This window comes from Sminthopsis crassicaudata, chromosome 3 (assembly GCF_048593235.1).
Source record: "Sminthopsis crassicaudata isolate SCR6 chromosome 3, ASM4859323v1, whole genome shotgun sequence".
Lineage (NCBI taxonomy): Eukaryota > Metazoa > Chordata > Mammalia > Dasyuromorphia > Dasyuridae > Sminthopsis > Sminthopsis crassicaudata.
The window spans coordinates 65,598,314-65,659,261 of record NC_133619.1 but is presented as its reverse complement, the minus strand read 5'-3'; the positions used below and the strand labels follow the sequence as shown (position 1 = coordinate 65,659,261).

At 41.1% G+C, this 60,948-nt stretch overlaps 1 protein-coding gene across 1 annotated transcript; it reads right to left on the bottom strand.

The window, feature by feature from the left end:
• Window positions 1–394: 394 nt before the first annotated feature.
• IGFBP5 (insulin like growth factor binding protein 5) lies at window positions 395–27,859 on the bottom strand. The gene is made up of 4 exons (XM_074298735.1): window positions 26,753–27,859; window positions 7,546–7,775; window positions 6,722–6,841; window positions 395–5,749 (listed from the first exon to the last, which is right to left on the bottom strand). The coding sequence occupies exons 1-4, from the start codon at window positions 27,084–27,086 to the stop codon at window positions 5,618–5,620; spliced, it is 816 nt and encodes a 271-aa protein (XP_074154836.1). The 5' UTR covers window positions 27,087–27,859; the 3' UTR covers window positions 395–5,617.
• Window positions 27,860–60,948: the final 33,089 nt, after the last annotated feature.

Here is a 60,948-nt window from a genome sequence, read left to right as displayed (position 1 = left end):
TGTTCTTTTGAAATGTTTAGGACAGATATAACTAGGGCTGAGGAGTTAGATTAGGTCCCACTTGCAATTTTTTGTCTCCTTGGGACCTCAGGCATGAGAACTGCCCAAGTTCAAGAGTTCAAGAGACTTTGGATTGGTCCATTTGAGTGACTCATCCTAGAATTCTGAAGCTCTTTGAAGGGTCTTCTGAGCTCTGTTTTATGATACCTGGACTTAGAGATGGAAAAAATCATTTAGTCTAACCTTCACAGATGAGATAAGTGAATCCCATTTCAAGTAGTATACTTTGCCCCCAATTCTTCTACTCATCTGATTTAGCATCTACTCTTGGCTTGACCCTCAACCTTTTGCCTGTCCTGCTTTTCCTAGGTCTTTAGAGGAAGCTGACGCAGGCTAACTGAATGCATAACTTTATTAAATAAATGCTTTGTCATGACAAAAGACAAAGATCAAAGAGTAACATAAATTATAAGTTGAATAAATAGTATACAGCAATCTTCACTTTTTTAATAAAATGTGAGATCCTTTGTTTTTTATTTTCTTAAGTACAAAATGCTAAAACAGGAGCTAAGCTCTTCCACATTCAGGTTTTTTTTTTGTTTTGTTTTTTTGTTTTGTTTTGTTTTGTTTTATTATCCACACATTGAGCTTTTTTTTTTTTTTTCTTTTTTGTTCATTTCACGTTTCCATCCTTTTCACTGGTAAAGATTATGAGTATTTCTTTATTTTAAAAAATTGGAAAAAAAGAAGAGAGAACAGAGCTATGGTACGTATGTAAAAAGCTATCAAGAACTAAAGTAAAATGTGTCGTGGTTATTGCTATCTTAAAAAAAAGAACCAGGTTGAAGACTCGGAATCTGAGGGTGTGTTGTCTGATAACTGTACTATCCATTATAGATGCCTAGATGGTGGTGCTGGGAGGAGGAAGTGCTAATGATCAGGGGCTAGGAGTGGGATAGGGAGGGTGAAGGGGGACACACAACTATAGAGAAACCAATTTCTCTGGACATTTCCTCCCTCTATCCCATCACTCTCTCCTCCCTCCCCCCTACAATTCCCCTTTGCTTGCCCCCTGCAGGTCTGGAGAGAGAAAAAGAGAAAGAAATTGGAATCTATGAAGAATGATTTAAGGACACACTCTATTAGAAAATCAAGAAAGTTTTTTTTTAAAGAAATAAAAAACAATTAATAAGGAAGCAGTGGAGAGATAGTGCAATATAAAGCCTTGCACACTAGTGGTTTTCTTTTTTAAAAAACAAACAAACAAACAAGGGCAGTATAAGCCCCAGATTGCTGGTTGGTGGAAATTCTTCTCCCCTTGCCCCATCTCCAACCCTACCCTAATATTATGTCCAGCACACCAAAAATTTGTTTGAGAAACCAGAAGTCTCTTCTATGTGACCAGCTATATTCATGAATTACTAACCTTTGAATTGTATCTTCCCAGGGTTAATGGAGTTGGGGGAGAAGACTCTCCTCCCATGCTCCTCAGGGCTGTGATAACTAGTGGAGGCTGCTTGCTTAACAATTGACCTGCTTGAGACAGGAATAGGTTGTTTCCACACTCCTGATTTTCCCTTCCCTTACCCTATGAGTCACCATGGAGACATCATGGGCAGTAATGATGAAGGAGAGTTGGAGTATGGACATAGGACCTGGTGGGATCTCCCTATATCTCTTCCCCCTTTTAGGGATGAATGTCTCCAGGTTTCTATGTACCTGGCTGTCAGTTTAAGCTGTGAATATGCATCAGGTCTCATTTTTTCCATACTCCCTCATTGTCTTGGGGATGGGGAATTGGGGGGGACAAAGACCAGCTCAGGCCCATCCTCCCTTATCAAAGTAGTGGAGGCAGGAAGAGTTCCTTCCTCAATTTTCAAGAAGTAGGAGGTGGATTGGAAACCTGCCTAACTAAGCAAGGTCTATTGGGAGGCTGGCAGTATAGCCTGACAGCGCAGAGAATAGAGCATCAATGATGAGCAAAAGGCTTGGCAAATGGCCAACATCAAGAATGAGGATTGAAGACTATATAGGAGCCAATAACTCCAGAGTCATTTCAGACCTGTCTTCCCTAACTACCTTCTCTCAGGGGCATAAGTCCAATGGGAAAAGGCAGTGTCCTTTCTGTCTCATCTTTATTATCTCTCAATCTACTTTTCCTGGGCTCAGGTCAGGCTACCTGTTTGAGACACTCAGTTCAGTTAGTCCCAGAAATTGTGGCCACCTTTGGAGCTAAACAGTTACATAGAAACATCCTCATGCAGTCTCTAAGAGCTAGGTACCTCAACAGGGTAACAGTAGACTTGGGCAGTGTCACCAAGCTGCCTCCACTTCTGCAGATCAATTCCCAAGGTTTTGATGGGTTTTGTTTTTATTTCCCAAAATAACCTACAAAAGTGAACTGAGGAATTTGGGAAAGATGGAAGAGAAGATCAGGATAGACTCAACTTCCCTTTTGGAGTGAAAGAAGACCCCCCCTTGAACTAACAGTGCACTGACTTTCCATAGTATCCTCATTTTTTTCTTTAAAAAATTTTTTTAGCAACTTACAGTGCTCACTCATAAGACCTGGATGAGTTTATGTTCAGTCTCTAGGGATGGAATAGAGGATGGGCAAGAGTGGGGAAGCATTCCATTCAATGGGGCAAGAAATTGGGATAATGAGGCAGAGAGATGGGAGGAAAAAAAAGGAAAAGAGAATCAAAGACAAAAGAGCATAAAAGAGAGAAAACTTAAAAAACAGGATAGGGGAGTGTGGAAGAAGGTGGAAAACGAGAGGACAGAAGTAAAATTCCTGGCTCAGTCTTATCTTAGGGGAAATGGCACCCCAGCATCTGCTTAGCAAATCCCAGACCAATGGATTGCTCAAGATCCAGGAGAAAAAAATAGAGAGAGAAGGTAGAAAACAAAGTTAGAAAAGATTAAGGATACTGGCCTATGTAGTTATGGGGAATATCCAGGGCAGGGTGGGGGTGGGTGGGAATAAGGATTGATGCAGAGAGATAGGGGAGGCAGAGAAGGTCCAGGGATGGCCCTACTGCTGCCCTCTCCTTCTGGCTCTTTGTCACAAGTATAATCATTTCCCTCTCCTCTTCCTTGCCAAATGTTTTACTGGGAAGTAGGACCACAGGCCACTTCATCTAGATTGTTTCCTTTACTCTACAGCTTTGAGTATTTCCTTCACTGGAGCTGTACACCCGTGCTTCTCTGCCATATTCTCTCCAGATTAAGTGGGATGAGTTTGAGGTTGGTCTCCTTGGGATTGTGACATTAGGTAAAAGGTATGTGTTTTGAAGGGATGTATCCATAAAGGGATCCATGTGTGTTTCCTTGTCTCCTTTTGACTAACATTTAGCCTCAAAGCTATTCTATTAAGGAAGACCAATGTCTTTTCTCATTCCTGTAGCAGAAGAGGAGGGAGAGAGGGTGAACTTGGGTCAGAAGTCTTGTTATTACCAGCCCAAATGACCCATGCCAGCCAAAATGTCCCTAACATCATCCTGTCCCTCCCTTCTGAGGAAGGAAGAAGTAACCAACCAGAGCAGAATCAGAGACTGAAACTTGTTTCACCATAGTGGAGGCAGGGATTCTTGGAGGCTGTCCCTTTGAGCCAAAGCCCCTCAGAAACACTGTTCTCCCTCTTTTGATCCTCCAGCTTTCTTCCAGTTTCCTTTAACTTTTGGTACCTATTTAAGCCATAATCTGTTCTTTCCCTCTCCTGGTATCTCCTTCTTGTTCAAAACATCTGGCTTTGGGATAGCCAGAAGCAAAGATGTATGTCCTGCTCTCTCCTCTCTTTTTATTTCTGCATCCAGGATGTGGAGGATATTCTGGGGAGCCTACCTCTTCCTTCTTCCCTATGCTCTGATGCTGCAATGAGATAGGCAAGTAAGTACTCTCTATTCATCTCCAAGGCACCGGGGAAGGCCCTTGTTAATTTTTGCTTTCCCAAAAGGGACAGAATTAACCCCAAATTCTGATCTAGGACATCTCTACTTTTCTCCTTTTTAGCTGCCTCTCATTTCAACCTCTCTTGCCCTCTCCCAAGGTGAAGACTGAAAAAAGGGTTTCAAAATGCAGTCTCCATCCAGCTGAAACCAAAAGACTGGGAAACCACAAATCTCTGTCTCATAACCTGTGGCTTGGGTTATGGTTATGAGCTAAAGGGCCCAACTCAGTTCAGTGTAAAAGTCAGAGTTATTTCTGGAGGGCTATAAGAAATTTTAAAAAGGGAGGTGTGAGGGAGAGAAAGGCATGTCTGTGTGTACACAGGCACGGAATAGCTTGGGTACATGCCCACCCAGTCACACAGACCGGGAGAGCCACAGGGTCATGGGAAAGCATTGATGCAAAATGTCGATGAGTCTATCTTACAACTCCACAGGAAGCACATACTTGAGCTCTTTGGGAGAGACCCCCAATGGCAGGCAGATGATGCTGGTATTTCGGTTTGTGTTTGAGGGAAAAATTTTGGGCTTTTCTTGGCTTTGCCAGCCTGGGAAGAGTCCTCAGTGCCCATTGAAATTACTTTTGGAAAGTCAATGCAAACCATTTAGAGAGACAGAAAGATAGAGAGAGAAAAAAATAAAAGATATAAAAGTATATATCTCTATATGTAGACATACAGCCTTGTGGATAAATACAAGCCCACACAAATGCTTTGCCAGTCCATCCTCCCCTGTGGAGGCTACACTAAGAATTGAAAAATAAAATCCATATCCACACCCTTGGCTTCTTTTAGCCACCTTGGAAGAAGAGGAAATTCCAAGGCTGTGTATGTAATAATGACTAGGTATGTCTGTATGTGGACTGAAAGATACCCACGGACATACATGCATATAATGTGTCAATATATGTCTGTCCAGAAAATCCTACCAAGCTAGGATCATTCAGAAGTTTGGATTAAAAAAATAAAACAGGAATGGAATGCATTTTCATTTTTAGACAAACCTTAAAAGAATTAGGGGGTGAGGAGGGAGGAATGAGAGACCTGAAGAGGCCTTAGGAGCTGACTGGAGGAGGAGACATAGGAGAACAAAGCCCTAATTTGCCTTTTCTTCTTCCACCAAGACCTCTTTTCCTCTTTCCACCAAAACAAACTGAAAAGAACCTCAGCAAGTAGTTGGATCCCACCTAATAGCCCAGGCCCTCCCCAGACAAAACCGTTTCCCAGCTAAGGGTCTCTTGGTAGCAGGATGCGGGCCAGTACAGGTTACTAATATTACTTCTTCTCTTTTCTTTGTTGCTTTTCTTGACTTTATGTATCCTTCTCAGTGAGTCTCTTCCGTCACATGTCCTCTATTTTCCTCTTCCTCTCTTCCCTTCTCCATTCATTCTCCTTACCACCCCACTCTTCACCCCATCAACCAAAAAAGGGGGTGTCTTCTTGACTTATTCTGTCTCTGTTGTTTTGTTTAAAAAACAAAAGCTTGAGAGCTTGCTAAAGATTCCGAGGTCCTCAGTTTCTTCAAATATTTTTTTCCCTTAAATGAGATGAAATGAGTGGCTTCCTCGGGGTGGAGAGGGGCACTGGCTGGAATTGAGGGGGGAGCTGGGGAAAAGCTGGGGAATAAGGGGTGGGGTGGAGGAGAAAGGGATGAGGGATGGGAGGGAAGCCTCACTCAACATTGCTGCTGTCAAAACTGTGACACTGGAAATCTCCATCAACGTATTCCATCCCGGGCAGCTTCATCCCGTATTTGTCCACACACCAGCAAATGCCACGTTTGCGGCCCCGAGATGGCTTGCACTAGGGAGAGAGGGTGAAAAATATACAGATGGGCTTGGGGTTGGCAAGTGGAGGGAGAGTGGGGGAATGAAAAGAATCCCATCTCTAAATCCTGGATCCTGGTCCTTCTCTTCCACAGCTTGTCATGACCCACTACCACAGGTTAGCATCTTTCTACCTCACCATCAAGATTTTAGGGTCTCAGGGGAACACAACAGGCTAATTTACCACAAAGTGCTTATCTTGGGTTTCTTCCCCTCCCCTTTCTCTCATTCTCTCCCACTTCCACACTTTACCTAAGCCCTTCAAAAAAGTAGCTTAGGAGAGCTCAATTAAGCTTTACTGCCACTATCTGGCCTGTTTCCATTTTAACTTGGGTGTGTGTGTGTATGTACATGTGGATGAGCGAATAACAAGTCATTAACCCAAAGGAATGAACACATTCTTCATGATGGTGACATCCTAGGCACCATGTCACCTTGATAGGGGGAGATGGCTGCAGAAGGACAGGTTGGGGGTATCTCCAAATCCCACTGTTGACCTTAACTATTCATCAAACTGGTCCTGATAGGTAGCTAGAGTAAGTGAAATTTACTTGTCCACTACTGACCTACCTTTGACCACAGACTACTTCTGTATGTAGTGTCTGGCATAATGGTATCAGGCACAATAGAGACTTTTAAATTGGCTGAAATCTGCACTCCTTTGACTTTTACCTCCTCATATAACTCCCACTCTTCCCTTTCTTGGATGGTAACTTCCATCCCTCACTCAGCAAAAATTCTGAGCTCCTGTTCTGGGCCTTCCCATCCCAGCATCAAATTTAGAGGGATTTCTTCCTGTCTTGCTATCTAGTGGAATTTGTTCTCTAGAAATCATATTCCCCCAGCCTTCCCAAACCCATTAGGGTTATAATTTCGGACCCTAATTTTCTGACCCATGATCCCATCCAATTCTATCCATTAAATGGATAGAGAGAGGGACAATGCTTACCTGTTTCCTCTTATAAAAGCCTTTGCGGTCACAATTTGGCAGGTAGACAGTCCGGGGAACCATACGAGGGCTGGTTTTCAACTCTTGAAGGGAAGCTTCCATATGTCTTCGGCAGGGACCCTAGAGGGAGAAGTGATAATTACAGAGGTCAGAGCAATCACTTGGAATTGCTAAGGGATAAGGCCTTGGGGTATCTCTGCAAGGGGGCTTAGTCCTAAAGACGCAAGGCATTTATAAGATTCTAGTCCTTCTTTTCTGATTCGTTTTTACTAAAGATTTTTTTCCCCACATCAGTACCAGATCTTACCATGTGGAGCCATGTTAGATGAGGGGTTTTGAGAGTGTATAAAGCCCTTCTTGCTTGTTTTTTGTTCTCTTTTCCTCTCCCTACACATATTTCTTCACCTTTTCTGAACTCCCTGCTTAAGCTCTTCAAGCACAGGGTCCCAATGTTGAACTAGGTAGGGTGCCATTGTAGTGGAAGTCACACAGTCCTGTGGACCATGGGGGAACTCAAGGCTAGTTTTCCTCTGGTGTGGGCTGTTAATCCAGTGGGCTGATTCTAATTTCTGAAACTTTCTTGAAGAGACTTTCAGGTCTACAAAATCTTCTCACTGCCTTCAGGCCATTGTCCTGATCCAGACAGAATATAACTCCCCACTTCTGAGTGGGGCTGATGGGATTCTTTCCAAGGTCAGTCGTGACATTCCCTCCCCTCCCTACTCCATAACACCTACTTGGGGAACATTAGCCATCTCAAGGAAATGTCAAGAATAAGGCACAGGTGATGGAGTAAACCAGAAGCTGTCTCCATAAGGACTCACTTGTTCAGACTCCTGTCTCATCTCGGGGACGGAGATGACCCGGGACTGGGCAGTGTTTTCAGCCCCACCAACAAACTTGGACTGGGTCAGCTTCTTTCGGCGATCTTTCTTCAGGGCCTCAGCCTTCATCTCAGACAGGTGAACATGCTTGGGCCGGAAAACTTTTGGGGAGTAGGTCTCCTCAGCCATTTCTGAAGTGGTTGGTTCTTCATGTTCCCGGGATTCTCTCTCTAGGAAGAGAAGTTAAAAAGAAGGTCAATACCAGGGCCTACAGAGCCCTCCTGGTATTCTATTCCTATTTTCCAAAGGAAGAAACTGGGGCTCAGAGAAATTAGGAAAGTTTCCCATGATTGGAAATGAAGAAGTAGTGAATCTGGAAGTGGGAGACCTGGGTTTGCTTCCAGTTCTTGTATTATTGTATTACATTGTGTTATGTTGCAATTGTATCACTTCTCTTTCTAAGCCTGTTTCTTTCTTTCTTTCTTTTTTTTAAACATACTAACAGCTTTTTGTTTTTCAAAATACAAAGACAGTTTTTAACATTCATCCCTGAAAAACATTGTGCTCCAAATTTTTCTCCCTCCCTCCCTCCCTTAGACAAGTAATCCAATATAGGTTAAATGTGTAATTCTTTTAAATATATTTTCACATTTATCATGTTACACAAGAAAAATCATATTAAAAGAGGAAAAAATGAGAAAAAAAAACAAGCAAGCAAAAAACCCCACCAACAACAAAAAAGGTGAAAATACTATGCTGTGATTCATATTCAGTCCTTATAGTCCTCTCTCTGGATGCAGGTGGCTCTCTTCATCACAAGTCCACCGGAATTAGACTGGATCACATCTGAACCTCAATTTCTTGACCCACAAAATGGGAATAAAAATACTTGCCCTGTTTATCTTATGTGGACGCTTTAAGGATAAACCTTAGAAGTCTTCAAAATGTGATGTTCTTTGCTACTTGCACCATGTGTATTAGGGAGGAATATAAAAAGAGAGAAGAGAACCTTGAGAACTTAAGAGTCTGATGAAGAAGATAGAGTGGGTACATCAAAGAGAGAGACTGGAAGACAAAGGTATATCAAACTTGAGGCAGGAGTCTAGAGGCTTGCACTTCAGTTTCAGAGGGCTCTAGTCACTGGAGGCTGATGAAGTTGGGTCAAGGAGGTTTCATGGGAGAGGTGTTGGGATCTGAGATCCAAGAACTCTGGTAGAAATGAGGGCAGAACATTCTGAATGCAGACGGGGAGGGAAAGGGGTAGGGGGTGATGACAGGATATAGCAGGCTCAGGCAGAGGCAAGAGCAGGCCTTTTGGTACAAGGTGTGACAAGTTTTGTTTGACTAAGGTGGGGAGTCTGGAGAAAGGGGCAGTTACAATTTGGTTAGCAATGGAGAAATTAAAAAAAAAAAAGGAATGTATCCTTGAAGGTCATGCTGTGGAGTCTGGGACAGTCTAAGAAGACTTGGAAGTCATGAAGATTTGGATTTAAATTTCAACTAATACTGTGAAATCATGGGAAACTTGCTTAATTTTTCTGAGCCCAAGTTTCTCCCTTTGGGAAATAGGACTAAGAATACCTATGATACCTAAAATACTATCAAACTTGCAGTGGAATGCAAGCTGGAACTAGAGTCAGGAAGCCCCTGAGTATAAATCCAGCTTCAGAAACTTCCTCGCTTTTTGACGCTGGGAAAATAATTTAATTTTTCTACCTCAATTTCCTCATCTGTAAAAATGGGGAGAATAATCTCATCTGTCTTCTAGGATCTATCAACTAGCATTTAAAATGATTTATTCTTTATTCTTTATTGATTTTAAACTCCAATTATGTGCCAAGCACTGTGCTAAGGCACTGAGAATACAAAGAAAGGCAAAAGAAACAAAAATAAACAAAAACAACCCAGTCTTTACTCTACAGAATAAAATGAGTCAATATTTCTAAAGCCTTTTGCAAATTTTAAATCACTATATAAATGTTAGCTATTGTTTGTGTGTGAAGTGCTATTTTAATGTCAACAATGATGGCTAGAGAATGTAGAAAGCAGGTTAGTTAGTCCGCTCTTTGGCTGGGTGAGAAACATATTTGAGCATAGGGAGTAGGTGATTGGGGGATATAAGGGGCAGAGATGGGTTGGAAAAAATACCAAAGAATGCAGAAGAAAGAGGGGTAGGTGATGAGCCCAGGATCCCAGACATAGGAGTTAAAGGGAAAGAGGAACAGGGAATGAAAGTCTAGGCTTCTTTCTTTTGCCCTTGCCTTAGTCCTCATGTCCCACCCTGGCTCTATGATCTTTGTCCCAACCAAGCTAGAGTGTTACTTAGGGATCCTGGTAGGCCGACAAAGTCTGACAGCTGAACCGTGGCTAAAGCAGTTATATATAGGAGAGGGCTGATGAGAGTCTATACTTAGCTGACTTATGACCTTTAATGAAACGGGACTTTCTATTTCTTTTATTCTCTCTGTCTCTGTCTCTATCTGTCTGTCTGTCTATCTCCCTCTCCTTTCTTTTCCTCCCTCTTATTGCTATTTTCCAGATTATGTTCATCTCCCCAAGGACATTATTTATCACCTTCTTCCTGTTATATTTACATATCACTCTAAGTTTACAAAATACTTTTATATTCATGATTGCATTTTGATTCTTAGGACCTGTGAAACAGGCAAGGCTGGCATTATTACCCCCATTTTAGAGGTAAAAACAACTAAGGAACAAAGAAATTAAGTGATTTATCCAATGCTGCCCAGTCACTAAGTAGCAGAGCTCCCAAAATTTTTTAAATTTCAAGTTCAATGGGTGTTTCTCTATACCATGTTGACTCAATCTGCTACACCACTCTGAACCCCTTATTCCCTTCAGCTGAGGTTAATTCAAGTTGTGGGAACCTAAAGGTTCTGCCTGAGATCACTGAACCCTTTGTGAATGGAAAATGACTAGCTGCGGTGATAAGAACAAGAATTGAGAATGATAATAGGATCCATTTTGGATTAGAACTAATCATTAAAATGTTTTTCCTTAGATTGAGTCCAAACCTGCCTCTCTACCCATGAAATCCACTGCTCCCTTTATGGGAAGTGCGGTGGTTCAGTGGCTTGGAATTGGGAGGATTTATCTTTCTGAATTAAAATCTGGCTTTAGACACTTACGAGCTATGTGATCTTGGGCAAGTCATTTAACTCTCCTTGCCTATAAAATAAGCTGGAGAAGGAGGTGACAAGTCAGCCCCAGTATCCTTGCCAATAAAATTCCAAATAGGGTCATGAAGAGTCAGGACTGAAGACAATCAAGCAGTAACTAGCTCACTATATAAACATTTAGGTCCCTCCCTTCTTTTCACGAGTCAGTCTTTTCTCATCTATAAAATCAGGGAGAAAAAAAATCACATTCTTGGGGAAGTTTCTAAGGGTTCAATAGGAGGTGAAGGCAATAATCTCATCTTTAATCATCTCTGTAATCCCAAAGCCCTACAATCCATTGGTTCATAGTCAGCACTGCCATTTAGCTTGGACACCATGGGGTGGTCCTTAGCCACATTCTCTACAAACTATTATAGACCCACAACTAGGAGCTGGAAAGGTTTGGTAGAGTAGGGGGTAGACAAGAAGCCCAGCCAGAACAACGCTGGAGGAAGACTATTAGGGGGAGATTTCTGTATAGGTTGACAATAGCCACAAATATATCTATTCCTTTAGTCTTTGTAGCTCAGAGCACCAGGCTTCTCCAGAATAGCATCCTGACCTCTTAGAGATGAAAGGGCCAGGAGTGCTCCCCTACAACCAGATCTCTAACGGAGGCACGAAGCCTTTCATTGCTCTGGGAGCCCACGTGTCCCCAGGAGACAGGATCCCTGAGCACATTGGGAAGGTGATTCTGCTTGGTTCTGGCAGGGTCAGTTAATAGTGTGCTTTCACATGAAAACCAGAAGATGGCAGCATGGACCTATAGCATATTACACACAATCTCCTCAATCTCTATTCTGTCCCTGAGTTTGAATCTGATTGGAGGGAATGAGGTAAAAAGACTGATGAGCTATGTTAATTTCTATACAATTAATTTTTTCCTTCCCCTCCCTTTTTTTTACTCTTCCAACATTTGATACCTTCTCTTTTATTAGTTCTAAATTTTATTGCTTTTGTCACTATGCATTCCCATATAACTATTTTAAAATAGCTTTTTGTTTTTCAAAATACGTGCAAAGATAGTTTTAATAGTCATCCTTGCAATCCCTTGTGTTCCAAATTTTTCTCCCTCCCATTTTTTCGCTCCTCCATCCCCTGGATAGCAAGTAATCAAATTATAAATATCTTCTTTTATAACAATACTGTGTAAACTATTTACAATTTAAATGCCTGACAAAGCTTAAAAGTACAGTAGAATGAACATAATTATGAAATTGTATACTTGATGTCTATTTTCAGACATGTAGACTTTTTAGAAGAAGTTGGAACTCAGGACCTGGGACTATTTGTAATGTATGTAACTAATTAATTTATGGACAGGACTTTCATAGAATTCAGCTGAAAGTTCATACAGCCCAATTCGTTCTTTTTTTTTTTTTAATAGCTGGAAATTGAGACCAAGGAGGTTAAATGTCTTGTAGAAGTTCATAGGTAGGGGGATGAGCACTGGAGAATCTAGCACTGGAGAAGGCTATGGCTGAGCAATTGAAGAGATATCCATTCTTATTCTTAGAAGGCAGCTGGATAATGATGGAGACCTCTTCTGAAAAAGTTTAGGAACATTCTGGGAATCCAGTTATAAGGAGTGGAGGAGGTGAGTGACTCCCAGTCTCCTGCCTGAACCAGTTTGAAACTGGAGTGGGTGAGAAACAGAAAAGGCTGGGAATATGTGCCTGAAAGACAAACAAAAGAATGGCCTGCCTTCCTCTGGGCTTGTGCCAGCACCTGACCCGGGCAGCTGACAGATTCTCCTTCGCCAGATGCACCTGTTTAGCTGGGAGCTCAAGAATGCTGACCTCTGTAAGAAGAGAGCCCAGGGGTGAGTTTTTTCCTGCACTACCTCCAGCTGGCAAAGGGTGCTGACTGATTTCAATGCTACAGGCTATCTTCTCTACAAGTCACTTATTCTATACAGTATACCCCACCTGATGGAGCACCCTCCCTCCTGATCTTACCTGTCCTGAATGTTTTCCTATAAAGAAAAGCCCACAGCATGTCTCTGTCTACCTCAACTATGAGGCACACCACTTTAACCAGTCCTGCTTCAATTTAAAAGCTTTTTCCTCTTTCCTCTTTTCTGGAGAGGAGATCACACTTACTCATCAGCCTTCTAAGAGTGAATATCCTATCTCAGGAATCTGTAAACAATTCATCAGTTCAAGCTGGCCCATCCCAAATTTTCTAATTTCCCCATAGGGTTCTTCTGACTGTCTTTTAGTTAAGTTTTTCTTGGGGAAAGAGGGTTTTAAGATTCATTGAATAAGTCCTAAAGCTTTTATTGAACTCCCACTGCTCTCTTTTACTCATCGGGGTTCAAGCAATGACATGCAATTTAAACATTCCTCCTTCTTCATGTTGTAGTTATTTGATTTTGTGTATTTAAACCTTTTCTGCAAAGAAGTCCATTTGTTTCACTGGACTAGTACTAAAAGAGTCTGTGAGAGAGAAAATGTGAAGAATCCCCGGACTAAATGATCTCCGAGTTTCACTCCAGCTCTAAATTCTAGGGTAGTAGGACCAAAGCTAGAGGGGGCTTAATTCAGGTGAAGAAGAGCTTTTTTATCTGTTTTGTTGAACTTTCAAAGAACAATTAATTAAAGTTAGGACAGGGCCTAAGGTTGGTCAGTAGAGGGAGACAGAGCTACATAGCAGGGAAAACCAGAGCCAGCCCACAGCCTTCTGTATGGGGTCAGAACTGAATTATAAATTATTATGAATATAAACAACTTCTTCAACCTGGAATTTGTGGGCCTGCCATGCTCACACCATCCAAATTTTCTCCTGCTAGCTGTGGTTCTCTCCAGTAATTAAAGGGACATGGAGATATGTGAGCATTGGAAAGGGTTGCTTAAAAGGGGCTAGGGGGTGGGCAGTGATAGAAATTTGGGAACAGAAGAATGGGATAAACAAGAGAGCTATGAAATGCATTTGTGCAACCTTGTGGCTATTTCTGATCACCTGGAACAGAAATTGTCTTAGAGAAGGGAAAAAGTACACACATGCCCAGAACTCTCTTTCCTCTGTCTAAATTCTTTGGCAAGATGGGTGGGGGGAGGAGGGAGAGGGTGCAGAATGCTTAATATTCCATCCTTGGAAACACCAGGTTAGTCTGACAGACTTAATGGGCCCCCATGGTCTTATCCTTTTGAGGGCTGGATTTTTAGAAGATGGGACTTTCAGCTTCTCTCATATTGCGTCCAACTTTGGGGTGGAGGAGAGCCCAAAAGAGAATCTAATAAGCATCTCTGCCCTCTTTTCTCCCCAAATTTCCAACCACAACCCCTTTAATTTTGGCTTGCTGACCCAGTTTTAAGGCTCCTCTGCCTCCCTGGAATCAGATGCCACCCATGTCTGGACAGAGGAGGATAGAGGGCCTCAGACAATTGGTTCCAAAGTCCAAAGTACTTGGGGGATTTGGGGGAACAGATACTCCCTGTCCTGAGCCCTCAGCAAATGTGATAATGCACAATTCACTGTTTTCCCCCTTTCCTTTAGGACTTATATTTGGGGTTTTCTGGTGAAGATGGGTTCAGTACTTAGGGAAGAGATTTCTACATTAGTTTTATCCTTTCTTCCAACTCCACCCCCTTGTTTCTTTCCCTTCTTCTTTTTCTGTCCTGCTCCCCTCTCCCCTTTCTCTTCCCTCTCCTTTCTTCACTCCAGTCCCCACTCAGCTTTTCAGTGGCTCTCCCTCACACCACAAGACTTCCCAGCCTGGTGATTCAATTAGGTTTGGAAAATACAAGGAACATTAACCCTTTCCTGATCAAAGGTGGTGGTGGGGAGAGATCTAATTCAGTTTTGGGCACCATCCAGTCCTAAGAGCACCAGGACAGCTAACTCAAGTTAACTTGAGTTGTTCACCTCTATATGAATTCTATTCAAATTCATATAGAGGTGAACAGCTCAAGTTAACTTGAGGCACAATTCACAAACCTTCCCTGACCCTTTTTTCATTTTGTCCCTGCATTGCACCTTCCTCTTTTCCCCACTCATTGTTGCTTGGATCCTATGCCTTCAGAACCAAATGGGAACAAGGAATTTCAGGAGGGATTTTTTAAGAAGAAGGGTAACCTCAGCAACCATGTCTCCAGAAGAGAGATTAATTTATTTACAGCACCCCACTCTAGTTAAGCCTCCATCTTCTTCTTTCTTCTATCATGATATAGGAACAAAGACCCCAATGAACAGGAAAGTCTAAAGCAAGTAAAAGAAAATGGCCACAGATATTTATTAAGCTCTAGAGCTTCCTCCTAACTCTAGTAAGTTGGAATAAGTGTATGAGGAAAGAGTGTCTAGAGTTGGATAAAAATAGATCTGGGCTTTATACCCCCTACAATCATACCCACCAACATCTATCAATAGGTGTGTCCTTTTTTATCTCATTCTCAGATGTTCCGCTTCTATTACCTCTGTTACATGACTTTTGACACAGCTTTTCCAACTATGTGAATAGGAGAGAAAAAGCTATAGAGGTCTTGGGTTGTAAAGAACAACATCTGACTGGTGACATAATCCTAAATAATTATTATCCTCAGACCCAGGAAACAGTGAGCACCAGAAGTTCTCATCCTCTGTTTCCTAGGAATCTAGGGTACATCAGAAATCTTGAGTGCTTTGGGGAACAGAGGTGATTCAGTAACTCAACTGAATTCCATTTCAGGTTCAAATCCATTTTCCAAAGAGTTGTGCTTTGTACAAAGAACTAATGACTCCCCTTTATTTAGGGTTTTTAGGGAGATCTAATGGTACAGAAGATGGTGTGCTGGTTTGGGACTGAAACCCTGCCATTTGTTATCCATGTGACCTTGGACAAGAAAGTCAACCTTGGTTCTTATTATGAAATGAGAAGGCTGGTTGGACTTGACTGAATACCTTCCAAATCTATGATCCCAAGGCATAGCAAATGCTTTCCTCAAAGCAACTCTGTAATAAAGTCAGAAATACAAACATTATTACCTTCATTTCTACAGAAAATGTAACAGAGAGCTTAATTACACATTTCTGGTCACAATTCAAGCTCATATAGAGATTCAGCACTTCAAATAGTGTATTAGCCTCTTATATTTTGTCTGCCTTTCACCATTTATCCTTGGCCCTGAGCCTAACTCCCTAGCTCTGGAAACCCTTGTCAGGATCACTAAGGGCTTTATTTTTGGTCCCCAAGCTCTTAGGAGATGCCCTCTAATCTGAGATAAAATGACTTCACTGAAACAAGGCTTAATTTTACCCTGCTCTGTCTGCTCTCATCCCTCTGATTTACATATGATTATAAATAATTCTCCTTGCTAGGCCTCTATACCTGACTTCTTACTGAGGGTCTGATGTAGCCCAACAGAGTGTATTTCTAGGCTCAACCAATAGTTTTGGGTCTCCTCCTAAACAACATTACCTCTAATTCTCATGATGTCCCAGACACCTGCATATAGCATGAACACACCTTGAATAATCTCTGTACAGGCTCATTTTACCTTTCCAGGGAAAGCAGTCTTCAATCCAATTTAACAAGCATTTACTGAGCCCCTAGTCTCTGCTGGGAACTAGCCTAGGCAATGGAGAAATGAATAGCTCCCTTGCCCTCAAAGATGCTTCCATTATCACATGCCTAACTACAAGGTAATTCAAGAAGATTGAGAGCACTAATAATTGGGGAGGTGGAGGAGACTTCCCTACACAGGAACTAAGCCTTAATGGTAGGCAAGGAGCTGATAAGAGGTGCATTCCAGATATGGGATGGGGGTGGGGTGGGGGATGGGGACACTAATCTAAGTGTCTTGTACATGGAGGAGGGAGACGGAATGGGGAGCTGGAAGGCTAGCTGGTAATCTAGTTTGGCTGGAACACAAAGTACATGAAGTAATTTGAGATAAGACAGGGAAGGTGCAAGTAATAACTAATATGACAGAAACCTGGAAGGTAGGTTTAGAGCTCAATGGTGGAAGACCTCTAAAGTCAGGCTGTTTGTATTTTATCTTGGAGGCAGCAGGGAGCCACTGACCATTCTTGAGCAAAGGAGTTAACACGGTCACACTTGAGCCTTGAAAAGACTGGAAGTTACTTTGATGTTCCTGCTGTTTTATTTCTTTGGCAAGCAGAAAGACCATAGGCAGCTATCCATTCACTCTCACAATTAATTTTGCAGAATTGATGTGAAGGAATTTGAGCATAGTAGGAGACTCTTCCAGGAGACGTGTAGTTCTAAGCTTGGCCTGCCATTCCCCAGAGGAAAATGGGAGAAAAAAAGAGCCATGCTTCTTGGCCCTACTTTTAGTAATATCAGTCAACAATTTCTGGAAAGCTCACTCCTTGAGGTCCAGGCCCATTTCTGTTGCCTGAAGCTCTTCCAAGTATTCTACCATGAGAACATGTCTGCCACTCAGAGGCAGCCCATCCACCTCCACCCTTTTTCCAAATGCAAATGGCAATTCTGACATCCAGGGATATTGCTCATAACATGGTTATGGGCTCATAGTAATCGAGAAAGAAGGTTGGGATTGACTTAGAATTCAGAGTCGAGACCACACTTGGTGACACAACCAAAGTGTTGAGTGATGAACCACTGCATGTGGAACATGAGAATAGATTGGGTTTCCTTCGAATCTTGTCCCTGCTTCCTCTAGCATAACAATCACGGGGACTGGGTTATTTCGACGGCTTTCCAGTTCCATTAGTCCATGATTCTGTGATTCTAGAGATGCTACTAGAATAATTCACAAATTAGCCATAATAAAACTAAAAATGGACTCAGTTTTAAGTCTCAATGGTTGATGTGACATTGAAGTTATTGACCTACCTGCTTTAGAAAGCAGAAAAAGGGATGAAATCCCCAAGCTTTGCTGGGTTCTCCTTCTATACCAAAGGTACCCACCTAAACTTGGGTTTAGATGCAGATGGTAAGGCATGAGCTGGTGAATCATCACCTCTGTCCCTTACTATTCTAGCCAACCAGTCAGCCTCCTGCTAGGACCTGGGCCTGGGAATATTGCCACCACTTGGGAGACCAAAAGACTGGATGATGACTGTGAAAATAATATAAAAAGCGTCTCATTCTCCTGAGGTCTGACAGTTTCCTAGCCTGCCATGCCAAATGACTCAATGGCAATTTGCAGAAAAAGAGAAGGTGTATGTGGGGGGTGGGGAAGGAGCTGGATAGGACTGGGTGGAGGTTTGTAATGCTCCTCCCCGGTTCCTCCTCCTACCCACTCTCTAACTGGCCAGAGTCTGTCTTTCCCCAGGCTCCTGGAAGGGACTGTTTTCTTTCCCTTTGTGGTCAGTGTCAGACGCACATGTTCTGGGCTTCTTTTAACCTGAATTATAGGCTGGAACGGAAATGGGCACCAGCCTTCCAAGAGGAAAACCAACCGAGACAACTGTCATGTTGAAAGGAAGAAGCAAGGGGAAAATTTGCTGGTTTGGGGAGGGCAGGCTCGGAAAACTGTATTGACCTGTTAGAGCTGGAGAGCCTGACTCCCTCTAACTGAGTGCCATTCTCTCTGTAAGAGGAAATATGATGTATTTGGGGCTGAGGCTGTGACCAAAAGGGAGTTGAGACCTTCCTGTGCCTCAGTTTCACATTATGAACAAAGGTACAGTGGGAAAGAGCACCAGGTTTGCAGTCAAAAGATTCTAGTTTAAATCCTACTTACTACTCTTATGACCTTGGACCTTCACCTGTCTGGATCTTATTTTCCTTGTCTTATATAACTGGAGGATTTTACTAGAAGATTTTCAGAGTTTCATTCCAGCTCTAAATCTATGACTCTATGAACAGGAATGACACATTGGGACTCTCTATTACTCTGTCTATCTGTCTTAGTAGTCCTTGCTGGTGGCTAACTTAGTAGTGTTTTTCGGAGGTCTTCAGATTCCCATCTGATCTATCTGTATAGATATAATGAATGAGAATACAGTGAGATTTAATTAATGGTAAGAAAGGACTTCTCTATTGCTGGCCATTCCTATCCTTCCTCTCTCCCATATTGTTCTCCTGATCTATTGTTATCTTTCAGGGGCAAACCCTAGGTCTGCTGGAAAGTATGGATTAAAAGAAATAAAGGAGAAAAGTTTTGAGAATAATGATTCAAGAGCATCTTGGTTAGGGCCAGCTCAGTTAACTAGGGTCTTCAGGAATGGAAATCATCGGCCAATTTACCTGTAGGTCACTTCTTCCCAACACTTCCAATGGGGAAACCTAGTTTTGGTACAATTTTGGTAATTCTCAGATGGAAAACTAATGGAGGAAATGGCACTAACTTCCAGGGCCAATAAGGAATATGATTGGAGAATATTCTAAATGGAATATTCATCAAGTGTTACCCTTCCCTTTTATCTCCTTGAGTTCCAATGTGCCCCCAACTTTTGTTTTTTGTGAAGTTCAGTATCTGGCTATCTGAGATAGATGGACCACAGTAATAATTGAAGGATTCATTTTTTTATCTCCACCTACTTCTACTTTAAACAGATACTATGCCCAATCATAGTCAAGAAGGCTGATGGGAAGAAGATTTTACAACTCTCTTTTGAGACCAGTTAAAACCTGGACAGCTCTCATCACAGGCAAGTTCTTTCTTATGTTCTCATACTTCTTTTTGGTTTTAGAGAAGATGAAAGGTAAACTGGCATCCTTTAAATAGAAAATACTCATGTATTTGAAGACCTAAGTACAAATATAACCTCCTAGAACAGCATATTAATGCTACCCTCCAAATAGTTCTACTTTGTCTATATGGGATGTCCTAAAAGTCTTTGTGCAGTTTGAAGATTTTTGGGATACTGTATTTTATAGTGATCTCTCCCCCTCTCTCCATACATGAATGTATACATACATATGTAAATATATATTCCATTCAATGAAATTTAAGTTTTTTGAGAGCAGGGACTGTTTTGGTTTTTGTCTTTATATTTTCAGTTTCTGGCACATAATAGGACTTAATAAATGTTTATTGAATTGATAGTTAAATTATTCTTCTCAATTTTTCTCCTGGGTAAGCTCCTCTCCCTCTCCAATTCTCTTACCACCATGTTTTCTGCCTCATCTTTAATAAATGGAAATCTGGTACACAGACAGAGGCAGTGATAAACCAAATAGGTTTCCTTTTCACTTTTTGGGTTCAATCCCTAAAATTTGGAAGCTGAGACAATAGCCTTTTAGCATGCCTCTGTCCCTGTCCTTGGCTGTAATAGAGTCCCTCTTTATATACATATATTATCTATCCCCATGTACATGTGTATAACATATGTATTTTATACATGTATTAACACATGTATTTTATAAATATGTATACATATATACATATACAGAAAACTAGGAGAATTGGATAGCAGGGACATAGTAAAGATCTATGAGGAAGAAAGAGGAGTGAGAGAAGGAGGGGGAGGAGAAAAGAGAAGAGGAAGAAGCAGTCTAGTTCTCAGTTACACATTTATTTATTTCTCTGACCTGGCCCTGGGGACATTTTCACTCATGACTCATCAGAACTCGAGCTGCCCAGAATGGATCGGGGCAGCCCATGCTTCACTGTACACTAAGGCAAGTAAGTGTATCTCCTCAACAATCCTCAGTATTGGAAGGAAGAGAGAAGTAGGGATCAAAGTAGATATCTTTTCTTGCCCCTGACACCTCCCCTGCTCTTGGGTTGTGCCTGTTTTGGGTCTGACAAGGGGACTCTAGTCTGGAAATCAAAGCAGAGGGTGAGGATGAGGAAGCAGATGCCTACCTCCCTGGCTCTAACTCCCTTCAAATGTTCTTCTGGGAGTTGGAAGTGGGGCAAGGAACTGAGCAAAGATGATCTTGAGTTGTTTTAGTACTAGGGGAGGGAGGGGGCTGAAAGCTGAGATCTCCCCCAGAACACTCCAATAGAAATCTCAACCACTGGTGGAGGCTGAAATTGAAGGAGGAGAAAATTATAGCCTAAAATTATTGGGAGGAGACAGCTCTTGTATTATATCATTTTAGGGGGGCAGGGAAGACTCTTCTTTAACCCCCTCAACAATCTCCCTAAGATCATACTGCCTTTTTCCAGATATCAAACTATAAGGAAATCTCAGAGCCTCAAGCATAGGCCCTGTGTAGAAGTATAAATTCAGCCTTTTGGTGTAGTTTCAGAATTTGGCAGGACTGGGGGTTGCAAATAGTCCACTGAGGTATTATACCAGATTTCTGGGAAGATTCCGGACTAATTAGAACCATACATTGTTATAAGTGGCTACTCATTTTTCCAGATTGGGGGGGAGGTTTTTTTACCCAAAGATTTATTTCATGGTGCTAAGCCACTGTATAAACAGGATTCCTTCTCTCATTTTTAAACATCCCCAAAGAAAAATTCAGACTTTGGGAGCTCATAGGTCTACTTCCATTAGACACCCCCTAGTGGCAACTCAGGGCTCTACATTTCTGTTTACAATACAGGCTGAATACTACTGTATATTTGCTTTGGTTCTGGGAAAGAGCAAGACAATTCTGGTACCTCTAACTTGACTTTGACCTCATAGTGCCCTTGGCAGATCCAACATCTTCCTTTCTCCCAAGAAGAGCACAAGATCAACTTGGCAGGAATTTCCTTCCCTTTCCTGCTTAGGGGCAGTATCAATGCAGCATAACTGGGTGGATATGCCCTTTAGTTTCTCAACCAAGTCTTTTGATCTTTAAAAATGAATATTCAATAAAATAAAATGAGTTCAGGCTTTTTAATCTCTCCACCCATATTCTTTCTCCATTATCTACTTTCTTCCTCTTGTTCAATGAAAAAAAAAATCAAAATTAAAAAATTAGAAAACCTTAGCTAAGAACTGTTTTGTTAATCCTGGTGATGGCAAGGTCCTTCAGAGTTCATTTCATCCATCCCTCTGTTTTTGAAGAGAAAATTTTTTCTCTTGATAACAAGAAATGGTCCTATTAGCCCAGAGAATTGAAGAAAGGGAAGGAAGAGGACTGAGTATGAAATAGGAATTTTACTGCTAGTGCATGGGTACACACACAGGATTCTCCAGGATTGATGTTAGCAGTGGCAGATTCATCTTAAAGATTTTCTCCCAAAGGATTATTTTTCTTTGCAAATACAAAATAAGTTTTCTGGAGTTTGTATGTAAGATGACAATACTAGCAAAAATACAAATATGCTTCTATCTAAAAATGTCTACTATCTGCTTAGTTCTGTGGGTTGGAGTTTGGCCTTGGATGCATTGTTTCGATCAACTCCATAACCAGTGACTTCAAAGAAAAATTCTGTGACAAAAACAAAACTGTTGAAACCTCTCCTGTATTTCTCCCTCTTCTTCTCTCCCTCCTATCCTTGCCCTCTCTCATCTGGTACCTGATCTGTTTCATCTACACATTTAAAGTTCATTTTAGATGAAAAGTATTCAAATTTAGATTCATGGCCTGGTTCTAGTTTCTAGGACATAAAGAGTCTAGAGTTTGACAATTTCTTCTCCAAAGTTGAATGAGTCTCATTTATCATTCATATCAAGAATATCAGTGGTCAATGGGAATGCTCAGACTTTAAGCAAAGATTATAAACAGACATTCATTACATTTGCATGTATACAGTATGTATGTATATAAATATACATATATATTCAGACATATATAAACATATACATATATACTCATATTTATATATATTAATATTTTATATATAATATATATGTATATTTAATATATATATAAGGTTTGGCAGTTTCTTCTCCAAAGTTAGATGGGTCTCATTATCATTCATATCAAGAATGTTAGTGGTCAATGAGTTGCTCAAATTTAAAGTAAAGATTATATACAAATATACATTATACATATATATTATGTACGTATATAAAGGCTATAGATACATTATATATAGTGTATGTATGTATATAATATATATTATTTCCCACATATATATTCCCTTTCATACATACACATTCATAACAACACATTCATATACATATTCCCCCCCCCTTTCCTCACAGGCAAGGATTCTATGCTCCCCTGATCTTTGCTCTCATTTTCACCCTGACCCCTAACCTTATGCTCAGTAGAATTTTCCAGGCTACTGCTATGGGTAAAACTGACCCATCTTCTTCCTTCCCCTTCCCCACAACTCAAGTTCCTATCTATCAAACTATAGTTCCCCTGCATCTGTGAAAGCTGGAGCCCATCTGGCAAAATCAAGGATGAAACCTAGGGGAGGAGACAGAAAGGAGGTGGGGAAGGAGGCGGATAGGGGAAAAAAGAGAGATAAAAGAGAAAAAGGGAGAAAGATAGCTTTCTTTGACATGCTGCATATTTCTCTAGTTTGAGCTGACAGGGTGTGGGGGAGAGGAAAGGGTAGGAAAGGAAAAAAAGGAAATTGGAAAAAAGAAAAAAATCCAGTTAGAATTTAATCTGTCTGTTGCTCTCCCAGTTCTAGCTATGGTTGGCTCACTAGGAAACCTTTCAAAGGCTTTTTTTTTTTTTTTTTTTTTTTTTTGAATGGAAAGGAAAGGAAGAAGGAATCTGGCTCCCTCATTTTTCCATGAGTTTGTTCAACTGAATGGACATGAGTTTGGCTAATAAAGCCAGCTCTGGAACTCAGTTTCCACATGGCTCTTGGACTAGGCAGGGAGGTATGGATGGGCTGACTACGAATCCAGAAATGGAGAAGGCTCACTGACACCTAGCCCCATCCTTCCCACCTGCTGGCCACAAGGCTGTAAAATTCATACCCTCAGATCCTTAATGAGTTTTTCTTTTGAATTAGTCAAATATTTTCCCCCCCTTGTGTCCCCTGAACAGATAAAAATCAGCGTGGTATAGTCCTACATGCAACACTTGCTAAGGGGTGACAGTGAATGAAACGGATTCTGTTTCCTCACGTTGTTCTTGCCTATCTCAATGAGTTGTTCTGGGGATTAAATTTATGTAAAACAATCCATAAAATGATAATAGATATAAGCTATTACATTCTGCTCCAACACCTGAATAGACTGAAAGCTTGAACCTATCCCCCTCTCCATTGCCTAATTACCTCAGTCTAGAGCTAGCACAGTGAGGAGCACACTAGGTATAAGGTTTAATAAAATGCTTGTTGCTGATTGCACTGTTTGTATCTGTATAGAGGACAGTATCTTGTGATTGTAACTGTCTCAAGTCTTGACTGTCTAGCTAACTCGACACACTTGTGTTTCAAGCTCTCTCTGCCTTTGGACTTGGGGCCAAATGGGTAATGGCAGTCCAGCTCTTGAGCTCCCTCTAGTTGCACAGCAACAGGCCTAGGAAGATATACTCTCCTAGCCCTTTTTCATTCTAACACATTGGAGAAACCTTGGCTTATTTCTACTTCCCTGGTTCTGACCTCAGAAATGATTTTTTTTTTTAAGTGGTCTTCCCCCCACCCCACCCCGCGGGGTCTTTAGGACAAACTCAGTCACCTTGGACATTTCTTCTTCCACTCTCACTCACACTCCGGTCTCTCAAAAGAGTGGAAGTCTAGGAGGTGGCAGAGGTAGATTGCAGAAAAGCAAACTCATTTTCCCCTCTACCAGTCTAGCTTCTCTGTGCCATCAACTGCTTAAAGCTATTCTAAACAGCCCTGCCCTGTCCCTAACTCGGTAACTTTCAACGACCCCCTTAAATCGTTGTGGGGGGGAGGGCGTTCGAACATTCGGTGCTTCCAAAATGTGGCCAGACCCCATTCCCAGGAGAAAGAAATCTTCAGGCACCTGCTCCATGGGCGGTGGAGGTGGGGCAGGAGGGGCGCCCGAAAGCAGGCGGAGCGAGGGGGCGGGGAAGCCAGCCCCCTAGTTCACCGCGTAGCACCAGCCAGTTGCTCGAAGGCGTGGGCGAGGGGGAGGGGAGCCGCAGTTTATGGTAGCACCTAGCTCAGGAAACGACCTGGGCTTTAAGCATTGGGGTGCCAGGGTTCTTCATATTGTTCTCCTTGATTGGTCTGTCTCCCCAGCCCTTCCACCAACGGATCCCCGCCCTCCTCGTCGTCCCCCCCCCCCCCCCGCTCCGTTTCTCTCTCTGTCTCTATTTCTCTTCCCCTCTCCTCAGTCTCTCCCTCTGTCTCTGTCTCTCCCCCTTTCAATCTCTTTCCGTGTCTGTCTGTCTATCTGTCTGTCTGACTGTCTCACACACAGAGGAATAGAAGAACGGCGCATGACGCTGTTTGGGGATACTTTGCATAGTTTCAGTGTGACCAGGTTATTACACTGTGTGCTAGGTTCCAAGACAGGAAATCAACTCATACCTTTTCCCCGGCGCTAAGCTAGCTCAAATTCACATTTTTGAGGATCAAGGCCGGTTGGGCCGCCTCCTCCCTCCTCCCCCCCCTTTTTTTCCCCTTAGGCTCCTAATAAAAATAACCGGATTCTGGGCCACCTTCCCCGCGCCTCGCCCTCTCCACGGTCCCCCCACCTTTCCCAAGCCCTGGAATTATTTGCTGGACCAGGCTCATTGAGGAGGGCTGGAGGGATGGGAACGGGGAATATGGGCAGAAAATCCCTAGGACATTCAAGCCACAAGACGTTACCTAGGAAAGCCATCCTGCCTCCAGGCGTTTGGCTACCTCTACCCCCCAGCTCCCGGACACCACAACTCCTTTATATTGCACTACGGAAAAGTGTATGTGAGGGGTTAGTACGTAGGAGAATGGGGTGGGGTGGGGGGAGGAGGCAACATGGCTGGGGGTGGGCGGATGGGGGTGGCGAGGGAGGGACACCGGGATCCGAGCCAGGAGACTTCTCCGAGTTCAGAATTTCTAAGCGCAGTTTTCTAAACCCTCCTGAAAGGAGTCAATTACAGTCAGTCTGGGCGGGACGTGCCCGTGGCCCTGATCTGGGACCTTTAGCTCAGGTTCCTCTCTCGTTTCCCCCCCCCACCCCCCTCTTTTTAAAGATCAGGTAAAGTCGAAAGGGAATGGGAAAAGGAAGGAGCCTCAGACCTTTCCCCATTGAGCTCCAAGTCCTGTCAATCACTCAGGCCAAGGAGTCCAGGATGCTCTACGGGGGCGGGCGGACGGGGGGACCAAAGGGCGGACGTTACAGGTTGGGAGTCTCAGTTGCACAAACTCTGACATTTCTGGCGCCCCCCCCCCCAATCTCTTGAATATAAGATGGTCTTGGCCCCCAGTACACTTACTTTCCAACCGTAAGGATCCGCCACATACTCGGTTGGAAATATTATGGATGGAGGCGGGGAAGGGTGGGGTGGAGAGCAGCTGGAGGAGGTTGGATTTCGCAGTCACTAATGTTTCTCCCGCCACCTTCCCACCCTCACCTTTACCCAGAGGTACTATTCAAATTTTTGGTGGGAAAGAGCGGGTAGAAAAATGCTAAGAGAAGCAGCCCAGCTTTCCGTCTTTGCGGATGGAGACTGGGCAGGCGGCCAAGCCCGGGCTGGAAGGTGCGCGCCGAGAAGGAGGTGGTGGTGGCAGTGATGTGGAGAAGAGAAGGAATTCTGAATTTTAAAGCCCATCATTCATCCCAAGTTCAAAAGCGCTTATTTGGCATGAGAAAAATTAAAATAAAACAGCCGTTTAGGAAGCAATTTGCCATTGGTAACCAGGGTGGGGTCATAAGAATTATATAAGTGGACAGAGAACGGGCGAAGAGAGCGTGAGAAAGGGTGGCAAGGGGTGCAGCAGGAGGAAAAAAGACCCCCCCCCCAATTCAAGAAGATTCTCGGCGGATCTTTTTGGTTTCTAGTTAGGAACAAGTTGCGAAGGGGATGGGTGGGAAATTAATAAGGGAAAGCCCCACCCCAACTGGAGGTCTGGGGGTGTCAGGGGCAGAAGCAGAAAATTCCAGCTGAGATTAGAACTGGGAGAAGGGAGGGGGACAGCAAAAGGAAAATGGGGACAGAGAGGCGGGGGGTTCCGTGAGGTTGCGAAGCAGCCTAGAACTGCAGGATTGGGCAGGTGGCTCCAGAGTCCTGGAGAAAAAAATCGCAACGCCCAAGTCCAGGCTGGCTCCAAGCCACTTGCAAAGGAAGGGAAGATAGTGGGTTTCAAGCAGTTCCCCGCCAACCTCCCGCCGCGCAATGAATGACCCGGAGAATAAGGCTCCCTCACCGATCTTGGCTTGCTCTCGGTAGCTCTTTTCGTTGAGGCAGACCCCGCGTCCGTGCAGGAGGGCGTGCAGGGGCTTCTCCTCGTCCTGTCGGGGGAGGCAGCGGAGCCCTTGGGCGCAGCGCTCAGTGTACACCCCGCACGATTGCCCCTCGTTCAGCGCGCAGGTCATGCAGCAGCCGCAGCCGGGCTCTTTGACCAGCTCGCAGCCCAGGGGACTCGGGGGGCACATGGACAGGGCTTTCTCGTCGCACGCTTCGCAGTGCACGAAAGAGCCCAGGCCTTGGGCTGCCCCGATGCAGGCGGACAGCAGCAGGAACACCATAGGCAGCACCATCTTCCTAAAGTTCCCCCTTACCTTGGGGCACGGTGCAAGGCTGGGGAGACTGTGGGGGCAGGGTGTGTGTGTGGAGGGAAGAGCCTCAAAATCTGCCCAGCTACCTATTGTCTTGGGAGCAAGAAGAGGGTTTTCCTCCTCTTCCTCTCCCTACCGGGGTCTGGGCTTTTTTTTGTGTGTGTTGGGGGGAAAATTTGAGGTGATGGGAGAGCTGGTCTCAGTTGCAAGTATCAAGGCTTGCAACAGTTTGGGGCAAAAAAAAAAAAAAATATTCGCCAGGTGAAAGGAAAAAGAGGAATGGCAAAATAAGCCTCCCTAATCCCAGCTCACCTGCTTTATTTTTTTAAGTGGGAAAAAAAAAAAAAGCCCCGCAAGACAGGTTACCCTAAAGCAACCACCAGAAAGTTTACTTAAAGGCTGGGGAGAAGTTTCCAAAAAATTGAAGATCACACCCAAGTGTGAACTCCCTGTCCTCCCTATGAATGCATCAAGTGGATCGGGGTTGCCACGGAGCAGGTAGAACACTGCCCGCTAGAAAAAACAAATTTAAAAAAGAAGCAAGTTTTAAAAAAAAAAAAACAATACATATATCTAAAAACCCCTTTTTTCTCCCGTCCGCCACCTCTTCCAAATCGCTAGGTTCTCAGCAAAGCACGAAGAAGAAGTCTTGCGGAAGGAGGAGGAAGGGGAAAAATATTATAAAAGCACCAGCACTTTGTAGCTCTCCCAACACTTTTCCCCCGGAGAAGTTTCTAAAGAGACTGATTATTGCCGAGCAGGCTGTCTTTTTTAAATAGACGTCCCCCTGGCTGCCGGCCAGCCGTTCGCTGCAACCCGAGAGCACACGACACCCAGTCTGAAAAGATGCCAGCAACTCGCGCAATATTGCAGCGCACACTCACACGGGCTGGGGGGGTGGGGCGACGACTTCGAGACACCGAGCAGACTCCCCCTCTAGTCTTGAGCACCACCCCTCCCCCCCGGAATGTAAGGAAGGGGCGCAGGATTTGGGCTGCTGGAAAGCGGGTCAAGCAGAAAGGAGAACCGGTTCTCTTGCACGGATAGACACAAAGCCATGGAACTCTGGCTCACCCCCCCCCCTATTTCCCCCCCCCCCAAGATTCACACACCCCGGGCTCAGGGAGCTGGAGGGAGAAGCACTTTAGTTTTTAGCCAACTCTATATATACAGAGAAGAAGAAAATCTTTTCTAAGCCTTGCAAATCGGCTGTTTGCTGATGTCTATTTAAGTTACCATGTAAGGTTTGGGAAGATGGGGATGGGGTTGGGGTGGGGAGAGGCGGTGGATGGAGATGGTGGGCTGAGTTTTTTTTTTAAAGCTAAAAGAAAAATAGAGCTTCAGGAAACTTTGCAATTCTGTTCACCTGGTGCTCTTAAATGATCATTCTTTCCTTTTGGGCTTTGTTGTTGGTACAGGGGATGCTTAGTTGAGCCCCAATTCCCCCTGATGTTTCCTGTGTCTGCGTGTAAGGGCAGTGTGCATGAATGGGAAGGTTATTTTTTGAGGCAGCACAAATTTAATATTATCAGCAGTGAGGAAAGAGTTAATGTAACACCAACTGTTGAGGAAAGCCAAACAATTGTCATTATGGGTGAGAAAAATCTAGTTATTTCTAAATCTACTTTATGAAGTATACAATAATGTTAGGCTGTTCTTCTGGGTGAATGGACTTGTATTTCTACTGCCACCCCTTTTGGGTTTTCTAAAGGGGACCTTCAACTAGATAAGAGTGGGGTGTATGTGTGAGACAGACAGACACACACAGAGAGACAGACAGAGACAAAGAGAGAGCCTGCCTTTTGGAATAAAGATAACCATCTTACAGATATACTATGTAAATTAGGGTCCCTGTTGCATGGCCAGAAATGTTATGAGACCAGCTAAAACTCACTACAACTGGGACACATGCTGGCTTATTTCACTCCCCCCCCCCTTTTCTTAATAAAATGCAAGAAGACCTCAATTAGAGCAGAGGTATTTAATTGGAGCTGAATTGAAATTGATTTAGGAAGCGAGCTTCAGAGGCCCAGAAAAGAAACAAATTTCCAGTCTTTTTTAAAAAAAAATTTCCTATTGAAGAGGAGCTATCCCCCTCTGCCTTCTCTTTTCTTTCTTTATGAAATTTCCTTCAGACCACAGACTGTATTTCATAGAGTTTGCCACTAGACTGCACTCTTATCTATGATTAAAAAAACTTCAGCAGAGTTTGCTTGAAAATACTTAACTGGCCGGCCCTGTTGAGTAGATGGCCATTTTATGTTGCTAACATTCCCACGGTTGTTCTCTCCCTTCACCTGTCTTTTTGCTACAGGAGTATAAAGGAACAAGGTATTAAAATTTTAAATTGGATTTTTCCCTTTTCTTGCCAAAGGGATGGAGAATATAGACACCTATGCACATCTTTAGTTTTAAATGGCTCCAATGTTTTCTCTTTTTGTTTCTCCCTGTAGCTGAGATTTGGAAGAACTAGGGCACTTTCCCCATCCAGGACTATGTATTTTTTCCACTTTTTTTTTGGTCAACTACAGATTAGATGAAAAATTGAAAAACGTTGTGTACCATTTCCACACCATCTCAGGGACACTGGCAGAATTTGGACAGAATGGAGAACTTGTGTCTTTTTCTTCCAAAGAAATATGAGCTACGTAGTTGCAACCATCCTCTATTCCTGGGGTGACTGCCATAGAAGATGTATCTTTTGGTCTGGCAAATTTCCAGTGGAAGGAAAAATAACACCTCTGAGGAAAGGTGAAAAGAACAGGGAATGATTCACTCTGAAGAAAAGAAAACTTGGTGCTGGGGGTGGGAGGTAGATGTTGGAGGTGTGGGGATTAGCTGTCTAAGCATTGATTTATAAATAAGCTCCAGCAAACCACTATTCTCCATCTCTAAGGAGAGAAGTTTAGGGGAAATGGACTATGGTGGCGTGAAAAATTGAGGTTTGTTACAAGGAAGACCATCTTTCTCAGGAAGAATTTTAAAGACAATAGAAAAGCTGTCCAATAAAAACTGGAATCATCTTCCCAAGAGTGTTTGAAAAATAGATCATTTCTCTTGTCTAAGTCTAATGTGGATTTATCCAAAAGCCAGTGGAGATTGGACCATCTCTGATCCTAAGATTCTATGGTACTGGAGAACAATGCATTCTACTTTTGGCTCCCTCGCAATTTGAAGGTTCATACTCCCTTTCTCCCCTCCCACCACTAATTTTTCAGGTTCTTTTGTTCATCTTCATTCCAGCACCACTGTAAAGTACAGGCATAGATTCCCTTAAGAGTGCACCCTGATAAAGAGTGCTTTGGGGAAAAAAATCATCTATTTTGATAAGTTCGCTTTATCCTTGCCAGATTCTAATTTCAGGGGTCAGATTCACCACTGAGGTCTTTTTCTTCCAGTTCACTTCAGTATGCACAAGTCAATTCTGAGATACTTTAGTCAAGATTTTTTCTGTAGAGGATAAATGTGATTCTTTTGTTCAGTGTCCCTTCATTTAGGGTTCTTAAGAGTTTAGCTGCAGATTGAAAGGAGATTTCAGCAAATTTAATTTTATGAGTATTGGTCTTTGTGGATTAAAATTTTAAAATATCAATAGCATTTCATATCTAGTGTCTGCCACTGTCTTCTTGAACTGAAGGAAGGAAATCAGAGAAAATGATAGGATGCTTGCAGTGAAGCCAAGGTCCAAAGAGAAGGTGAGATGAGAGAAGAGATCTGAACTTTCCCCACAGACTTCTAAGACTAAAGGGAGGCAATGGGACAGATAAATCCTTTCTCATTCTTACTTCTAGGACAAGGATGAGCTCTCAAGAGAGGGCTCTTCCTTTTTTTTGAGATTATCTTTAAAAAGTTCTCTCCTTCTTAGAACATGGAATTCAACATCCACTGAGTCTTGTCCCCACTTACCCCAACCTGAGCCTTAATGATCCCAAGTGAGGGAATCTTGTTTATCTTGCTTCTCTCTACATATCCTCTCCCCTTTCTCTGAGACAGGATTGCTTCCAGCCACAGCAAATAACTCTCAATCTCTGCTATTGCTACACAACTCAGAAGGCAGAGACTGATCACTTTTCCCTATGCCAGGACACAAACAAGTTACTGGTTCTTTTGCTTCACGTCTGTTCATAACATGATTTTTTTTTTAAAAGAAAGATTTTACATTAGGTGGTAGTCACTGAGGCTCTACCAGAAACTAAGGAAGAAATTCTGAACAGTTGGAACTTTTCTCTGTTTAGCCTTTCAACACAGCCTGGCTGTAGTGAAGTCATTGAAGGCTAGGTGGCAGAATGAATACATTATTCAACACATGCTTCCTGAGAACTAGAAGAAGGAATTGAACTCCTTGGCCCTTATCTCTATTTGTGGGGAAGAACTGAAATATTATGTACATATGCCACTGGGAAGTAAATTGAAATCCTCTCTTTCCCCAAACCCCCATAAGTACCATTAATGTAGGAATTCATCTTGTCCCAACTAACTTTTTTTGGGGGGGGGTAGGAGTGGGAGTGAGGGATGTAGAGTCACTGTAAGAAATTCCTGGAAATTCCTGTTTCCCCCCACACAGAGCATATCGGCAACTGTTCTGTCTTAGGGAGCAGTTTAGGGCCATGAGAAGTTAAATAATTTGTCCAGAGTCACCCAGTTAGCACAAGACAGGACTTGGACATAAGTTTTCATGACTCATTGGAGTCCACTAGGATCAGTTCTGCCATACTGTCTCTCATGCCCAGGTCAGCCTTGAAATGTTCTTCAGGTATTTTGTTTTGTGTTCTGGAATCAATAATGTCCTTTGGTCACTTTGGCCATAGGACCAAGTGGCATCAAATGAGCATGTTTGTAAAGTGCTTAGCACGTGTTAGGTATCTAATTAATGTCTATTCCCTTCTCTTCTCATCTTCATGGGCTTCTTAGATTCTAGTCCTTGCTTTCCATTAACTAGCTATGTGACTTTCAATAAATCATCTCACCTTTCTTAGCTTTAATTTTCTCATTGGAAAGCTAGGGGACAGGACTAGATTCAAACATTCCGTGCTCTATTTTTCAAATCCCTGGCCTTGTAGAGACTGGCCCATTGGAAATGAGTTATAAGGAATGACAGTAAGCCCAAATGATTTAATCCCATCCATGGATAGGACTTGGCTGTTCTGGCACTTTTGCTCATTAATAACTTAGTATAACTATGTATTCAATGAACCAGGGAGGTTGCAAAGACCAAAAAAAAAAAGACTAGGACAGTTCAGAATTTAATTGCTTTTGGCCAGAGGCCAAGACAAAGTCAGACCAGAGGACAGGTATATTGTGAGCCCAAACACAGATAGAATGGGTTTCCTCTTGTGACAATATTTCAGAGTTAGCTTCACAAAGAAACTCATCAAAGCAATAAATCTCCGTGTGGATTTAATGACAGTGTTTAAAATAACCTTAGCTCATATTTCTAAGCTCACATGTCCAAAAGGAGAGTCACTAAAAGTTAGGGATGTAGCTGACAGTAATTTATTTTGTCTGTTATTCTTGAGTGGCTGATCGCTAGTTGGATTCACCCCAAAGAAGATTCTTGAATAGTTTCAGACATAAAGGAAGGAGTTAAAAGATAAAGGAAAACTTCTAGTTCAGAGGTTCCACAAAATAAGATGTCCTGCAGAGCCAAGAGGTTTGTATCTGCTTTATAATCGTGACCCTAGGATGGTCTGGAATAGGATTGCCTTAAAGGCTTTTCTGAGCTTGGAAAAAAGCATGATCTGCTAGGATCAAGAAGTGAGATATGATTCCAGTCCTCCTAGGGTCAAGAAAAGGAGGGGTAGAAAGGGGCAGGCAGGACAAAGGAAGGTTGGGGACTAGCCCAAGAGAAAGGGGGAATGATGGAAGAAATATCTGCCGGAGACCCGTTTTATGGGATGGTGGGCAAGGGAACCCTTTAGAAAGCACTGACCTTGCCGACCTCAGAGGTGATGAGATTTTCACTCGGATTTTCCCCAGGATTATGCCCTGGTCCACAGAAAAAGAAAGATAACCTATAGAATTCTCATGCTGTTTTGCATATTTGTCAGTGCTTTGTTTAGGCTTACACAGATAGTGCATTCTATTCTTAGAATGTTTGCAAGTTAACATGTGACTGTTTTCTCCAAAAGCTGTCATTTCTTTTCAGAACTGTAACTAGGGTAGGGTCAATGGAGCTTTGGTCCAAGATGTGGAAATTTAATACATGCTCCCCTTCAGCAGAACAGCTGCCACTATGTTGCTTAATTACTTCTTCTACTTAAGTTTATTGTCTCAGTTCCCTCAAGAATGGAGGCATCTCCTCTCTCCACACCCTTTCCTTTCATGATTTCATAAGCTCTCTCAGGTTAATTATTATCTCTATACAAATAACCTCCATATCTACATATCAAACCCCAATCTTTCTCTTAACTCTGTTGCCATTTTCCAGCTCTCTGCTAGACATTTTCACCTGGATGTTCCTTCAGCATCTCCAACTCAGTATTTAAAAAATGGAAATCCTATTTTTCCTCCAACTAATTCTTCTTCCAAATTTCCCTATTTCTATTGCTGACACCCAAAATCATTCCCTCATAAAGTTCACAGTCTTAGAATAACTTGACATTTCCTCCTGTTGTAACCCCAATATTGAATCAGTTGCAAAGGGTTATAGACCCTACCTCCCTAATATCTCACCAGAGAATCCCTCCCTTCTCCCCTTCACATGCCCTGGTCAGATCTTAATCATCTCTTACCTGGCCTATTGTCATATCCTTCTAATTGGTCTCCCGGCATCCACTTGCTTCCCTCTCCAGTCCACCTTCTAAACAACTGACAGATAGATACTCCTAAAACACAAATCTAATCAATTCACTCTCCATTCAAAAATCTTCAGTGACTCCCTATGGCCTTTAGATTAAATGCAAAACTCTCAACCAGGTGTTTAAAGCCCATCACAGTCTGGCTTCCACTGTCATTCTGATTCTTACTCATATTACTCCCCACCATGAATTGTAAGCTAAAATCTCTTTGGTTTCTTGTAAACAAATTCCTTTGAAGACCTCCATGCACTTTTATGAAACCCCCTCTTCACTTCTTTATTGTTCCCTTAGCTTCTTTCAAAACACAGTTCAGGTGCCAAGCCTTTCCTGTTCTCTCCCTCTCTCCCCTTTTAGTCCTTTCTCTCTCTCTTGAAATTATTTTGTTCTTTTGCATTCTTCTTACTTATGTACCTGCATATACATTGCTTCCCTCTGCTAGAATATAGACTTACTGAGGGCAGACATTTTCTCATTTTGTCTTTGTAGTCCTAGTCCCAGGCACATTTCCATTCACATGAATGGAGTTTAGTAAACTTAAAATGAATTGAATTACTTGGCAGTATCCTGTAACAGAGTCCTCACCTTGGAACGGGGAAGCCTTGGTTTGAGGGGGATCTCTGAAAGTAAAAGCTGTATGACCATTAGCAAGTTACTCAACCTTGAAGTGCCCTGAGCAACTTTCCAGGATTATTAGCTACCAATGGGCTGCCAATTTGCTTTGGTAGAACAGGTTTCTGCACTAACACATCTCTTCTCCCCTCTCCTCTGAGGCTGTCTTTGTGTGGTCGCTGGTGGATAGAGCACTGGAATCAAGAATCAAGAGCATAAAATTAAATTTAGAAGTTCACATTCAGCCTCAGATATTACTAGTTGTGTAATACTGGGCAAGTCACTTAACTGCTTTCTGCCTTGGTTTCTTCAACTGTGTAGAATAGTACCTGACTCCTAGGGCTGTTGTAAGAATAAATGAGTTTTTCAAACCTTATAGCATTATATCAACACTAGTTATTATTATATGTATTCATATCAAGTTGAATTAAAGGAACTTTTCCTGTTGATCGTCCCAAGCTTCTTTCAGGCTGTTTTGCCTGACCTGAGGGCCAAAATTGATGGGTAAGACTCTTGTTTCTTTTAGCTAGCCCTTCATATATACTTAGCTCTTGGACATCTGATACGCCAAAGAAAGAGGGGAATCAAATGGAGTCTGAAAGAGAAAGGAAATTGCCAAACTAAATCAGACCAATGCTAGAGATGAACACTTTCTTTAACTACAAGTGCCACAGAGGAACTCTACAAAAAATGCATAGTGAAGTAGAAACAACGGGATGGACATGGATTCAGAAAGATCTTCCAGACTCAGGTATACCTCTGTCACTGACTGATAGTGTAACCTGCATTAGTTATGAGTCTCAGTTTTCCTATGTGTAAAATGGAGATAGTCATAGTCACATAGATACATCATGAAGCTGTTTATGAAACCACCAAGTAAACTGTCAAGCCCTATATAAATGTGAATTAATAGAATTATTTGTAAGTCTAAAACATAGGTAGGTATAAGGAATAAAGAGAGAGAAATGGGAGAAGTGAATAATTAGGAAGGCAAAAGATATAGCTAGTTATATAGGAATATGATGGTAAATATTTAACAATGGGATATCTAGTGGGAAACAAAAAGCCCTACAATAGTATATTTTTAGATTTAATTTGCATGAACATTTCCCTGTCACTTTCTAAAGTCTTGGCAATTAACAAAACAATAAGTTTAGACCTTATTTGTAGGATTTGGTGATTTCTGAGGTGTAAATGTTCATACTGAGAATATAACAATGTATTTGGGAGCCAGTGCAAGTTGGCTCTAGCACAACCTTGGCAGCACATTCTGTATGTGTGTAAATGTACATGTATCTTCCTGCACACACACATATAGTATATACATTACCTTTGCCACTTCCTTTACAAGTTGGTTGTTAATAGTACTTAGAACTGAAGGAAACTTTAGAGATTATTTGGTTCAACACCCTCATTTTGCAGCCAAGGAATCTCTTTTATCAGCCTGCACATCCTGGAAAGATAATGTAATTCACCCAGGGCTACACAGGGGAGCAGATATCTTCTTCCTTCCCTCCCTCACTCCTTCCCTCTCTCCTTCCTTCCTTCTCTTTGCTCCTTCCTTCCTTTAATTTTTATTTTCAGTTCTAAATCCTCTCCTTTGTGTCACCTCTTGAGAAGGCAAGAAATATGAAACCTATTATACATATGAAGTTATGTAAAATATTACACATTAACCAATTTTGGGTGAGCCACAGAGTTAAAGCTGGAAAGACCCTTCAGGTCCTAATCAACTTATTCAATTCCCTTATTTTACAAATGAGGAAACTGAGGTATAGAGAAGCAGAATCAAAATTTGATTAAGGTCACAAAAGGAGTAGGTAGAAGGGACAGGATTTATACCCATATTCCAAAATCAGCCTCCTTATGCTGCCCCACATTACCTGAGTAGGATGGTATTTTTAGAGAAAAGAGCTTGAAGGAAGATTCTTGAGATTCATTTACTTCTGTTTCTTTATCTCAAAGATGGAGATTAAAAATTTTTTTTTTCTGACTTGGGAAATGGAATTCTCTTTTCTTTTTTCTTTTTTTTTTTTTTTTGGGGGGGGTGGCAGTCAGGGATAAGTCAGAGTCACACACTAGTGTCTGAGGCTTGATTTGAACTAACTTCAGAGCCAGTGGTCTATCTGCTGTGCTACCTAGCTGCTCCTTTTTAAAAATTTTCTTTCATAGTCTTACTTGGACTTGCAACTTCCCTCTTTTAGAAAAAAAGGGCAGGGGAAATCACATGGAGTGATGATTTGGAGGAAAGAAGCCCACCTAAAATTTTATGAACATAGTAAGAACCAACCCAAATGATATAAAAGCATTTCCTAATCACAAAGAAAGACTTGGTTTGCAAGAATAATCTACTGAATCAAAATGCTATTCCCAAAAAATGACAGAAGACACCTAGCTAACTCCCTAGAACTTGGAAACTCCCATTTCTTGTGGCTACCACCTATAGTCATGCCCCCATTTACCTCTTTCTGGGCAGTGTAGTGTAATGAATGAGTTATTTGGAATCCTGGAGCCTTAATTCAAACCCCAGCCCTGCTTCTTTCTGTATTCCTCAGGGAAATAACTTAACTTGTCTTAGCCACAATTTCTTCATGTCTTTAATGATGGGATGGCCTTAGATAACCTCTGAAGATCCTTCCTTCTAGCTTCTCATGACATGTGGTTGTAGTAAAGACAAGAAACTCATTCTACCAGAAGACTAGCTCTGTTTCCCCTATAGGGGTTCTAGTGGAAGTGTCTTTAACAAATGTTATCAACTCAAGCCCAAATTCCAGTATTCCTATCACTGCTAGCCAGTGGCTAGCAATTGCATTAACCTCAGGTATATTTAGCCAACTAACATCAATTAACATTTATAAAAGGATATTAATTTTGAAGATACTAGAACAGAAATATAAATATTCTCCTCCAACTGGAAAAGAAATACACCCATCCTTCCCTACTCTCTCTACCACCTTAGTCTCTGGAGAGAATGGACTCCTTACTGTAGTTTCTACATAGTGTTTGCCTCACTAATTCACTTTTTGGCATGACTGATGAATGGTTGAATCTGCATCTGTATTACTGCTGGGCTATATGGTCTTCCATATAGTTAGTGGATCACTCAGGCCTTTGGTCCTCATCATCTGACTTTTGTCAAATCCTGACATGGGCAAGGAACTGGAAATTTCAGGGATGCACATAAATTTGGAAATGACTAAACAAGTTGTGGAATATGATTGCGATGGAATACTACTGTGCTATAAGAAATTATGATCTTAAAAAACATGGATAGATTTGCTTAAAATAATGGAGCATCAAAAGAACAAAACCAAGAGAATGTTGTATACAGTAACAGTAATATCGTTTTAAGAACAACTCTGAATGAATAAATCATTTAACTATTTTACATACTGATATTAATTACAAAGGACATATGAAGAAAGATTCTATGTGCACCTAGGGAAAGAACTGATAAATAGAAGCCTGCACAGAATGATTATACACATACACACACGTGTGTGTGTGTGTGTGTGTGTGTGTGTGTGTGTGTGTGTGTGTCTAATGGTAGCCACCTCTAGGGCAAAGATGGGAAGGAAGAAAAAATGAAAAAAAAAAGAAATTCACATAATAACTTTATTACACAAAAGAATAGCATTTAAGGAATAGGAAATTGTTATAATTGATTTGTAGTTTTATGTGCATCATTTATTTTTTAAAGCTTTTTAATTTTCAAAATATAGCATAGATAGTTTTCAACATTCACCCTTGTAAGACCTTGTGTTCTAAATGTTTTCTCCCTCCCTTCTTCCACTGCCTCCCTTAGATGGCAAGTAATCCAATATATGTTAAACATATGCAATTCTTCTATACATATTTCCACATTTATCATGTTATACAAGAAAAATCAAATCAAAAAGGAAAAAAATGAGAAAGAAAACAAAATGCAAGCAAACAACAACAAAAGAATGAAAATATTATGTTGTGACCCATACTTAGTCCCCACAGTCCTCTGGGGGCAGCTGGCTCTTTCCATCATCAATCCAATAAAGCTGGCCTGAATCTCCCCACTGTTGAAAAGAGTCGGGTCCATCAGAATTGATCTTCGTATAATCTTATTGTTGTGCTGTAGACTGTTCTCTTGGTTCTGCTCACTTCACTCAGCTCTCTGAAATCATCCTGTTGATTTTTTCTTATAGAACAATAATATTCCACAACATTCATATCCATAACTTATTCAACCATTCTTCAACTCATGGGAATCCACTCAATTTCCAGTTGTTTGCTATTACAAAAAGGTCTGCTACAAACATTTTTGCATATGTGGATTCTTTTCTCTTTTTGTGATCTCTTTGGGATACAGACCTAGTAGAGACATGGCTCGATGAAAGAGTATGCACAATTTGATAGCCTTTTGGGAGCAGTTCCATATTGCTCTTCAGAATGACTGGATCAGTACTTATGTGCATTTTTTTTAGTATGCTATTGTTATGGAAATAAAATAAATAAAAAAATTTAAAAATCTAACAAGGACTTCAGCTCCTAACCTGTGGTGGTTCACTCTACTGACTTTTGTAAGTTTACAAAATCATAGTGATCTTTAATTTTCTTTACCTGAAACAAGCTTATTCCCTCCTTCTCTCTCCCTCCCATGCAGGAATATACCAGAACCAGCTTGAAATGGTTCTTGGGAGCTGATTGTTAAATGTTCAGTGTGAGCATTTACACCTTAGAAATCAGCAAATAATACAAATCAGGTCGTACTTTATCATTTTGTTGATTGTTTAGATGAGAAAAGTCACAGAGAAAATGTCAATGCAGACTTCATTTAAAAGTGTATGATGTGAACCTTTTTCCCTTAGAGAGAAACAGTTATTAAACATCTACAAGTACACCACTGGTTCCATGGCCCAAAGGAGATTATAATCTAGGACATTCAACTTTGACAGATGGAGATAAAGAATATGCAGCCCGTTGAACAAGCCTAAAACAAATGCATAAAATAAAGTTAACATTATGTACTAATAGAAGAGCAACTCCATATTACCATATTGCTTTCCTTCTAGCCCATGGAGAATGAAATTGGGGTAGAAAACTGGACTGCTTATTAGTCAGGAATGACTTCTTAGAAGATGTATTCTGCAAATTATTTCCTGAAGAAACAGCTATACTGACACGAACACAGAAACACACCAAGTCTCACACACAGATAAATTTGCAAAGAGTTAGGCAAATAGCATATTTCACAAAATAGAAGAAAGACAGTAACAAAGATGAGATGTGAATTATATAACATAGAGAATGTACAAATGAACCACCTGTATTTATGTATGTATGTGTGTGTGTGTTTATATATATATATATATGTATATATATGAGAAATTTCCCTGAGTCCTGATTATAGAATCCAGTTATCATCAACTGAAACTAGTACCCATTCTGGTAAAGTTCCCCCCACCCCCATCTATTTAACATGGATAATTTTATAGTCAGTGTTTGGATTTCCTGTCCCTCTCTTCTGTGTCTTCTAAGCCTTGGTTTATCCCCCTTTCAATTTCAGGCCTTTTAGTTCCTTTTCAGCTGTCTACTTAAAAAAAAAAATCTGGGGCCAGGATTTCTCCCTGGTTACCTTTTCTGGGTTGCCAAAAGGGAGTGGGGGGAGAGGGGCAAGAGAAACAAAAGCCAACCCATTGTAATCTCTCTAGTTTACAATTAATTAAATTCCCCATTATCATTGCTCTCCAAAGCCAGTTGGGAATCTTACCAGATGGAAAAGGTGGTCCCTTGCCCAAGAGAGGTCTGGTTCTGTGTCATTGCTTCTTAATTCTGTGTGGGAATCTTGGGTTCTCTGACAGAACTTCAATCTGAAGGGTATGAAGACAATACTGTTCCTTCTATGGACCCAGAGTGGGGAATTAAGGTTATATTAAAAAGCTCAGCCATCATGACTGTGACTCCAGGACTATGAAAGCCTCAGGCTTAATACTGTATTTCATTTTGATCAGTGAATAGATTCACAGGATTTAGAAAATGGAAGGACCTACTTTAAAGATTTTCTATATTAGAGATTCTTAACCTGGGGATCAGTGTACTTGTTTAAAAAAAAAAAATTGGATAACTGTAGTTCAATATAGTTGGTTTCCTTTGTATTTTATTTTTATTATTTTAATTTCCTTTGTGTTTTATTTTAGGTAGTCAAACACATTGTCCTGAAAAGGAGATTCACTGGGAGAGCCAAAAGGGCTCAATATCCTCCCAAAATGTTATACATTCCTGATCTGGAGTAATAATTATTTCAACCTTTTGTATTCATACTAAAAATATTTATTAAACAATGGGCTATGGACTGTGATAGGTGTTTACACAGATGCAAAAGGGCAGGATCTTTGCCCTTCCAGATTTACTGTAGTAGGGATGATATATGTAAACTAATATGTAGACTACAAATTGTCCTATAAGTACATTAGAGGAGCAAATTAGAAAGAGCCTGTGGGCCAGTCTTAAAGTACTTGAATTCTAGTTCTGCTTTTGACACAGAAGCTGAAGGATTCTAGATAAGCTTAGAGCCCCAGGCAATGTTCTAAAAGTTGTAAGGCAGATGCTAACTAGTCTGCATTGGTAGAAGAAACTTCTCATCTTGAGCTTTCTTCACTGATAAAATCACAGGTCTCATTTAAAAAAAAGGTATGTGGGGAGAGCTCAAGTCACTGTGAGAACAAATCAGTGATGAAAATTATCACCAATTATAAAAATATTGAACTTCTTGAGTACTTTTCTCACGAGAATTGCAATTTCTTCTTATGCTCTTGGGAAAGAATTAGACTAACCAAGAATTTGACTAGATTTTAAATGCTGGTTGGATGTTGGAGGTATTTAAAAAAAAAAAAAGAAGTTTCAAAAGTAATTTCAAGGTTTTCAAGTTCAGGGGTCTGAGAAAATACAAGTGGGGAGTGAAAGAATATGGGAAGGACAAAGTAACCAAGGAAGGATTAGGGGGAAATAACACTTTATCTTTATTTATTTATTTATTTCAGACATGGGCAATCATTTATTTATTTTGGTTTCATTGTGTTTTTTTTTTTATGATCAAAATATATGCATGGATAATTTTTCAACATTAACCCTTGCAAAACCTTGTGTTCCAAATCTCCCTCTTTGCCCCACCCCTCCCCTAGATAGCAAGTAATCTAATATATGTTAAAAGTGGTTAAGAAAATAAATCCAATATATGCATACACAGTTATACAATTATCTTGATGCACAAGAAAAATCAGATCAAAAAAGAAAAAAAAATAAGAAACAAAACAAAATTAAAGCAAAGAACAACAAAAAGAATGAAAATACTATGTTATGATCCATACTCAGTTCCCATAGTTCTCTCTCTGGTTGTAGATGGCTCTTTTCATCATAAGGTCATTGGAACTGGCTTGAATCATCTCCTTTTTTAAAAGAGCCACGTCCATCAGAATTGATCATTGTATAATCTTGCTGTTGCTGTGTACCATGATCTCCTGGTTCTGTTCACTTCACTCAGCATCAGTTTGTGTAAGTCTCTCCAAGCCTCTCCGAAATCATCCAGCTGATCATTTCTTACAAAACAATAATATTCTATAACATCCATATACCATAATTTATTCATCCATTCTCTAACTGATGGGCATCCACTCAGAGAAATAAGAATTTAAACATGGTTGATTTGAGGGATATAGCTCTCTTGAGGTGCAAGCAGAGAGATAGAGACAGAAAGGCAGATAGTCTTAGAGATGCTGTTATTGTGGTTGTTGTTTGTCCTTTGTTCTTGAAGAGGACCAAAGACACCAGGAAGGTGGTATCATGATTTGCAAATGAGGCATTTGCAAAGTCATCAGCCCCACTCTCTCCTCCCGAGATGTCTGGGAATAGTGGCAAGATATAGATAGAACAAGAGACAGACAGAGACAGAGAAAGAAAGACTGGAGAGACCTAGGGACAGAGACAGAGAGAGTAACAGATAAACACAGAGAGACCAACGGAAATAAATATGGGTTGTGTTCATGTATTTCTGACAAACTGAATAAGTGAACTCCCCAAGTGAGTAAAAAAGACTTGCAGGTGGTTATAAGACTATATCTTAACGGGAAGAGGAAAAACTTCCAAGAAGGAGGAGTTGGCAGGGATGCAAAAGAAGGATCAAGTACAGACAAGGTTCCTAAAGTCTAGAAGAACATGGATATTATGGTAAAAATGTCAGTCAAAGGAATGAGAAGAAACCATTGCATTGATCCAGGATCTTCCATTTTTTTTTTTTTTTTTTTTTAATATCAGGATAGTTTTCAATGAAATGGCAAAGGCACTTCAGGAAGTAGGTATCAAAAAGGATGGAGCTGGCAGTTCATTACTGGGCACCCTAAGAGTTGACTATGAAGGGAAAAACATGGGACTGTCACGGAGTGGGGGTTCTGAGGAGTTCTGAAAGTCCTTAAAATGCAGGGGGTAGGGGATGAAGGCAGGAACAGGAGTTCATTAGTGGGAGGAAATGAAAACCATTCATGCTGTATGTGGAAAGTTTTATTTTCTAGAGTGGGAGAGACATGGAGTCTTTTGCATTTGCTGGGCAGGAGGAGAGGATGGATGGGGGAGGAGGAAGGTGGGGTGGAGGGCAATGGGGAAGCTGGCACCTGTTGGATTTGATCTCTCTTTGCTCGCAGTAGAATGTAAGCTTGTCATCAGTGGGGGTGGGAAAGAGATTAAGGGCTTCAGGAAAGAGCTGAACATGTGAGACACTTGGCATCCTTTGTAAACTAAGGAGTCAGGAACAGTCAGTTGCCTGAGAATGGCTTGCTGAATACAGCCCTATATGTAGTTATATCCCTTGTGCTTGCTTTCTTAGCAGGGAAACAACATGGCAGAAAAAGCTTATGCATTAGGGGAAGGAGCAGCTAAGGATCAGCAATACCAGGGGGAACTAAACCATGTAAGATCAAATCAGTTGCTTTAATAAACATCCTCTTCCCTCTGACCCTCCTTCTGTCTCTCCCTCCCTTCCTCCCTCCCTTTTTCCTTTTCTCCCTCCTTCCCTCCCTCCCCTTCTCTTTCTCCTTCTGTCCCAGCTCTGTCTTCCCAGAGCTCACAGTGGGAAAGAAGAACCTGTGGTTTGGAAGCTGGAGGCAGGGAGCCCAGATCTCTGCCCCACCTCCACCTCCTGATATCACCGCAAGAGCTGCCCCAGCCTGTGCGTCTGGCCTTTGACTGAGGCTCAGGTGGGAGGAGGCAAAATCTGGTGATTTAGAATCTCCTCCCAGAAAGGAACGCTTCCAAGGGCCAACTTTCAAACCAAGTTTTCAGGGAAAGGTGGAGCCTAGGAACAGAACAGTAGCCCCCAAAGACTTGAGAATAATGTGGTCTTGGTCTTTAGCACTTATCCTCTCCCAGGTGTTCCTCACCTGTGTTGGAGAGAGTACCTATCACTGAACCTCCCTGCTCAATTGGGCAGCTCAGTGTGTCTAAGCCTTAAAAAAAAAAAAAAAAAAAAGAATCCATGGGACTAGCTTTAAGTTTTGTGAGATTTAGAGTTGTAAGGATCTTAGAAATTATTTAGTCTACATACTTTGACCCTCCATATACTGATAAGAAATTTGAGGAAAGGAAGTAAGAAGGCATTATATTCCTATTTGTGCAGATCACTGAATTAGAAACTACCAATATATTTCATTTGAACCTCACAACAAATCTGGGGGGGCACAAAGAAGCAGTGACTTTCTCAAAGTAACACAGGACCTAAATAAGGGACAAAAAAGAAAGTTTTTTTCCTATGCAAGATCCATTGGGGGGAAATTGAGGACTGCATACAAAAAGCCATATAATTAAGGATTTTCTTCTTAAAAATACAAAATAGGAAATTTACTTTCTTTTAAAATTGTCAATAGAGCATAAAGTCTTACTAAATAAGTATAAAAAATTTAAATTATATGCTAAAAATACTTGATATACTAAACATACTAAAAAAACCCCCCAAAACCCCCAAAACTTTAATTCCACTTTATATCTAGTTAAGGTGAGAGTAGAAATAGGGCTGTGGATAGAAAAAAGAGAGGATGAATGGGAGAGAAAGAAAGGCATAGGGGAATGAAAAAAAAAGGGGCTAATAGGAAAGACACTGAGGAAGGATGGAAAGAGAGATATTCATTAGGCTTGGGGGCATCATTTGGAAATCTTACCTTAGCTGGAGGCTGTGATGTAGAAAGTACTATCACTGAATCTCCCTATCCATTTGGGCAACCCAGCATGGTATCAGACATTTTAAAAAATCAATTATCTTATTGACTATTATTTTATTGACCACTCTTCATAACTTTTCAAATCCTCTAATGCTAAATCTTTTGATTATGTAACCTAGGTGGAAATTATTTTCTAGGCTCTAGCAGCAGCTTCCTGAACAAATACAAGTCCAAGATATGCAGAAAATCAAGTTGAGACTTAAAGGAAATTTAAAGTTTTAAAGCTGGACAGAACTTGAAATCTCCTAGTCTAACTATTTATTTTACAGAACAGAAACCTAAGAACCTTGGAGGTAGAATTCTTACCAAAGGTAGGACTTCCTGAGGTCTTTTGCCTTTTGGCTACTGTTCCAATGAGTTTAAAAATAACTTTTTCTATGATTTTTTTTTCCAAGAGAAAGAAGGTTAGGTAATGAGTAGAAGAAGTTCTTTAGAAGATTTTTTCTATAGAATGATACCATCCAAAATGAAATCTAAGAAGTTAGAAATGGAAATTCCAACCTCAGAGATTAGTAGCCATGCTTTTCGATATTTTGGGTTATCTTTTACCTATGTAGGCACAGGTTCAGGATATCAATCACTTAATGTGCATTTATTAAGTACTTGGTATGGACCAGGCACTCTGTTCATTTTTGGGAATAAAAAGACAAATGTCAAAGTCTCTCATGTTAAGGGAAATCAAAGCATGGAAGTTACCTTGCCAGTGGGCAGTAGTGACTGTCCTTGAAGACTCAGTTTAGGCTTAAAAAAAAAAAAAGGAAAAGTTTCCCAGAATTCATGAGTAGTAACAATGGCTGCAGGGTACTAGTAAAAACATAAACAGTTTTTATTATTTTTGGTAAATTACCTGAGCACTGTTTTGAGCTAACCAGCATTGGAAACAGTCAGATGTCACTACATTTGTCTAAAAGAGAAGACCATCCTGGATTAATTGAAATCCTGAATTGTGAAATACATCTTTGGAAAGACATGAATGTCAAGTATATGTAGTAAGGGAATTTGGCCAAGTGAGTTGCCTCTTAGAGATGGGGGGAATTGAGGTAGCTTAATGAATAGATAAGAAGAGCTTGTAATTAGCATCTCAGTTGTTTGAAGGATGCTAGGAAACAGTTTGTTTTGTAAAGTAGGAAAAAAAAATTTCCAAGAAGCCTGCTTTCCACTTTCATTTGCTTAACTAGTCCTTTCTTGATAGGTAGCCTCAGCCCTTGTCTAAATAAGCAATAAATTCCACATTAGTGTAGTCTGAATGAATGTGATCTTTCTGTGCTTATAAAATGTAAATAAAAAAATTTGGCAAAAAAATTTTTTTTTTTGATCCAAGAATGTGCTGTGCTTTGCCCTCTCTGGCCCACATCTTCATTTGCCTTCTTTACTCTTCCTCTTGCCTTGTTGTTGTTCAGACGTGTCCAACTCTTGACCCCTGGACCATGAACTGTCAATATTGTCCATGGGGTTTTCTTGGCAAAGATGTTAGTATAGTTTGCCATTTCCTTCTCCAGCCCATTTTACAGGTGAGAAACTGAGGCAAACAGAGGTTAAATGACTTATATAAGGTTTCATAGCTAACAAGTGCCAAGTCTCTGAAGTAATATTTGAACTCAGGTCCTTTTGACTCCTGGGCTGATATTCAATCTACTGCCCCCATTTCTTCCTTTTTGTTTCCTCAGGGATTATTCAGTGTCTGGCATTCAGAAAGTAGTAAATGGGTTTTTGACAATTACTTATTTTTCTGTTCCCTCCCCACTCTCTCCTGTTTTCATAAGGTTTTCATTTCTCCAAGTTGCTTTCTTTCTTTTTTTTTTTAAATCAAAAGCTATATTGTCTCCAGGCTCCTCATTATTGTTTCATAAAATTCAATTCAACACACATTTATTGAATACCTATAATGTTATGCCGGGCACTGGAATGCCCACTGAAAATATTGAGAGCTTAGTTTTGGTTCAAAACACATTCCATAGCCAACCAATGGAAGTTTAAACCTGGGCTCATTCCTAGCTATAATAAACACAATTTAGTTGGGATGTGGCCCAATGCTCATTTGTCACCCTAGGTAAGTCATTTAACCCACAAGGGACCGTATGGCATAGTGCAGGGCTTCTGAAACTTTCTCCACTCATGACCCCTTTTCACCTGAGAAATTTTTATGTGACCCTGGACATATAGGTATGTAAAATAGCTATACAAATCATACACTTACTAACAACCAATTGTTATTTTACAACCCTCAAATTCAATTAATTTTTTAAAATAATAGCTTTTAATTCTTAAAATACATGCAAAGGTAGTTTTCAACACTCACCCTTGCAAAGGTCTGTTTAGACTATAAGTCCATAACCCTGCCCAGTACACCCCAGCTTCTTAAACTATGGTTCATGATCCCATATAGAGTCTCAATACGAAATGTGATGTTTAACATATATTAGATTGCTTGTTGTCTGGAAGATCTGGATATTCTACTTATGATATTTTATCTAGCTGTTTGACCCTGGACAAGCAAGTCATTTAATATCTCTGGACATCATCTTCTTCATTTGTAACTGAATGGTTAGCCTTAATGAGTTAAAAAAGTCTCTTATAATTCTATGTCCCTATGATCTGTTTATACCCCAGAATTTCTTTACTGAGATATGCATTATAAACTATGAGGAGTCCTGTTGAATAGGGTTCTATGGATTTCATTCCCATTTTACAGATGAAAAAGCTCAGACTAAGGTGGGTTGTGACTTCTCTATGGTCATATAGCTAGGAAGTTCCTGAGGAAGGATTTCAGTCCAGGTCTTCTTAGTTTAAGGCTAGAAATGCTAGCTTTTCTGGGTTCCAGATGCATCAACCATCAAGTGTTCACTGATCATTTACACTGTTTCAAACTTTGGGCTAAGTGTTAGGAATGAAGTTGTCCCTGTTGCATGTGTACAATGTAACTGTATATAAAATGAGTTGCGATCTGCTTGGTGGAAGAAATTACACAGGGGAGTACCATAGTCTGACAGAAATCACCAATCTTTCCCGCATTCTGGACCCCTCCCTCACAAAAGGCAGAAAAAAGCCATTTGAGCTTCTTGAAGAAGAGGTCAACATTCTCAGTAAAGAAGGAGGTTTTCCAGCTTCATCTTCCAAAGGTTATTCAAAGTGTTAGTAAAGTGAGAAGAGAAAAAAAGAATTTCAAGAAAATTGATGGGAAGTGTTTGGCTCTGAGGCTTTCTGAGGTCCACTCCCAAATTGGGTCTGTGACAGCCCTGACTCTCCTTAGCCCCTTTGATGTGGGCTACCTGGACTCTGGACTAAGCCAGACTTGGCAGAAGGGACCGAGGGAGGCTGTGTGGTCTGGTGGAGGGCCGAGCCGAGGGGCAGAGGGAAGGAGTCCAGATCTGCCTGTGACTCACAGCTCCTGTCTCAGGCCAGACATCCACCTCCTTGAATCTCATTCAGCTGAGATGGAAAATTGGGTAGAAGACCCAAGTCAGGATTTCACTGAGCAAACCAGATGTACTCTACGGGATAAACAAGAAAAGCCGCCCTGTTTCTGCCTCAACTTCAGAATCTGACGTGTACTCATTTTTGTACATCTTTCCGTCTATCTTCCTGTAGCTTGGTGAGTTTGTCTCTGTGTCCCTTTCTCCTTTCTATAACTTTGCCCTCCCGAGTGGGCTTCTGCCTCTCTCCCTGAGCTCACAGTTCTCTCCAGAAGTTCCCTTATAGCACTGACAACTTTTCTCCTTACCTGGACACACACAAGCCTCCCCCTCTCCCCTACCTTCCGCAGAATGTGACATCTTATCCCCAACTTCAAATGAAGACTGGGTTGTCTTTTACTAGAAATTTTGAGTTTTGCTTCCCACCAGGCTTCATATTCTCCTGGTCATAGAACTGTTGGTGGGGCGGGGGATAGAGAAAGGGTGGAAACTTTCTGTCCAGGTAACAACACCGTGGAGTTCTCACTCTGTCTGAACAACAGGGATCTATATCTATGTCTATATCTATCCATATTTATATATAACTATTATTATATAATCTATCATATTATATATTAGAACTCACATATATGCATTTCTCTTTTATGAACAGATGCACATATATGTATAATTCATATATATATATGTGTGTATACATACATGCACACATAGATATTTATTTATAGTCACGTCTGGTACAGAAACAATGAACACAAAATTATTTTCTTTTAAAGGAGATGTTTTATATGATCTTTGATTTCATTTTCTTTGCCAGATCCTACCTTGCCCCCACTGCCCACAACTGGACTAATTACTCAGTTTCATTGTGGCCACATCTCTATTAATGTTCTTTTCATAATCCCCAGATAATCCAGCTCTTTCCCCTCTACTTTACCCTTTCTTTTCTCCTTTAGGTAATTCTTGGGTGATTTGTCCCCTTCGTCCCCATGGGCCTCTATTTGCAAAAGGTAAAGAAATCCTCTTAGCCTGGAGAGGCTGGGGAAATCTGCTTTGTAGCTGAATGTGACCCATCTTTCCTGGGACCTGACCACTAACATCAAACCCTTCCTTTTACTTTGGATGGTGCAGTATATGAATTGTTTCTAAAGGGCCCTTTTTCTGCAGGTCCTTCTCTCCTTAGAATATATGGGACAATAGCAGTGACCCTTTCTTTTTGCTTCTTGAGACACACACAATTATGTGTCTGTATACATGTAAACACATACATGCAAGTACATAATACATATATGTCTATTCAAAGCATTTTTCTCACATTCTGAAAGATATCAATAGGTGGTTGTTCCATTTGACTTTTGGTACATTTTCCATGTCACCTAACTACTCATGACTGGAAAATTATTCTTCATATCTAATCTCAACCAAGCTAGCTTCAAGCAAACTCCCTTCTGTTGTTTTATTCTGGTCTTATTTCTTGTTTCTCCAATTCCTTTCCCCCCTCAGTTTCTCTGACAAAGATGGTTGAGACATTCAACCTGTAGGGATGGCTTTCAATTCTATTTTACTTCTTAAGGAAGATTGACATCTTGAATATTTACTATCTCTTTTCTCCTGAAAGGCCTTAGTGCATACATAGACATTATCCTTATGATCCTCATTAAGATTTCTGGGAAATAAGAACTTGAATCATTGAGAATATTTATTTTTATAGTTGTAGAAGGAAAGGATTAGACAGAGAAGACCCAAGGCTTTGCAGTTTGTCTCAGTAATAATTGGGGATCTTTCTGTCTGAGACAGGTAATATCAGAAACTTCTCCATCCCCCACATCCAGCTTCTGCCAGCTCTTACTCAATAGCTGGAGACCCACTCATAGGGCAAAACTCACCTGAGGGAGTGAGTCAGAGGCACAAGGGAGTCTTGTCAACACGTGCCCAGTGAAGGGAAATTTGAAGAGGGAGGGTTTTCTCCATTAACAGATTCCTAAGACGTAGATGCTCACTGCCTTACCAACTCCTAGTCTTTGGCTAGACTGTGCTTGGAACAGTTTTTAGAGCTGGTTCTGATACCTGCCCTGCCTGGTACTGTTGAAAACTTCTTAAAAGTAATGCAGGATTATGATTCTTTCAGCTCTAGGAGCTCTAAAATACTGTCCACTAAGTTTTTGAGTAGTTGTGATTTACAGAAGTGCAGGGTGGGTCCATGCTGATAAAAATATAGATACTAGAATAATTGATGTACTGAAATAGGTGAAGGGTTGGTCTTGTTCCTTTAAGCAAAACAAAAAAAAAAATTCTGTGTTTTTAGATGACTCCCAAAGACTTTTTTTTAAAAACATTTTCAAAGCTTCCTTGAATGTGCAAAACATGCAGATCTTGTAGCTCTGGTAATGGAACTTAATTAAAACAGTTGGTGCTTCTCCCTCCTGCCCAGATCCTATTCTTGGTCATCATGATGATATCATTTGAGAAACCAGAAAGACAAAGGTTAGACTTTGTGTTTGTGTGTATTGGGGGAGAGAGGGAAAGGGTTCCCTTTGAACTCTTTATCCTTACTTGTTCTTGGGATCTGGTGTTCACTTAATCTCTCATCCTTACCAATTCCTTCAACTCCTTCCTTGATCAAATCTTTTTGACTAGAGATTTCAGAAAGTTGATGTTCTCCCTGGAAGCAGGGGGGATACACCATGGTATAGTGGAAAGAATACTGGAATTGAAGTTAGAGGACCAGGCTTTAATTTCCTGTTTTACTATTTAGTATTGTGTGATGTTGGGCAAATTTCATAATCTCTTTGGGCCTAGTTCCTTTATCTGTAAAGTGAGGGAAATGGACAAAATTGCCTTCAATGTCCTTTTCTACACTAAATCTATGCTTCTGTTATTTCTTGAAATCCCTTATAGTTTAAAATGTTTTTGAGCATTGATTAGTTTCCATTTCTCCTTTTTTTTTTTTAAACTCCTGATTACTGTGGTGAGAGTAGGCAGAAAAGCCAGGAAAATCTTAGCAACCTGGACAACATGGCACCAGATCTCCACTTTTAGAAAACAGGATATTAGAAAGCAAGTGAGTTTCATAATTGATGAAGGGTGTGTGTGTGTGTGTGTGTGTGTGTGTGTGTGTGTGTGTGTGTGAGAGAGAGAGAGAGACAGACAGACAGACAGACAGACAGACAGACACAGACAGACAGAGACATAAGAGAGAGAGAGAGAGAGAAAGAGAGAGAGAGAGAAAGAGAGAGAGAGAGACAGACAGACAGACAGAGACATATGAGAGAGAGAGAGAGAGAGAGAGAGAGAGAGAGAGAGAGAGAGAGAGAGAGAGAGAGAGAGAGAGAGAGAGAGAGAGAGAGAAAGAGAGAGAGAGAGAGAGAGAGAGAGAGAAAGAAACCCTGGTAGGTTTTACCAAAGTCAATCAACAAACATTAAATACCAAGCACTGTTATAAGCATTGGGAATATACACAGAAGTAAAACTTTCTCTGCCCTCAGAAAGTGTACATTCCATTGAAGAAGTTTAGATTTTGAGGGGTATGAACCCCTCAAATAGTAATGGATTGTATGTCTATTATATGAAAACCAACTCAATTAAGTTTGGAGATAGAGACTCATAGTGTTGTTGGGGCAATGCCTTTTTTTTTTTTTGCAACTACAGCAATTTTCTTAGCCCAGAGAGTGCATTTTAGAGGGATTATAATTTACAACAATAGATGATGGACCCACCTTGATGAAAATACAGATCTGAGATGTACTAAAATACATGAAGGTTTATTTGTAATTTTCTCTTTTTGTTTTAAGGAAAATGAACACGTTTTTATATGTTTGGATGATTCAAAAAGATTGTTCCTTTAACATTTCCAAAGCTTTTTTGAAGCCTCCATGAATTATCTTCTTAATTAAATTTCTCTAAGTCACTTGGGGGAATGAGCTAGCCCTAGGATTCTTGGAGCAACACACAATTTTTTCTTTTTTATCATAATTTAGGGCTGTTCTCATCACCCTCATTTTAAAAAAATTTCCCCCTTAATGCCCATGTAAGAAGAAGGACGAAGGCGTAAAGAGTTCAGAAATTTAAGGCATGACTGAGGAAAAATCCAGTCTTAGCTTATGGGACACAGTTGCAAAAGACCTTAAAATCATGTAGTATCACCACCTTATTGCAAGAGGGATACTACAATTCAGTGAGGGGGAATAATGCCTAACATTGTGCTGATCTTAAGGAGTACTGGATTTCACCCATAGCCTCGATTTAAAAAAACACTATCCTTCAGTGCCAAGACAAGAGAGGAATCCAGTACGGACCTTTTTGTGAGCATGATGGTTTGGGGTAATCTGGCAAAAGGAGAATAAGCCAGCAATGGTATGTCCAGGAAAGGAAGACTTAGGTCTCGATATTCCTGACCCCAAGCTGTGCAGAGGGTGTTAACAAATGTGGAAATCTTCCACCATGCTATATCCCCTGTGGGTACATATTGGAGTTGGTGATGGGGAAGTGCTGGGCTCACATTCCAACTCTAAGGGGATATCCCGAATTCTTTGGTTGTAACAGAATTTTTAATTACATAGATCATTCTCTAAGTCAGAGGTCTGGGATTTTTTTTGGTCATATGGAGAATTGGGTAGTCATTGTATTTGCTATGAGTTAACAGGGTTGGAATGGTGTCCGGTGACAATACTCAGGTCTGTATTCTTGGGGTCCGGCAACTTCATTAGTCTCCTTTTACTCAGACTGAGCTGGCAGAATAGGCCCCAGGATGCCAGTAAGCTTTTCCTGATCTTGGGGTCCCCAGTTTGAAGGCAGCCTCTTGGCTCAAGTGGTAGGGCAGGATCCCTGCTTTCTCTCTTCTATCTGGGTGCCAGCTAGGGCCAGCTCTACCTGAATCCTTGTCTGGTCTGGGCAAGACCAATTCCCTTTGCTCTGTCTTGTTTTACCTCTTTGTGACGTTTTCCCCTAGGGCAGCTGGGGAGCTTAGTGCTTCGGTGCGGTGAGGAGTGGTGAGAATTTATCCACTCTACCACCGAGTGAGCACACAGGTCCTTAAGTAGGGACTGAGAGCCTTGTAAAACAAAGCTATAAATGGAGAGGTTAGACTGGATCATTTACAATTCCATCCACCTTTAACTTTCCAAGATTCTTTGAGCCCTTTTCCCCCTGGGTCAGAAAAGGCCCCTAAAGTCATAATATCTTAGAGGCTGACACATCCAAACTCTTCATTTACAGATAGGGAAACTGAGGTACAGAAATAATTGTCACAAGTATCTGAGGTAAGATTTAAATTCAGGTTTTTTCTGACTATAGGTCTAACATCTTCAGTTACTGTAGCTCATTCCATCCCTAAAGACAAACTGATGGGGATTAAGTTGGGGAGGGGGAAGGTTTTTCTGTTCCTCATGAATCTTGAGGGGCGGGAAGGATACCAGTTTTACTGATATTTCTTGAAGAAATTTCTCTTACTCCTTGAAGAATAGAGCACTAATTGATACATAGGAGATAAGGTCTGGAGGTCTAGAGGGTGCAGAATGGATTAGAAGAATCTGCCCCAATAAATGAAAAACATTCAATGAGTACTTTGTATTGAGGATACAAACAGAAAAATGAAACAATTCCTGCTCTCGAGGCTTTTCTATGCTAATCACATTCGGATACATGATTAACATAGCTGGAAACTTCTCAAATATCTATGAAAAAACATTTAGGGACCCCCTCCCTCCCCTCATCATGCAGCCCCACTTCCAACTTAATGACTACTTGTCTCTAGTACTACATCCAACCTAAGTGGTCAGCTAGTTTTGGCTTGGGTCCCTCCAGTGATGGGGAAACAGCTACTAGACAAGCCAATTCACTTCTTTGTCTGATGATTTGGGCTTCTATGAACTTGTTAGGATGCATTTCCTTACACGGAGCCAAAATCTGCCTTCTGGTATCTTCCACCTATGGGATGTAGCATCAGAAGAAGATGGGGGAAAAGAGCTGCAATGAAGAGACTAAGAGAAGGAGACAAGGAAGAATGGAGAAGGATGGAAAGGAGAAGGGAAGGAGAAAACCGCACTGTCATGAAAGGCTGTTTCTACCTTTCCTTTCAACTTCTTTCCTTATAATTAGTCCCAGCAGCTGGAGGGAAATTATTCCTGGTAAGTTGAAACTTGTTGGTCTCTGAGTCCTCAGGATGCAGAGGACTGGTTGAGGGTGGTTAAGGGAGAAAGCACAGTTCTCAGCTTTCTCTCTTTTTTTGTTTTAATTCCCTGCCTGGAAGGGGCTTGTAAATGATTTGAAGCTTTCTAGTTTACTCGCCAAGAAATCTTCTCCCCTGGGGCAGCCTTGATGCAGTGAGAGGCTTGGCCCAAACATGGCACCTGTCCATGGACTGTCCTGGGGCCAGATTTTGAGCTCTAGGCATGGGGGTTGGTGAACGGGGTGTGGGGGTGGGAAAGGTGCTGAGGGTAGAAGCGGGTGGGCCAGAGCCTTGCAAAGGCAAGCTCTATCTGGCTGCTTCTACCTGGGCCTATCTCCCAGTCCCTCTGGCTGGAAAGCAGCCTGGCATCCAGAGAACGCCACACCTGGCACTTTGCTCTTGCTGGTCAATACTGGCTGGCAGTTGACACCTCCCTTTTCAGTTTCCAGAGGAGGAGGAAGGGAAGCATCATAAGGCTACACTTTTTCAGCGATGAAGCTTTGAGGGAGAGAGGTCTAGGAGCGAAAATATTATCTCAGCTCTGCTCTTAACCACCTCTATGGTCTTGGGAAACTAATTTCATCTTGATTTGCCTTGACTTTCTTACTTGTAACATGAGCGCTTGGGACTGAATGAGGGTTGAACAAACAGCTTAGTCTAGTTGAAAGACAACCTGAATTCAAATTAAGACTCTCCTGTGAGGATCTCCTTCCTTCCTCCTCTTCCATAATTTTTTCAGTCTTGTCTGACTATTTGTGACCTCCTTTGGGGTTTTCTTGGCAGAATCATTTCTTTTTCTAGTTCATTTTACAAATGAGGAAACTGAGGCAAGCAGAATTAATTGACTCACCCAGGGTCACACAGGTAGTATTTGAGGCCAGATTTAGACTCTTCTTGACTCCAGGCCTGGCACTCTACCCTGTGGCACATAGCTACTGAGTTCAAATGCAGCCTCAGACATTTACTTGTTGTGCAACCCTGAGCAGCAAATCATTTACCCTCTGTCTTTTTCAATGTCCTCATCTGTAAAATGTGTTGAATAACAGCACCTATCTTCCAAAGCTTTATTGTATCAAATGAGATGATATTTGTAAAGTGCTTTGCAATCCTTAAAATACTACATAAATGCTAATAGCAATTATTATTCTCTTCTAGCTTATTTATATTACCTTAGGCTCACATATTATTTTAATTGAAACTCAAAATAAGCCTTTGATGAAGGAATGAGGAAGATAGGTGGCTCAGTGGGAGAGCGCCAGAAGGACCTGGAGAAAAGAAGCCCTGAGTTCAAATTAGACACTTACTAGCTGTTGATCCTTGGCAAGCCACTTAACACTATTTGCCTCAGTCTGCTGGAGAAGGAAATGACTATTTTATCTCCAGTTTTAAAAAGAGGAAACTGAAGATGTAAGAGATTAAATCAATTGCTTGAGGCTGTATAGCTAATAATACCTTAAAATAAGACTCATGCCCAAGGGTCTCTTAAGTGCAATTTAATGTTACATCGCTATACTCCAGATCTCATCTTGTTTGCTCTCTTCCCTTCTAAGAATGCTCTTTTTATTTCCTTAAGGTCTTTCCCCCCCCCAGAAGCAGAACAGGCTATCCATGTTCATATTATTACAGCACAGAGCAAGAGTGATTCTCTTTGGCTTTGCTGTTTGGATGCATGCTGGCATTCTGTTCTGTCTTTGATATTTAAAACAAACAAACAAAAAACACCTGAATGATACAGGCTAGATACAACCAATCAAAATACTTCTTTCTAGAGTATCTTCCCTAAAAAATGTTTGGTTCTTTCACTAATTGTGAACAGCAAGGAGAGATGTGTTCTTTAAGTTGCTTAGTCTGGAGCTGTCATTGATCGTTTTAGTGGAGAGGAGCTGGCTTGACTTAGTTTACATCATTAGTCATTGTGTATATTGGGTTTTGGCTCTTCTTTCTTCACTCTGCATGGCTTCATGCAAGACCTCCCATGGGTCTCTGTGCATTCTTCATATTCACCATTCCTTATGGCTCAGGAATGTTCCATTACATTTACAGAGCACAACTTGTTCAGCCATTCCCCAATTGCGTACATGTTCCACTACCAGATTTTTGTTATCAACACATTTGTATTTTGACAGGGGCCTTCTGGAGACATAATATTTTAATCCAACGGGAGGGCTGCTAAAAGGTGGGATTCATAGGCACTTTGGCAGAAAGATAATCCAAGACTCTGTAAATTACAATGAGTGGGTAGCTGCTTGCCCTCCATCAATAAATGGGATTAACTTGGTTTTTAGTGGGCTGTGCAGGAGAATACAGCTATTTCAAGAATAAAATAGATGAGTTTGTACTTCTCTTTCCCCATCCATTCTTTTTTGGGGGGTCTTTTCTCCTGCCTCCTTTCTAGGAGTGGATGACCAAGCAGGGAAATTTCAAGTAACTACAGCAGAGATTCTGCTACCCAGAAATTCTTCACTGTCAACCAAATAAAATCCAAGTTCCCTGGCATTCAAGGCCTTCTACAGTTGCTTCCAGCATACTGTTCAATCTTGTCTTCCATCATTCTTCCTTTAAGCATTTATTAAACACTTATTGTGTGCCAAGTTCTATTGTTAGATGTTAGAAATACAAATGAATTATTTTGAGGACCTTATATTCTACCAAAATATTGATACTCTGTGTGTGTGTGTGTGTGTGTGTGTGTGTGTGTATGTATGTGTTGTTTAGCAAGGAGTACCACATTTAGACTCAGAGAAGTCTTGCGTTTGAATTACCATGATGCAATTTCTCTGAACTCTGAGTTCTAATGATCTCATCTGTAAAATGGAAAATCTAGATCTACATCTCTCTGGGATCCCTTTCAAGCTCTCAATCTTATAATTCAAGCAGTAGCCCTTTTCAGGGTCCATCTAAGATATCACCCCCTCCATGAGCCCTTCCTAGATTTCTTCATCTAGAAGTGTATGTCCTCTCAGGAAATTCTCAAACCAGTTTATTTGTATCATTCCACTTTATGTCTAGATGTCTTCATAGATTAGAAGCTTCTTGAGAACAGGGCTACATCTTATTCATCCTTGAATCTTTCCAAGGGTCTTTCATGATGCCTTTTACTGTCATTGCTCAATAAATATTTGTAGCATGCAGCTATAACCAAGGAGTTTGGACAATGCACATCATGGCTCATTATACCTACAGATAATTAGGAATCCTGATTTTTCTCCCTTTTTACTGAAAGATTCAGCTCTTTGAAAAAGCAAAGTATTGAAAGGCAGTTTTTCAGAAGCATTATATTTCCTCTTCACCACTCCCTGACTCCTCCGACAAGCTTTTCTTTCCTTCCCCCGACCCCCACCCCCCAAATTTGGCCATCATCGTGCTATTTCTGCATAGTTTGATCAGAGTCCTCCAGTATTTGGTGGAGTGGTGGAGACAGTCGGCTTTGGCAGGTGCAGGGCTCTGATGGGGGTGGGAGATTGAGCAATCTTCCCCCTTCCTTCCCTTCTCCACCCTGCCACCTCATCATAAGCCCCACTTGGAGGGATTTGAGTGGAGCTCGTCAGCCCACAGCCAGTCAGACACACCCTGGGGAAGATTTATGCTCTCTGGCATGCCCTTCCCCTCTTGAGGGAGGTATAGCCGCCCCAGCCTCTTCCAGGTCAGCCAGAGGTAGCCAGGATTTAAACCCAAGGCCTCTGGGCAGGTTCAGCTTTGTGTTCCTCCTTTGTGGGGCAGAAGGTCCCAGCTAGGACCTGACAGATGAGCGACAACTTCCCCTCCCAGTAGTCAAGGCCTTCAGTAATTGGAGAGGAGAACTCAAGAATTCTAAAGTCGTTTATTTTATTTTTAAAGAACAGGAACACCCCTTTTATGTCATTTCTCCACTCAAACAACAAGAGTGCTCTTTGGGAACAACTAAGTGGGGCTGTGGATTGAGTTCTGGACTTGCAGTCAGACCCCGGGCAAGCCACATCCTCTGTTTCCCTCAGTTTCCTCAAATGCAAAATGGAGATAACAGCGCCTAATTTGCAGGGTTAGGAGGATTAAATAAGACAATATTTGTGCCTGGCACACTATGTAAATGTTTATAATACTTATTCCCTTTCCTCCCTCAAAAGGAGGTTTCCTTAGACTGGTTTCCAACGTCCCCGATCTGCCTTTCCAGACAGATTATGGTACTACTAAAGCTTTATAATGAGCTTGACATGAGTGTTCAAGATGTAGTCTGTTTGTTAGTTTTGATTTTGGTGACTCTACCCATGACCTTCCTCTGGAAGCCTCAAACTTCTAATCTGTAAAATGGACATCTAAAACATTCCTCACCTCACAGGTTGTTAGGAATAAAATTATAGAGCCCTGCAGAATTGTGATTTTTGGTGTATACTTTGTCACAGTCAGGGTGGTTAACTTACTGCTCTGTCATCAAGTCTTGTACTTTTTAACCCACTTCTTGCCTGGAGTACTTATCCCCTTTCCTTTCATCCAAATCCTATGTATCTTTTAGGTGGCCACCAAAGGCAGATGAGCAGCCCTTTACTCAGTTCCCTTTTATAGGTGATCTTCCCCCAGTAGAACACAAGTGCTCTGAGGGCAGAGCCTGTCTTTCTACTTGTAATTGTATTTCCAGCCTGGCACATTTTGTTGTCATTCTTGAGTTGTATCTGACTCTTTATGACCCCACTGGGGTTTTCTTGGCAGAGATAGTGGAGTGGTTTGCCATTTCCTTATCCTTTCACTGGAAATGCTGTGATTCTGTGGCAATGTAGTCATTTATTTATTTTTTTATTTTAACAGTTTTTATTTACCAGATATATGCATGGGTAATTTTACAGCACTGACAATCTGACAATTGCCAAACCCTTTGTTCTAATTTTTCCCCTCCTTCCCCCCCCCCCAAGATGGCAGGTTGACCAATACATGTTAAATATGTTAAAGTATAAATTAAATACAATATATGTATACATGTCCAAACAGTTGTCTGTAGTCAATTATTTTTGCCTTGCTTATTCCTTATTCCAGCTAGATAGTGCCTTAGTTTTCTTTTCATAGATAGATGTCATATATTCCTAATTAGTTTATGGGCTCCAGAGGTTCAGAGACTGTTTCTTATGCTCTTTTCTTTCTTATAATGCTTTGTATGGTTTCTTTCAGACAACAGATGGTCAACACATATCTGGTGGTTGATTTTAAAGGACTATTCATTTAGCTGTTAAAAAATGTGATGGCCACAGGCTCTATCTTGTTAGGAAGGCTATTCAGTGGTTAGAGCTCCAGATCAGGAAGACCTCAGATACTTACTAGTTGTATGATCTCAGGCAAGTCACTTGGTCTCCATTTATCTCAATTTGTTTGTCTGTAAACTGGGGATAATAATAGCTTCTGCCTCTCAGGGTCATTGTTTGGATTAAATGATGTAATGATTGTAAAAGGCTTAGCACAATGTCTAGCTCATAATAGGCCCTATATCAGTATTAGTTATTAATATTATTATTATTGTTAGGATGGCACAAATAGGAATATTTTGGTAGAAAGGGCTGTTAGACATTTAGGCATACATAGTTGTAAGAATATTCTTTCTTGAGGAATCTCATCTATCTGCACAGAAAAGAGTATTATTTATTCCTAGAAGCAGACAGAATGCAGATTCTGGATCTGATAGATGCTTGCCTTTATCATCAAAATAACCAAAGTAATAGGTAGCAGTGGATAGTTGTTTTTCAGTTTAATATACATTTATTAAATTCTACAAAATCTGTGTGGTAAGCATATAGTATTATAAACAATGCTTTAATATTATCAACAATAATATGTAATGGGGTCATTTCCATGGGAATGGCCTACATTTCCTTTTTGTGGATCAATACATTTAAAATTTTTTTAATACACATGACTTTATGAATCATGGTGGGTGAGAAAAATCAGAGCATAAGGGGAAAACCCTGAGAGAGATAAAAAACAGAAAAAAGAAGTGAACACAGCATGTGTAGATTTACATTCGGTCTCCTTAGTTCTTTTCTGGATGCAGAAGACTTTTCCTATCCAAAATCTATTGGGATTGCTTTGGATCACTGAACCACTGAGAAAAGCCAAGTCTTTCCTAGTTGATCATTGCAGATTCTTGCTGTTATTGTGCACAATGTATTCCTGGTTCTGCTTGTTTTTCTCAGCATCAGTTCATGTAAATCTTTCCAAGCCTTTCTAAAATCAACTTGTTCATCATTTTTTATGGAACAATAATAATTCATTACCTTCATGTACCACAACTTGTTCGGTTATTCCCCAATTCTTTGCTACTACAAAAAGAGCTGCTGCAAACATTTTTGCACATGTGGGTCCTTTTCCCTTCTGTAAGATTTCCTTGGGATACAAACCTGGTAATGGCACTGCTGGGTCAAAGGGTATGCACAGTTTTATAGCCTTTTGGGTATTATTCCAAATTGTTCTCTAGAATAGTTGGATCACTTCACAATCGAGTGATTAGTTTTGATAATTTTTAAAATTGATATTGCTTATTTGTACTCTAACCTTGGAATCATTGGATTGCTAGAAAGGCATTGAGCATCCAAGTGCTGAGAATCAAAAATCAGATCATCAACTCTTTAGGTTGATGGGATCCTCCAGCAAGCATCTCATTGCACCTTT

Coding starts and splice junctions, on each gene's coding strand:
- IGFBP5 (XM_074298735.1), bottom strand. CDS start 27,086: ATGGTGCTGCCTATGGTGTTCCTGCTGCTGTCCGCCTGCATCGGGGCA. Junction 7,776..26,752: donor CCGAGAGCAAGCCAAGATCG/GTGAGGGAGCCT, acceptor TTCTCTTCCTAG/AGAGAGAATCCCGGGAACAT. Junction 5,750..6,721: donor GCTTTTATAAGAGGAAACAG/GTAAGCATTGTC, acceptor CTCTCTCCCTAG/TGCAAGCCATCTCGGGGCCG.